The sequence below is a fragment of the Alexandromys fortis genome, unplaced genomic scaffold (genome assembly GCF_014885135.2).
Source record: "Alexandromys fortis isolate MF-2015 unplaced genomic scaffold, M_Fortis_MF-2015_v1.1 scaffold_296, whole genome shotgun sequence".
Lineage (NCBI taxonomy): Eukaryota > Metazoa > Chordata > Mammalia > Rodentia > Cricetidae > Alexandromys > Alexandromys fortis.
The window spans coordinates 1014119-1086207 of NW_026068172.1; the positions used below are offsets into that span (position 1 = coordinate 1014119).

General features: G+C 42.7%; 3 protein-coding genes across 7 annotated transcripts; 1 reads left to right on the plus strand and 2 right to left on the minus strand.

Moving 5' to 3' along the window:
• Positions 1–9637: 9637 nt before the first annotated feature.
• LOC126492227 (olfactory receptor 2Z1-like) lies at positions 9638–24748 on the plus strand. Its single transcript, XM_050128458.1, has one exon. The coding sequence runs from the start codon at positions 18907–18909 to the stop codon at positions 19864–19866; it is 960 nt and encodes a 319-aa protein (XP_049984415.1). The 5' UTR covers positions 9638–18906; the 3' UTR covers positions 19867–24748.
• Positions 24749–29725: 4977 nt separating this feature from the next.
• LOC126492223 (zinc finger protein 709-like) lies at positions 29726–35816 on the minus strand. Its single transcript, XM_050128452.1, has 3 exons — positions 35522–35816; positions 33085–33211; positions 29726–32881 (listed from the first exon to the last, which is right to left on the minus strand). The coding sequence occupies exons 1-3, from the start codon at positions 35576–35578 to the stop codon at positions 31347–31349; spliced, it is 1719 nt and encodes a 572-aa protein (XP_049984409.1). The 5' UTR covers positions 35579–35816; the 3' UTR covers positions 29726–31346.
• A 15819-nt stretch (positions 35817–51635) lies between these two features.
• Positions 51636–63913, minus strand: LOC126492222 (zinc finger protein 14-like). 5 transcript variants are annotated; one of them, XM_050128447.1, is made up of 6 exons: positions 61885–63615; positions 61543–61665; positions 59957–60050; positions 56962–57088; positions 56704–56764; positions 51636–55780 (listed from the first exon to the last, which is right to left on the minus strand). In XM_050128447.1, the coding sequence occupies exons 4-6, from the start codon at positions 56993–56995 to the stop codon at positions 53782–53784; spliced, it is 2094 nt and encodes a 697-aa protein (XP_049984404.1). In that variant the 5' UTR covers positions 56996–57088; positions 59957–60050; positions 61543–61665; positions 61885–63615; the 3' UTR covers positions 51636–53781. The 5 variants fall into 5 exon arrangements, with proteins under 5 accessions (XP_049984404.1, XP_049984406.1, XP_049984405.1 ...); XM_050128449.1 differs by lacking the exons at positions 59957–60050; positions 61543–61665 and having other exon boundaries at positions 51636–52939; positions 55026–55780; positions 61885–63913; XM_050128448.1 differs by lacking the exon at positions 59957–60050 and having other exon boundaries at positions 61885–63616.
• Positions 63914–72089: the final 8176 nt, after the last annotated feature.

The following is a 72089-nucleotide window of genomic DNA, read 5'->3' on the forward strand; positions in this document are numbered from 1 at the left end:
ATGACCTGTGATTGCTAGTTCCGGTTTTTTTTGTTTTTGTTGTTGTTGGTGGTAGTGTTTGTATGTTTCCCTTCTTTGGGATTTGCTGGTGTGGAATTGTCTATTGTCTGTGCTTTCATGGGTACAGTTAACATCCTTGGATTGGAGTTTTCCTTCTAGTACTTTCTGTAGGGTTGGATTTGTGGATAGGCATTGATTAAATCTGGTTTTCTCATGTAATATCTTGTTTTCTCCATCAATGTTGATTGAGAGTTTTTTTTTTTGGACATAGAAGTCCAGACTGGATTCTGTGGTCTCTTAGTGTCTGCATAATACCCGACCAGGACCTTCTGACTTTCATTGTTTTTATTGAGAAGTCAGGTGTAATTCTGATAGGTTTACCTTTATATGTTACTTGGCCTTTTTCCTTTGCAGCTCTTAATATTCTTTCTTTATTCTGTATGTTTAGTGTTTGATTATTATGTGGTGAGGGGACTTTTTTTGATTCAGTCTATTTGGTGTTTTGTAAGCTTTTTGTATTTTTATAGGCATGTCCTTCCTTAGGTTGAGAACATTTTCTTCCATGATTTTGTTGAATATATTTTCTGTGCCTTTGAGCTGGAGTTCTTCTTCTTCTTCAATTTGTATTATTCTAAGGTTTGGTCTTTTCATGGTGTCCCAGATTTCCTGGATATTTTGTGTTAAGAATTCATTGGATTAAGCATTTTCTTAGACTGATGAATCTATTTCTTCTATCATATCATTAACTCCTGAGATTCTCTCAATTGTCTGTTGTATTCTGTTGTTTATGCTTGCATCTGTAGTTTCTGATTGCTTATACAGATTTTCCATTTCCAGGTTTCTCTTTGTTTATGTCTTCTTTATTGCCTCTATTTCAGTTTTCAAGTCTTAAACCATTTCTCTCACCTGTTTGATTGCCTTTTCTTGGCTTTCTTTAAGGGATTTGTTGATTTCTTCTAATTTTTTGTTTGTCTTTTCCTCCACTTCTTTAAGAGAATTGTTCATTTCCTCTTTAAGGGCCTCCATTGGTATGGGAGAATTGTCTGTATTTTGTCAATCATGTATTTTAATAAAACTCTGATTGGCAAGGCAGGAAATAGAGGTGGGCCATGAGAATAGGAGAATGCTGGAAAGGATGAAGCCCATTACTCCCATTCAAGCCCAGACCACCGAGAAGCAAGATGTGAGCTGCCCTGCTGAGAAAGGTACCAAAACATGTGGCTAGCATAGATAAGAACAATGGGTTAATATAAGCTACAAGAGCTAATGGGCCAATCAGTTTTATAACTTATGGAGATCTCTGTGTGATTTTCTTTGGGACTTGCTGGCTGTGGGGTACTTGGCAGGACAGAAATGCTAACAAGCCGGCCCTCATGTTACACTCAATCATCTTTATAAAGTTATTTTTAAAGTCATTTTCTTCTGCTTCATGTGCATTGGGATGTTCAGGTCTTGCTATTATAGAACCACTAGTTTCTGGTGGTGCTGTATTGCTCTTTATATTGTTGAGTGTATTCTTACCCTGTTGTCTACCCAACTCTTCCTCCAATTGGAAGAGGTAGAGCCTGTGTGTCAGGGGAGTCCCTTTTTTGCTAATCGGTGAAGTTGGAGACTGTGGCTGAATTGAAGGTTCCTTCATGTATAGGCAGGGTACAGCCTTTGGTGATCACTCCTCCAGGTGCCTGCTGGCCCTAGGCTCAGATGCTCACTCCTCCAGGTGCAGGCAGAGATGAGGTTGAGGCTCCAGTGGTCAGATAATTTCTGGAAGGCACTGCTGATGCTGCTCCCAGCAGCCTGACCTGGACCTCCCGCTGCGCTGCCAATGCTTCTCTTGGTGGCTTGTTCCATCTGCTGCACTCATAAAACACATTATTACATGTAATTAATATATAGTGATAAAAATGTTATCAAAACTAAACCAAGGGGGCTGGAGAGATGGCTCAGTGGTTAAGAGCATTGCCTGCTCTTCCAAAGGTCCTGAGTTCAATTCCCAGCAACCACATGGTGGCTCACAACCATCTGTAAAGAGGTCTGGCACCCTCTTCTGGCCTTCAGGCATACAGACAGAATATTGTATACATAATAAATAAATAAATATTAAAAAAAACCTAAACCAAGGGGGCAGAGATATGGCTCAGTGGTAAAGATCACTGGCTGCTCTTGCAGGCAACTCCAGTTTCGTCCCTAGCACCCACATAGCAACTCACAATCACCTATAATGCCAGTTCCAAGGGATCCAGCACCCTCTTCTGGACTCCATGGGTACTGCATACACACACACATATACACACACACACACACAGAGAGAGAGAGAGAGTACTATAGAAAACTAAAGATAATCTTAAGCATGTCTCACTTTTCTCACTTTTCCCATAAATTAATTCAACAAGGAGCCCATATGATCGTGGGATTCTTATTTTGTAGGTGCGTTTTTAGTAGCAGGTTCAGTATAATTCATAGATCTGTAATAATTTTTCATTTCCTATTGTAAATGGTTTTGTATTATCTTATATGCTCACTCCTCCTTATTATACCTTTAGTATACATCTGTCTACAGGTCAACAGAATGGCTCCCAGTGTAAACATTCTTGCTGCCAAGCTGGCAACTCATGCTCAATCCCTAAAACACATGGTAGAAGGAAGGAATGCCTCCCAGAGGTGGTCCTCTGACTTCCACACATGATGTGATACACGCACACCCACCCCTCCACACACAAATCAGTAAATGTCAACAGAATTTTTAAATTTTAAGCATGTGTGGCTGAAGAGTGCAACCCAGAGCATGGGATGCTCTAGGCAAGTGTCCTACCACTGAGCGTAGCCCAGCCCCTAGGAGTTAGATTTGTGTGCGTGTGTCCATACTGAAATGAAGGAAAAGACAAAAACCAGCTCTCCTAAGCCTTATTTCCATAAGAAAATGCATAAAGAGTTTTAAGTTCTCGGCTACAATTGGCTTTGAGTCATTGAATGGTTTACCAGAGTGGAAAGTTGAAAATATTTTCCAAAATCTTCCGGGAGGAATTCCAGTCTCAAGGGATACACCTCCCAGAGCTATTAATTTTCCATCTAAACAAAAAACTCAAGAGATAAAAAGAAGGGTCGTGATGCAGTTGCATCCCCAGGGTCCCTGTCTTCAGAGAGCACTTTTAATGGCACCTCAGAGCAAAGCAAGTGATATCAGCAGAGGACTGCTCTCTGAAAAGGTTCTGTCAGGAAGGCATTCTAGAAAAAGTGTGGGCAGGTGTGTATGGACCTGGGCATAGAGGGAGCTGGACGGGGACTTTGGGACTACTGGGTATCTCTGTGAGACTAGAAAGGACATGTTGATGTCCATATTTCATTTCATGATTGGGCCATGTTCAAGGGTATGCAGGCATTTGCGAGGGTAAGAAGATGCATTGACTTCATCCCAGGCTCCCACCAGAGCTTGCAAGCACTCAGTGAGTCTCATTTGATTTGTTTCTGCTTCAGACGTGTGTGTCTGCGCGTGTGTGCAAGCACATGCCAAGGTGCCCACATGGAGGTCAAGGACAACTTGCAAGAATCAGTTCTCTCCTTGGGGTCCCAGGGACTGAACTCAGGCTGTCAGACTGAGCAGTAAGCCCCTTCCCCACAGAGCCATCATTGTGGCTCTTGTTTAGTTTCTTTAATTGCACTCTGTGAGCCAGATGCCATTTTATAAGTCCACCCCTGAGCTTCCACTGAAACCGAGGACTTGGGAAGATGAGCTCTGGACTGCTGCTGTGGAGTCAGACCCAAAGTACCCTGGGGCAAAGGCAAGGCAACCACTGTTGCCTCTACAGACTGCTTTAGGCTGCCAGTAATTTTTATTATTTTTTATGATGTGTGTGTGGTGTGAGGGTTGTGCATGTGAGCTCAGGTGTCCTCAGAGGCCAAAGGCATGGGATCCTCTAGAGCTGTCTGTTTGCTGCCCACTGTGGGTGCTGGCAACTAAACTCGGGTCCTCTGCAAGACTGGCACAAGCTCTTAACCCCTGAGCCATCTCTCCAGCCCCACCAGAATAACATTCAAAACACATTTATGGTTGGCTTTAATTTAAGGACACAGAAACTCCAGCATGGTAGAACCTTCATTCTCCACCTGAATTTCAAAGAACTTAAAGCAATTTTGTGGAGCTAAAGCCATAATTTTAGAGAACTTTATGTGGACCTCAGTATCCAGAGCGCTGGTAGCTCAGTGGGCAGAGTGCTTGCCTAGCGTGCACAAGCGCTGAGTTCAGCCCCAGCACCATATAAATCAGATGGATAGATGCTTGTCCCAGTACTTGGGAGATGGAGGCAGAAAGATCAGGTCCAAAGTCAAGCTTAGCTACACAGTGGTTGTTCAGGGCCAGCCTGGATTACAGGAGAGTCTCAGAAAAGAGAAGTAGGCAAGGTTCCCTTGAATGGTGCTGCCAGGGATGAAGATGTATGAAGATTTTACTGGCACAGAGCCAGCCAAGCCTGGCCCCTCTCCATCTCTCGTCTCAGCATAAGATCTTAAACACACAGCAGAGATGTGGAAAGAAAGATCTCTAAAGTCAGTCCACGAAACCTGTGACAGCCAGGCCCGGTGACACAGCATTGCCATCCCAGCTGCTCAGGGACTGAGGCAGGAGGATTGCTAGGTTAAATAATGCCTGATGCACAGAAAGCGGTTCAACAAGCCTGGGAAAGTTTTGAGATCCTGTTTCAAACAGTAGGGAAAAAAGGGAGGGAGCATCAAGAAGGCTCCAGGGTCACGGGGCTCGCTATGCAGGCCTGTGGCTGTGGTTGGTCCCAGGGCTCCTGTGTTGGAAGGAGAGAGCTGGTCCCAGCAAGTCATAATCTGACCTGTGGGCTGTGGCACACCTTCTCCTGCCGTCATTTATGTGAGAGAGAGGGGAAGGGGAGAAAGAGACAGAGACACGGGGGAGTAGTGATGAGTCCAAAGAGTGCTGTGGGTGTAGCTCACTGGCAGAAACCCTGGACCTGGGCTTGAGGCAGGGACTCTTCTGAGGAACCTGGGGATGTGGGGAGGGGCCATGAGTGAGTAAAGGTGTTTACCTGACAAAACCAACAACCTGAGTTGGATCTCCAGAACCCACATAAATGTGGAAGGTAAGAACTAACTCCAAAAAGTTGTGCTCTGACCTACACACATACTTCAAACAACAAGGAAGTTATAAAAGGAAAGCACTGTCCCAGGCCAGCCTATCACAGGGGTGGGCTTACTGGAGAGAAGCGCTAATTTTCTAAGCAACTTTGAAACACAAAGATGACATCACAAGGGCTGGAGAGATGGCTCAGAAGTTAAGAGCATTTACAGCTCTTTGCAGGGGACCTGAGTTCAATTACCAACACCCACATCAGGCCACCTCACAACTTCCTGTAACTCCAGCTCCAGGGAATCCAATGCCCTCTTCTGGCCTCCAAAGGTACTACACACACACACACACACACACACACACACACACACACACACACCAGCTAAAAAAATAAATCCTATTAAAAAGCAACCTGCAAGAGATTCCAGACCCTGGTGGGGTGCACTTTCCTAGACTAGCAGTGGGGCCACCCAAACATTCCAGGAGACAACAGGAAGTCATTGAGACATCCCCAGCTGGTCTTCACAGGCAGGGACCCAACACCCTGAAGCCAGCAGTGCTGAATTCAAGTCCTGTTCTTGAGTCTAAACTCTCAGAGGTAAACCAGAGCCCACCTACATACTCCTTTCTCAAGACTGAGCCTGGACCACTGTCTGTGACCCTACATTCATCAGCTGGGAGTCTCCAGGACAGATCCAGGTGAGTTCTCCAGGGAAGGGAGCTGGGAGCAGGGACATGGATGGGGAGGCAGTGTCTTATTTAAAGTCACAGCAAACATGGAGGTCAGAGGACAACTTTGGGAGTGGGTTCTGAGGATCTAACTCAGACCCTCAGGCTTGGAGGTGATGCCCTTTACTTCATGAACAATCTCCCCACGGAGAGAAACATTAAACAGAGAGGCTAAAAGCGGTGTTATTGAGGCAGGAGAGCAAGGGTACACCTGCGGAAGTGGGCTCGACTTAGTTCAAGGATCAAACTCAGGTCTTCAGTCTCGGTGGCAAGCACCTTTACCCACTGAGCCATCTTGCCAGCCTGCACCCACCTTAAAAATGTCAGTGGTGCCAGGTTCAGAAATGCCCCAACCCAAACCAACGCATCCTTATTGCGGTTACTTGCTGTGGAGAAAGTCGTTGGTCTTTTTATGGTCTGGGGATGGGATCCCGGGCTTCCAGCATGGTAAGCAAGCCCTCACTCATCTACTGAGCTGCATCCTACCAACTATTTGAATGTTTACATTTCTTTTACGATATAAATAATACTTCAGAACTTGATTCAAGAGTGTAAGCTCCTTCTCCAGGTATGGTGGGTCATACCTGTGACCCCAGCATCCTGGGGGACTGTGGAATGAGTCAAGGTTAACCGGGAGGCACAGCAAGACATAGGGAGGGCAGTTATTGGATCCTCAGTGTTGGTGAGGAAGGGACTTTTTACCGTCATCTAACTTGGGGTAAACTGAATCCTAGGGGGTACATAACCTGCTCAGATCCCAAGAGAGATGGGCTAGCACCAGCTAAGCCCAGGGGCCTTCTCAGCTGAGCTCACAGCGATAGGCAGAACCTCCTTACTGTCTTCCCACATCACTCACTGGCCTTCCAGCGTCTCCTGTGACACCATGTGTTGATCTATCCCTAGTCTCTGGTCCACAGTTTTCTCCTCAAAGCATACACACCATGGAAAGTAGAACTTCTTTTCCCTTTGGGGCTTAGAAACCCTCATCTTCCCCCACATTCCTGGCCCAGAATGGCTCTAAGGACCCTTGACCCACTTTGTGAGTACTGTGTATAGTGAGACCAGGAGCTCTGCACCTCCCAGTGCAAACAGACAGAACCACAGGGTGTGGGAACTCTGAAGCATGGCCAGAGCATGGGGAAGACACTGGGTCTGGTAGCTGGCCACAAAGCAGCAGTCTTGAGTACCGTGATTGACAGCTGAAGTGGGTGCTGTGGGCTGAGACTTGTGATTGACAGTTGAAGAGGATGGGCAGGCTTAGGTGCTTGTGATGGACACTGGCAGTGCATGCAGGATGGACAGAGGAATTGACCATGTGGGAACTTGCAATGGGCAGTGGACTGGGACAAGGGAGAGCTCTGGGATGGAACCACTCACTGTCTCTGGGTCTCTGGCTGCTCTGCAGATTAGAACGTCCCAGGTACAGCGTCTTGTAGTGTGCAGACAGAGATTCACCCACCTGGTACAAGGCAGCTGTCTCCTAGTGTATACAAGGAGAACTGGTTCTGCCCACTCCGACGTGTTTTGGAACCTACTAATCTGTCACACAAAGCCCGGTGCGGGCCCTTCCTGGGGACTGAAGCACCAAGGTTTCCCCTACCACTGCCACCTTTACTTACCACTGGAAAGTAATTTGCTTACCTACCTGCACCCCATCGAACTCTCGGAGTCAACAAACCACGTTAAATGGCCTTTCTGTTACCAGCAGGGAGGGGACAGAACCACAACCCCAAGTCACTCACAGTGGCCAGGAGTCCCCTTCCTCTTTTCTGTAAGGATTTTTGATTGACTGATTGTGTGTGGGTGTGTGTGGGGGGGTACAGTGCCTTCAGAAGCTGAAAGAGGGTATTGCTCTGACCAGACTACAGAATCCCCCCAAAACCAACTAGAAGACAGTCTTCTGTATGTAAAAGCAAAAACAAAGAGCCTTTATTCCTATTCAAGTTCAAACTCAGACTCCCTGTGTCCAAAGTATTGTCACGATCAGAGAATCTCGAGCTCAGTTGGGGTGAGGTTCTTATACCAGAGGTTGGGGTAAGGGATTTTTAAGATTCAGGACCATGATTGGTTGACATTTGTCTAGGGGTGTCCTGGTGAAAAGCAATGGGTGTGTGCTGGCAGGTGATCCTGTCTACAGTGGTTGGAACATTAGGAATTTCCTTTGGATTGTCTGTTCCTGGGTGGTGTCTGGGTGGTCTCAGTTTGTGGTCTTTCTTGGAAAAAGGTGTTGCCTTAGGGTAAACTACGAGACTCAGGGCTCTATTGAGCTTGTCATGGCTGGGTCCTACAGATCCACCTCTTAGGATTCCCTGGAGCTGGAGTTATAGAAATTTGTGAGCCATCCGAGGAGTATATCTACTCTTAATCAATGACCCACTCTCCAACCTACATTCTCTTCACCTTTTAGAGTCCTCTACTTAGGAAAACCCAGAACTTGGATTTGAGTTGGGGATCTTCTTAAAAACAGAAAAAGGCTTGGCAGTGGTGGCACATGCCTTTAATCACAGCACTTGGCAGGCAGATCTCTATGAGTTCAAGGCCAGCCTGGTCTACAAAGTGAGTTTCAGGACAGCCAGGAATGTTACACAGAAAACCCTGTGTGGGTAAAGGCATCGTGACAAGCCTGTGGCAATCTGTGGAAGGAGAGAACGGACTGCTCGACATTGTGCTCAGACCTCCTCACCCACACAGGCAAGGTTGCACACGGATACACAGCATGTACAACACCAATAATAATTATTTCTCTTTTTAAAACTAGAAAGCTCCTTAAGAGAAGAATTAATGCAGACAGGTTGGCATGGGTGTGGGCTTCTCTGCAAAAGCCACAATTGTAGCACAAATAATAAAAACCTAGAGGCAGATATTACGGTTCAACCCAAAAATCAGGAAAGCAAAGCAGCCAAGCCACTAGAGGAAGTCTTACCTCTACCAAGGCTGGGTGACCGCAGACTAAACAGACTAAGCAGACTAAACCTCTCCTCCCATTTTATATTCCCTCTAGTGCTGGGATTAAAGGCGCAAAACTCCCTAGTACTGGGATTAAAGGTGTGAGCCATCACTACCTGGATTTGTTTTCAGCATTGATCTTGTGTAGCCCAGGGTGGCCTTGAATATACAGAGATCCATCTGCCTCTCCAAAATCCTGGGATTAAAGGTGTGTGCCACCACTGCCTGGTCTCTATGGGCTTCGTTTTGCCATTCTGATCCTTAGGTAAGCTTTATTTATTAAAACATAAATAAAATATCACCAAACACAATTCACTAAGAGATATTTCTGCCATTATTCTTAACCATGAAGATTAAGAAAAAAGGGGGAACCTCTCAGAACAGAAATGAGGTGGGGAAGAACTCACAGGAGTCTCAGTTAAGTTCCCAGCATTGGCTGTGTAAGCCAGTTTGGCGGCTCTCAAACACCAACTCAGAGAGTTGCTAGGAAACTTCTCTCCCCCCCCCCCATCACCACCATCTTGATAAGGGAGATGGCTCCAGGCCACCTTGGATGAAACTATAATCTGATAAAACCAGAGGCCACTGGGGTTGCACAGGGAAGTGAGGATGTGTAGATGGAGTTCCTGGTGAGATTCCTGGAAAACTGAGGTTTCCCACAGTCAAAGAAGCAGCTGATAACTGTGTCAAGGTTCTTGCTTCCAGCCAGACTTCTTAGTCAGACTCCTTCCCGCTTCATACATTCCAGTAACTGCCCCTTCTTCCCCATCCTTCCTCAACATTGTACATTGTCCAGGGATTTGATAAGACAGACACCACTGTGGAAGCTCAAGTTTTAATAATAATCCAAGGTTTTAGCTTATTTGATCCTTTTAATATTTAATTGAGAGATAAGGTTGTATATATTAAGACATTCATCTTTCTGATTTACATATGGTCATAGTCATTAAAGCAGTTTAATTAACACATTGTTCTCCTTCTAGGTTGTGCACCAGAGCCCAGAGTGGCTGAGAAAGAATCAGCTAGCCAGCATCTGCAGATTCAGGCCCCTGGTGACCTCTGTTCCATTTACTGCTCTGTTCTCATCGTTGGTTACTTGGTTGGTTGGACAGTAGGAAGATCAGCCAGTTGTTTAGATTGGGGATGTTTTGTGGGTTTGGTTTTTGTTTTTAGGATTTGTTGACTTTATTTCATTTCATCATTTCATGTGTATGAGTGTTTTGCCTACATTTATATCTGTGTGCCTGGTGCCCTCAGAGGCCAGAAGAGAGCACTGGATCTCCTGGGACTGAGGTTACAGATGGTTGTGAGTGTCCTGTGGGTGCTGGGAATAAACCAGGTCCTCTGCAAGAGCAGCCAGCGCTCTAACCACTGTGCCACATTTCCATCTCCATGGAGGCTTTACTGATGTGATTGGCTGGTTAGTAGTTGGTTAATCGGTTGGTTGATTGGTCAGTAGGTTGGTTGATCAGTTGATTGGTTGGTAGGTTGAATTGAGGTTTTGTTGTTCTTATGATTGGTTGATTGCTTGGTTTGGTTTGTCCTCCTGTTGTTAATAGTTGGTTGGTTGCTGTCAGCTGTTGTTCTCTGAGACAGAGTCTCACACTGTAGCCCAGGTGAGCCTCAAACTCATGACTCCTGCCTCAGCTTCCTGAGTACTGAGGTTATATGCATGATCTACTACATTCAACCCAATTTTCTGTTTATTCAGCTGCTCCAGATTCCACATATAAGTGATAGTGGCTGTAATGGTTTAAATAAAATCCCACAGTGAGGGCCACGAGAGGCAGTGAATCTCAGGTAGGGAGCCACATGGTGGGTGAGAGATTGAGAGCAGCAAGTCCCAGGCAGGGAGACATGTGGTGAGTGATAGACAGAGGCACACCGTGCAGAGTGAGGCTGGATCTTTATTTAGTGGATTATGGAAGGGAAAGGGGAGAATGGGATAATGGGGAAGAACAGAGAGAGGCAGAGAGAGAGAGACAGAGAGAGAGACAGAGAGAGAAACAGAGAGAGACAGAGAGAGAAGCAGAGAGAGAGTGGGCGAGGACATGAGCAATAGCAGCAGCTACCTCTTTGGGAGCGAGATGGAAAGAAAGGGCTCAGACTGGATGCAGAAGGAAGATGTGCCTGCCTCAGCAGGTGGGGAGAGGGAGTGGGCGTGGCTCGTCTCTTAAAGGGACAGGATAGATCATTACATTTCCATCTCTTTTTTTAATAATAAAAAAGCAGGAGGTTAGGCACAACAGGTTAAAGGAATTGGGGCGATGGATTTTCAAGACTACTTCCTGCTTATTTGTGGGCATAGTCTTGGGGGGGGACGTGAGAAAGCTGGGAGCTGGTCACATCCTGGCATAGCTGGTCTCTTTGCCCCTGTCTAGTGTTTGTGGTATGGAAATTTCTGGTGTTTCTTACATCTGTTTAAGGTATTGGCAGAAGAAAGGACAAAGTTAAGTTTAGGGGGGAAAATTAGGAACAGGGAATTCAGAGGGGTGTATCTGACCTGTTTAAGGTGGATCCTTCAATTCGGCTCCCTGGAACTCACAAGAATTCTTTGGGACTGTGAAAACAGACAGTAGCATACCTAAATCGGAATGACTGTGACAGACGTTTTTGCATAATGAAAAGTATCTTCAAAACTACGGAAGGCAGCGTGAGAGAGATTTGATAACTTGTACATGAAATCTGTTTGGTGAGGCTGCCCTTTTAAACAACAAAACCTCTCAGCTGTCAAACTGCATCAGAGATCTTTGAGAAGGATAAATTTTTACTTGAGTTACTGATTTAAAACAACAGAGAACTTACTTGGTTGGCACCCAGAGCTACTCCTCGGAGTCCTCCATGGTTGCTGAGGGTCATATTTGCCTTTTGCTGTTTTGCACATGGCCTGCCAGGCTCTAGAAAATCCTGTGAGCTAATCTATAGGAAAAAAAGCCTATCTTGACCTGAGCAGCTAAGCTGTCAATTCCAACGATTCTTTCCACTGTCTGGAAATCTTCAGTTTAGAAGAAAAACAGTTTATCCCAGTGGTCAGCACTTGGCAGTTGAAGTGAATTGTTGATGGACGTTGTTCTGTTCCCATCTGCCTTCTGTCTTCTTTGGAGGAAGTAGAGTGCTGCTGCTAGGAGCCAACCTGTCTCTTTTTGTTATGGAAAGTTTTTTAATATTTAAATATTTAAATGGCATATTCCCCAGATCGCTGAGCAGTTAAGGACTGTTTACTGGGTATAGATAAGTTATAGAATCTGTCTGGAGAGCTGGGTCTGAGCTTGACTATACTGGCTCTCAACTTAACAGGTGATATTTACACTTGTAAAAAGACAGAAAGAAGTAAAAACTGCTTGCCATAGAAAGTAAATGCCAGAACTGACAATAGTAGAGAACAGCTTAATATATTTTAAATCAGGGTTGAATTACATATATAGTATTTTTTTGTAAGAGACTTGAAAGTACATTCCAATTTAAAACTTACTGCTTTGTAGTCTGGAATGAGATACAATGAACAGACAATTATAACATTTAACAGAAAATACATATGTACATAGGTACATTTAAGTTACATGTGTGTACACACATACAGAGTGACAGGAATTGGGTGAAGTGGATGCTCTTGGTGGGCCCTACCAAAGGCATGCGGCTGCACAAAACACACAGGTAACAGAGTCAACACCAGGGAACCAGACATGGAATACCTCAATAAAGATGGCTGAACTTGGTCACCTGATCAGGCTCTCAATTAAGATGGTGGTGAAGTGACCTGACCTCAGTTAAGATGGTGCTAAGGTCACCTGACTTCAGTCAAAGTGGCAGTGGTCACATGTTGTATGGAAGAGAGACCCAGAGGTGTGATCCACCCTGTTGCTGAGCCACCATGCCACAAGCAGCAGCAGAGAGCAAAGGCTGGAATTGAAAACAGCTGCCTTGTGAATCCGACCAATCTTGGCAGTAGCAGTGGCAGGAACAGTTTGGGAAAAGTGGAGCTGGTGGGACACTGGTGGAGCATAGTTTGAGGGTTTATACCATAGCTGAAAATGTAAAAACTCATGAAAAATACCACATGTCCCATAGAAGAGTATCCTCTCTCTATAGACAGGGTGTGAAATGGCGGCGAACACCGCAGGGTCTGTAGGAGAGCGTCTTCTCTCTACAGGTGCAATGTTAAAGCCTGACTGGCTCCGGTCTGGGCAACTTGGAAGCCAAAGAAGCTAGGGGCCGCTCTGAGCAGTCTCTCACAGCGGGGATGACTTACAAGTGGTCAAAAAGAAAAGAACAGAAAAGAAAGGAGACAAAAAAGTCTGAAGGACCCTGGCTCCCCCAAATCAAATTCACTCTGTAGGCATACCATACAGAGTGAGGTTGGATATTTATTTAGTGTGTTATTGAAAGGAAAGGGGAGAAGAGGAGAAGGAGGAAGAGCAGAGAGCGACAGAGAAAGAGAGACAGACAAACAGACAGACAGAGAACCAGAGTTGGGGGGGGGAGAGGAGCCATGGCAGCAGCTACTTCTTTGGGAGAGAGATAGAAAGGAAGAGCTCAAACTGGAAGCAGAAGGAAGATCCATCTGCCTCAGCGGTGACCAGTGGAGGGAGTAGACAGTGTTTGTCTCTTAAAGGAACAGGACAGATCATTACAGTGGCATTAATTGCCTTTTTGTGCCTATGTTATAGCACTTAACAACACATTCTCAAGGTCAATCCACACCGTTCCAAATGGCGGGGTGTCCTTTCTGTGACTGAATAATATTTCATTATAAATGTACATCCTATGCATGCAATTTCCTTTTGTTCCTCATGTGTCTGTGGACACTTAGTTCTTTCTGTCAGTTCCTTTGCCTGTGATACAATGATCTTGGGAGTTCATATATGTCTTCCACACACTGATTTTGTTTTCTTTGGATATTCCACCACTACCAGAGCTCCGAGATTCCAAGGTGACTCTACGTATTGTTATGTGAGGAAGTTCCAGATATAACTGCACATATGGCAGACAGGCCCTGCTACCCTTGATTTTATTGGATAAATCCTGAGGGCACAGCTAGGTCACACAGGAGTTCTAGCTCTAGTTCAAGACCCCCAGACTGGTTGCTATGGTGGCTGTGCTGGTTTGGACCCCATAGTGGGTCTTCTCCTTGTCACTAGCATCTGTTGTTTTCTTGGTTAGAGCCACTCTCTCTAGGGTGAGTCTCCATGTTACTTTTTTGATTTCAGTTTGGAGTCAAAGTCTCACATGGCTGAGACTGGTTTTGAACTCAGCCTCCATCTGCTGAGTGCTGAGATGACAAGCATTGTGTGAAATTATTACTGGGGACATGAACAAATAGTTTCCTGTTACTCCAGATAGGAAACTCACAACAGGACAAATTGCAGCCAACTTGTCCACCGAAGTCCAACTTGTTGGACCACAAGTTTTATTGAGGTTCCCTACATGAGCAGAAATGATTCACAGACAGCTGCATCACCAAAGCCCACCCCAGCATGTGTGACAGCTCACAAAGCCAGGGGCCTGGAGTGTACTGCACAGCCTGCAGGCAGCCTGACAGGTTGGAGAGAGTCCTTCTAGGTGCCTCAGATGGGCTGAACCTCTTCCATGAGCTCAGCTGGTCTCTGTTTCTCAACAGGTCTAATACCTTATGCCCACTTGAGGAAGGAGGGGTCTAGTCAACCTTGTTGCTTTGGAGGACTTCCTGAAGTTTGAGTTTGTTTACTTCCTGTGCTTGACTAAGGGTTCCCCTAGGGGCCAGGAAGTTCTCATCTCAGAGAAACCTTCCACAGGGTGCCCATCTTGCTGTGCCTCCACACCCACTTCTCAATGGACTTTTCGATATGTATTTTTCTGAGAGGCTCAATACTATTCTCAGGGATGTACAGATCTCTTGTCTTCTTCTGAGAACTAACTGTTCAACCCTCGCCCGTGTGCACTGGCTGCTTTGTTTCCTTGTTTGATTTGCCAGGCAAATGCTGGCAAAGACTTCCCATGCCATGGGCCACTTATTCCCACTGCAGGTCTGTTTCATTCCCTCTGCTGTATAAGTACTTTCCAAATTGACGAATCTCATTTGTTGTATTTATGGAAGAAGACAGTGGATATTTATTTATTTATTTATTTATTTATTTATTTATTTATTGTTTTCTTGTTCTTATCTCCCCAAAGGGGCTCTGGGCCTTCCAGATCATCTCTGTCTTTTTCACCCCCAGGTTTCTTTTATGTTTTAGATTTATTTTTCATGTGTATGTGGGTGTATCTGTTTGTGGGTATGTGTACACATGTGCAGTGCTCCAAGAGGCCAGAAGAAGGCACTGGGTCCCCTGTAACTGGAGTTGCAGGCAGTTTGAAGTCACCATGTGGGTGCTGGGAACCTAACTCCAGTCTCTGACAAGAACAGCAAGCACTCTAGACCAGAGAATTATATCTCCTGCCCTGACCCCAGGTTTCCAGGCCTCCTTCAGTGGCTAAGACATTGTAAGAGTAAATAACTGTTACCAAGAGACTGAATGATTTGAAGTCTTAGTATATATAACAATAGCACAGAGGGGAAGAAATCTGAAACATTTCTAATTTTTTATATACCTTAAATCACATTCTTATGCCTTTACATTATACATTTAGATACCTTAAATTACTTTCTTTTTTTAAAGATGTATTTATTTATTAAGTATAGTGTTCTGCCTGCATGTATGCTTGCAGGCCAGAGGAGAGCACCAGATCTGTGACCTGGGATGTGTTTGCTGGGAATTGAACCCAGGATGTCTGGAAGAGCAGCCAATGCTCTTAACATCTGAGCCACCTCTCCAGCCCTTAAATTACTTAGACCCTTACAATTTACATAAATTTTAAGCCTTTTCTTTCCATTCAGTCATTTACCATGAGAGACAAGTGGTTGATTGTTGACAGAGGTTTCTGTCCTACCCAGTCCTGCAGCCATTCAGTCCCAAAGAAACACACAGAGGCCTACATTAATATAAACTGGTTGGCCTATTAGCTCAGGCTTTCTTATTAACTAACTCTTACATCTTACATTAACCCATAATTCTATTAGCTCAGGCTTTCTTATTAACTAACTCTTACATCTTATATTAACCCATAATTCTATTAGCTCAGGCTTTCTTATTAACTAACTCTTACATCTTACATTAACCCATAATTCTATTAGCTCAGGCTTTCTTACTAACTAATTCTTACATCTTATATTAACCCACAATTCTATTAGCTCAGGGTTTCTTATTAACTAACTCTTATATCTTACATTAACCCATAAATCTCTCTGTGTTAGCCACGTGGCTTGGTACTTTTATCAGTGACACAGTGTCATCTTGCTTTCTCTGTGTTTGGGTGATGACTGCAGACTGAGCATTTCCTCTTTCCAGAATTCTCCTCTTCTGGTAGCCCTGCCTACACTTCCTGCCTTGTTGCTGGCCAACCAGTATTTTATTAAACCAATACAAGTGATCAATCTTTACAGGGTACAAGACCATTGTCCCATGACAGTTGATTACTGAGAGTAATCACTTCAAAACAAATACTTCTAAAAAGAAAAGGAATAAAAAAAATCTATGTTGAGTCATGTTATGATGGCACACACCTTCAATCTTAGCACTTGGAACTCAGAGGCAGGTGGATCTCTGTGTGTTCAAGGCCAGCCAAGTCCACAGAGCAAATTTCAGGACAGACAGGGCCACACAGAGAAACCCTGTCTCAAAAAATTATAAAAAGAAAGAGAGGGGGAAAAGGGGGAGAGAGGAAGAAAGGAAGGAAGGAAGGAAGGAAGGAAGGAAAGGAAAGAAACCCAAACACAGACCTAATATTTCTTGGGGGATCAAACATAAGTATAGAGGACTCAGACAGCAGCGTTTCCGGAAGCCTCACCCACACTGGGTGGCACCTCTCTGGAGTTGTCATTGATGTCATGTCCTGTCACTGTCAGCGTCTGTCCCGCCCCATCATGTGTGTCTTGCCTCCCCACCCACGGCCAGCGCTAACACTTCACTGCTTCTAAAACTGCGATGGAGCCTTTTCAGTCTTGGCTGCACTTCCTGGGCTTGGGAGTCTTCAGTGGGAATGTTTAAATTGGGAAGAAATAGCTGCATGGCAGAACGGCTTGGGAAAGGGTAATCAAAAGGCAATGGTAAGAAGCCAATGCATTCAATGACTTGAAGTTGAAAGTTCAAATAGAACAAGACAAAAGAGACAGAAGTGGAGAGTGGACAGCAGTTAAGCAAAGGAAATGCGACCAGAGGCTTTGGTGGGGGATACCCACCTTGACAAAGGTGTGAAGTCCTAAGACAGCTTGCAGGAGCCGGTTCTCTCCTGCCACCATGTTGTTTCTCAGGGCTTGAACTCAAACTTGTCACCAAGCATCTCCACCCTCTGACCCATCTCACTAGGTCTTTGCCAAAAGTTATTATTATTATAGTCAATTTATTCATTTTATATTGTGTGTGTGTGTGTGTGTGTGTGTGTGTATGTGTGTGTGCTCTCAGAGACCAGAGGTGTCTGATCCCCTGGTGCTGGAGATACAAGGGATTGGGAACCACCTGGTGTGGGTTCCAGGAACCAAACTCGGGTCTTCTGGTAGACCAGCACATACCCTTAACAGAGCCATCTCTCTAGCCCTAAGCCAGAGGTCTCTGATAAAGCTTAGAAAAACTGTGTTAGACAAAAACAAGACAGAGAGGCTGGAGGGATCCAGGGTAAAGGCATGGTGATCTGGGTGTCATGTGGTCTGCAGGAAGACCCTTACGTCCACGGGTCTCACCTCCTGTGGACACATGGCAAAGCAGGTGTCTGTCCTGTGCTCCAAAGGCCAGCATGCCTGTGTTTCTGGGTGTGTCCCCACCAACCATAACAGGTGCATCTTCAACACAGACGTGTTCAGTGCTGGAGGTGAGAAGTATAAACACCACTGCCAGGTGCTCTGAGATCGAGGGGAAGGGAGGCTGCTGGATGTGTGGCCATGCGTTTATACACTAAACATAATGCATCTGCCCTGAGCTAACTGTGGGCTGGGAGAGGACTCTGTTATAAAATGTTCGATATACAAACATGAGGACTGAATTCAGCCCCTGAGATATGAATTGTGAGAAAGAACTGACTCCTCCAAGTTGCTCTCTGGCTACTACGTGTGTATGTATGCATAACCAGGGAGGAGGAGAGGGAGAGGGAGACGGAGAAGGAGTAGGATAGAGAGAAAAAAACAGACATGGCAGCAGAAGTTTATAATCCCACCTCTGGGGAGACAAAACCAGGCTCGTTCCCTGACTTGCTGACATGCTAGACTGCTTGGGGAGCTCCAAGTGGGGAAAGACCTCATATCAAAAACCAAAATGGAGAATACAGCCCCTGAGAAACAACACCCCATATTGACATCTAGCCTACACACACACACACACACACACACACACACACACACTATGCACACATATACATGCATACACACACATACACATACACACAACAGAAACTTAATAAGCAGGCTGATACTGTATCTCCTCTATCACTGGGAACACTTAGTCCAACCTGCAGACTCTCTGTCTCTCTTGAACCATCCCAAATATTCCATTTCCGGCTGTTATTGATTTTCAGATCTTCTCTCTGACAACGGTATGGAAATGAGCCTCTCTTCACGGGCCCAGACATGTCTTGATCTACCTATGTCATCTTGGGCAAGGTCTCCCTACGTCGAATCTTGACCTCTTCAAAATCCCACGCATGATTCAGCCCCAGGGGTCTGGTGAGCTGTGTCCTCTGATCTCCCACTGTGGAGCTGTCTTGTGCACTTTAGCTTAGTGACGGACTTCAGTTGTAAATATTGTTACGTTGTGCTTGCTTGAGAGGTACCGTGATGGTATCTTTCAGATACCAGGGTGGAATTCTCTGTGTTCTGTCACAAGTGGATTCTAGGCAGAGGCTCTACTTCTGAGCCACACCCCCAGCTCCTCACTGGGGGATTCTAGGCAGGGGCTCCATCCCTGAGCCACACACCCAGCCCCTAACTTGAGCTGAACCTGAATTTATTCATAAATTTTCATCCCCTTCCTAGTGAGACTCCAGTGGGGGAGGGGGAGGGCCTCCACCGAACAGTTGCAGTATGATGTAAAATTATCCCACTGGGACCCTTTACCAAATCACCTGCACTTCCCTAGACAGTGATGCACTCTGGGAGGATGGGGGCATCAAATGTGTCAACAACCTCAGATTTTACACTCGTGGGGCTCTTCAGTCACACAGGACCTCATCTCATCCTCTTCTTCCTCGTGGCCACCATGTTCACCACAGGACTGCTAGGCAACACCATACTGATTTTCCTGATCGCCACAGACTCCAGACTCCACATACCCATGTACTTCCTGCTCAGCCAGCTCTCACTTCTGGATATTGGCTTCCCACTGGTCACCATCCCCAAGATGGTGGCTGACTTCCTGCAGGAAAGAAACGCCATAACCTTCGGGGGATGCGCCACCCAGATGTTCTTCCTCATGCTCATGGGTGTCTCTGAGGGCGTCCTTCTTTCCTTCATGTCTTATGACCGCTACGTGGCTGTGTGCCACCCCCTGCATTACCAGGTGCTCATGCGAGGCCAGGTGTGTCTGGTGATGGTGGGCGCATCCTGGTTCTCAGGTGAGCTTGTGGCCTCCACCCTGACCTCCATCACCCTGAGGTTCCCCTACTGTGCCTCACACACGGTGGATCACTTCTTCTGTGAGCTTCCAGCTCTCCTCAAGCTGTCATGCGCAGACACATCCGCCTATGAGTTGGCACTATCCATCTCCGGGGTGCTGATCTTACTGTTGCCCCTGTCTCTCGTCTTTACCTCCTACGGCCATGTTCTGGGGGCTGTGCTGCGCATGCACTCAGCCGAAGCTAGACACAAGGCTTTCACCACATGCTCGTCACACATGGCTGTAGTGGGTCTATTTTACGGGGCAGCCGTGTTCATGTACATGGTCCCGGGCAGCTACCACAGCCCACAACAGGACAACATGGTATCCCTCTTCTACAGCCTCATCACACCCACCCTCAACCCCCTCATCTACAGCCTGAGGAACAGAGAAGTCCGAATGGCCTTCGTCAAGGCCATGGGCAGAGCAGACTTCAGGGTGAAGCAGTGACGTTCTGGGGTGCTGGTTTTCCCAGGAGTCCTTCTGTAAGGCTGGATACATGCGTGGTTTACTGCAACTGGCCAGCTGCCTCCTCCAGGGTGCACTTCTCCCTTCTGTGTGAAAACTAGAAGTTACACTCCAGCTCGGGGTGCATGCCTGTCATCCCTGCACTCCCATACAAGGGCGCCAAGGCAGTTGTACCCCAGCTCGGGGTGCATGCCTGTCATCCCTGCACTAGTACAGGGGCGCCAAGGCAGTTGTACCCCTGCTCAGGTGCATGCCTCTCATCCCTGTACTCCCGTATAGGGGCGCCAAGGCAGTTACACTCCAGCTCGGGTGCATGCCTGTCATCCCTGCGCTCCCGTACAAGGGCGCCAAAGCAGTTGTACCCCAGCTCAGGTGCATGCCTGTCATCCCTGCACTAGTACAGGGGCGCCAAGGCAGTTGTTCTTCAGCTCGGGGTGCATGCATGTCATCCCTGCACTGGTACAGGGGCGCTAAGACAGGAAGGGCACCTCAAGTTTCTGCCATCATGGGACACATAGCAAGAAGCTGCCTCAAAAAATACATTTAGTCAGGCAGTGGGGGCACATACCTTTAATTTCAGCACTCAGAAAACAAAGGCAGGTGGATCTCTGTGAGTTCAAGGCCAGCCTGGTCTACAGAGTGAGTTCCAGAACAACCAGGACTACCCTGAGAAATCCTCTCTCAAAAAAAAAATGATAATAATAGTAATAATAATGCATGAAGGGGAAAGCGGGTGAGTTGGCCGTTTGGAGCACCTGCTGGTCCTGTCAGGACCTGTGTTGGGTTCCCAGCACCCACTTCACACACACAGCCATCTGTAACACCAGCTCCAGGAGATCTAATTCTCCTCCGGCCTCCTTGGGCAGATATAGCACACAGATATGGCACATAGACACATAATAAATGTTTTGTAAATTATTTAAGTAGGAGCGCAGGTGTATTAGGCTGTGCATGGTGAAACACTGTTGTGAGGAGCAGCGGGCTGGTCTGGATATTGCCTCCACCTCTCTCCAATTTCAAAATGGAGGACGTACCATTTTTTTTTGCTAGCTCTGGGGTCACCAGGTAGGAGCCTCACTCAGCACTTTAACTCTGAGACTGAGTGTGCGGCACAGAAACTCTTTTCATCCAAGTCACAGCCAAATCTGACAGGCAGAGCACTGCGCAGCACGGAAACACCTCTCTGTATGGCGGCAGGAATCCGCCATGCTCTTCCGCCTGCCTAAGCCTGATGCAGGCGGGGAGCGCTGAGCCATTGACATGGTCTCAGAGTTCTTTCTTTCCCATCCTGAGTGGGAACACAAACATCCAGTCCCTTAAAGGCCATTGATATGCTTTAAAGCCGGAGTCCTTGCTGGCGGCACAGCCCAGGAAGCTGCATTTTAAAACCGCAGCTTTTTTCCTGTTATGGCTACTGAGTCAGAGAAATTTCTCTACAGCACACCCTAGCAAACAGCAAAAAGCTGTGTTAAGCTCTCTCAGGTTTTACATGGAGTTTGTTACCACGTTGGGCACCACTCTGTAGTGAAAGGAAGCAGCGGGCTGTGGCTGGTTCCCACACGGCTAGCTTTACCGGAAATAATTACATGGAAACTGTATTCTTTTAAATACTGCCTGGCCCGTTATCTGTAGCCTCTTATTGGCTAATTCTCACATCTTGATTAACCCATTTCTATTAATCAGTGTAGCACCATGAGGTGGTGGCCTACCTGGAAGGATCTTAACCTGCGTCCATCTTGGAGAGGAGAGCTATAGCATCTGCCTCACTTCCCTTCTTCCCAGCATTTTGTTCTGTCTACTCCACCCGCCTATGTTCCGATCTATCAGGTCAAGCAGTTTCTTTATTAATTAACCAATGAAAGCAACAGATAGACAGATGACCCTCCTCCATCAAAACACCTGTCACCCCAGCACTGGAGAGTTTGAGGCAGGAGGATTGAGATTTCACAGTCAGCCTGAAGAAATGGCTGCAGCCCTGAAGTACTTGCCACATAAGCAGAATGATGTGAGTTCAGATCCCCAGAGCCCACACAAATGCTGGGTGGTTGTGATAGCCCACCTCTAATCCAGCCTCCAAAGGCAGAGATGAGATTCCCCAGAGCAAGCTGGCTAGACAGACTAGCCACATCGGTGATCTAGAATAAGGTGGAGGAGTGGAAGAGGAATCCTAACATCACCCCAGGCCTCCACATGTGCACACACACATACATACATGCAAAGATGCATACACACATACATGCCACACATGAAAAATAATGGTAAATACAAATTAAAAAGCCGCTGGGCAGTGGTGGCGCACGCCTTTAATCCCAGCACTCGGGAGGCAGAGGCAGGTAGATCTCTGTGAGTTCGAGGCCAGCCTGGTCGACAGGCTCCAAATTTACAGAGAAACCAGGTCTCAAAAAAACCAACCAAACAAACAAAAAAATAAATAAATTAAAAAGCCATCCAAGGTTATTCTCTGGTACATATTGAGTTGAGGCAAACCTGGACTATTCCAGAAAAGAACCATTAACAGATGTGGCCCTTCAACCTTGTATTCACAGAACCACAGAGCAAAATAAACCTCTTTTCCTTATAACTTATCAGTCTACAGCACTGTGTTATAGCCACAGAAAGTGAACAGCGACAGCTCTAATAGTCAACCTGTCTCACCCATGACTAACATTTCTACAGTTGGGCAGGGATTGTTGTCTGGTGATTTCCTCCAAACTCCCAGAGGAAGGATGAAGGTTCGTATTATATATGAAGGAAATAAACAAAACTTACAAGTCTCAGGAAACTCATCAAATTTACAGGATTTGCAAGGCCCCTCCTCGAGGCTATGAAGCAGTAAGAACTTCTAGGGTGGGGACGATGAGATGAAGCTGTCTGCAAGTGGCACAGCTTTTGTGATTCGACCACCATCCTGGGGTGAACTTTGGGAGCTCCCTTGAGTCACCCATTCTCTCTAGGTGACCCCAATAAACGCATTGGTGCCCTGAACTAGATTGGGTAGAGTGATTTCTTTGGTCTGCGATCAGTGTCTATCAAGAGGGAACAAACCTTTCTCTCTTCATTTCTCTCTAGGAAAGTCACAGGGCATGGTGCACATGCCTTTGATCCCAGCAATCTCCAGAGAAAGAAGCAGGTGTGTACCTGTGAGTTTGAGGCCAGCCCTGTCTACTTAGTGAGTTCCAGGCCAGCGAGGTCTACACAGTGAAATCCTGTCACCAAGAAGGAGGAGGAGAAGGAAGAAAAAAGAGAAGGAAGAAGAAAAAAGAGGAGATGGAAAAAGAAAAGAAGAAGCAGGAGGAGGGGGAGGAGAAGGAGGAGAAGGAGAAAAAGGAAAGAAGTCATCGCAGGCCAGGACTCCTGGATCCAACGTCTAAAATCCACAAAGAACAGCCAACAAGACTGTGAAACTTCCAGCCTCTGCTGACCTTGGCAGTAATTTTGCTTAGGTAAGATTTTACCTTAGTAAAAGACAGTCACTCAGGGTAACCTTCACTAGCCAGGCCACATACGAATTACTCTGCTGTTTTGATAGTGATCGAGCTGAGTGGGGGAATGAGAACTCATCAGGGCTATCAGCTCTGTCACTAATTGATGCTGCCATTTGTTTCTTTGTTTGTTTTTCAAGTCAGGGTTTCTGTGTAGCCCTAGGTGTCCTGGAAACCACTCTGTAGGCCAGGCTGGCCTCTCCTTCCTGAGTGCTGGGATATAGACATGCGCCACCACTACCTAGTGATGCTGCCATTTTTAAGCTTCTGTTATCACTCACAGGAGACCCAAGGCTTAAGTAAGATTGCTCAACTCAGGATTTCAAGTGAAAGTGTCTGTACTGCTATTAGTGGCTTACAGAGGCTTGATTTGTGAGCCACAGCCCAGTCACTCACTGGGGGTTCTAGGCAGGGGCTCTACCCCTGAGCTATATTCCCACTTCTCCTGTTTCTTTTTCTTTTGGAACAAGGCCTATCCTTGAATTCACTCTGTTTTGTGATTCTTCTGCCTCAGCCTCCCAGAAAACTGTGATAACATGTCTGCATCACCATGCCTACAAAAGGTCAGAGTGTCTTGACCGTCAGTGGTGGAGTGTTTGTACACATTAGCAAATCTTAACAGTCAGACTAAATAGGTTTGTTTTTAAATTACTTATTTATTACTAGTAATGTATTTAGCTATTGTGCCTGTGGTCAGAGAACAACGTTCGGCAGTCAGGTGTTCTGCCATGTTGATCCCAGGGATCAAAATCAAGTCAGCCTTGATGGCCAGCCTCTGCCCAGCATGTCCCCTCACCAGCCCTAAATTTGTTCTTACGTCCTCAGTGTCCTCAAAGATGAGCATCCACAAGACACACGGTGTCCTGGTCACTTTGCTCAGCTTGACCCTAGCTAGAGTTATCTGAGAAGAGGGAACCACAGCTGAGAAAATGCCTCTGGATGAGCTTGTGGGCAAGCCTGAGGCACATTTTCTTGATTGATGTGTAGGGACAACGTCAGTCCTGGGCTGGTGGTCCTGAGTTCTATAAGAAAGCAGACTGAGCAAGCCATGGGGAACAAAGCAGTAAGCAGCACCCTCCATGGTCTCTGCTTCAGCTCCTGCCTCCAGATTCCTGCCTTGCTTGAGTGAGTTTCTGCCTTGGCTTCCTTCAATGGTCTGTGATTCAGGATGTGTAGTGATAAGAGCGGCGGGGCTGTGTCCCCGGCACCCGGCCGCCCACATGGCTATCTTATGCCCGAAATAATTACACGGAAACTGTATTCTTTTAAACACTGCCTGGCCTGTTATCTGTAGCCTCTTATTGGCTAGCTCTTACATATTAATCTAACCCATTTCTAATAATCTGTGTAGCCCACGAGGTGGCTTTCCAGAGAAGATCTTAACCTGCGTCTGTCTGGAGTGGAAGAATCATGGAGACTCCATGACTCAGCTTCTTTCTCCCAGCATCCTGTTCTGTTTACTCCACCCACCTAAGGGTGGGCCTATCAAATGGGCTAAGGCAGTTTCTTTATTAATAAGAAATCACTCCCACATCAAGGATGTGTAACCAAACAAATCCTGTCCTCACCAAGATCCTTTTGGTCATGGTGGGTTTTTTTCTTGGGGATGGAGGGTGTTCAAGGCAGTGTTTCTCTGTATAACAGCCCTAGCTGTCCTGGAACTAGCTCTGTAGACCAGGCTGGCCTCAAACTCACAGAGATCGACCTGCCTCTGCCTCCTGAGTGCTGGGATTAAAGGTGTGCACCACTACTGCCCAGCCTTTGTCATGGTGGAAAGCAAACTAAGTCCCAGCACCCTCATAGCAGCTCCCAGCTGCCTGTAACTCCACCTCTAGGAGATCTACACCCTCACACAGACTAAACATCAATGCACATAAAAATAAATAAATCATTTAAAAAGGGGGGGGCTGGAGAGATGGCTCAGAGGTTAAGAATACTGGCTGTTCTTCCAGAAACCCCGAGTTCAATTTCCAGCAACTACATAGTGGTTCACAACCATCTATAATGTGATCTGGTGCCCTCTTCTGACATGCAGGCAGAACACTATACACACTAAATAAATAAACAAATCTTTTTTAAAAGAAAGCAAACTAAGGCACATAGCAACTAGATGGACCCAACCAGACAGAAAAAGAGGACATTAACTCTGGACATTGAGACTGGAAGTGATGGTTCTCATCGTCTATCCAAGCCTTGAGGAGGCAGGAGGCAGGAGTACGGAGAGTCCTCAGCCATTCTGACCTGCATATCTAGATCCTATCAACATCAGAATAAAACCCAAAAGTATAATCAAGCAACACTGTCCCACGACCAAGGAACCTAAGGCAGGAGAATAGTCCTGCCCAGCCAGCAGGGTTACTTAGTGAGATGTACACACTGACCGTCTGCCTTGAGCCACGACTCCGCAAAATCTCAAGGAATGCGGAAGGAGTTGTAGCTGTGTGTGTGGTTCAGGAGAAAAGTGCTTGTCTGGCTTGTGATGGGTCCTGGGTTCATCCTCTACTCATGAAAAGGGGAGGAGGAGCTGGGAGGAGAGAGGAGAGAAGATGGAGGAAGGAGAGAGAACGGAAGAAGGAAAGAAGGAAAGAAGAAGGGAGGGAAGAGGGGGGGACCAGGAAGCAGGAGCTGTGGTTGAAGCATCTGTGCTCTGTACCGTGCTTCTCACCGTGGCCACTAGGTGGCGTGGTGCCCCTCCAATCCGCACAGCCTCATTGCTCAGATCCAGAGTTGGGTTGATGCCTTGAAGGTCCTTCAGAGTTTCCCTAAAACGCTGAGACCCGGGGGTGGGGTGGGGGAGGTTTAAAGCGACACAATTCAGTGTTTTACAACATCAAAGCATGCAGCAAAATAAAATTTATGAAGGTACTGGAAGGCCATGTGATGGGGGCAGGCCTCTAGATCCCCATGCTGGTGGACCAGTGTGCAAATGTCATGCCTGGCTGCTCAAATCCCTTTCTTTCTTTTTTCTTTTAAAAAGCGTAATTTGCCGGGCGGTAGTGGCTCATGCCTTTAATCTCAGTACTAGGAGGCAAAGGCAAATGGATCTCTTGAATTCGAGGCCACCCTGGGCCAGGGCAACACAGAGAAATGCTGCTTCAAAAAAAAATATACCAGAGTTGTTTCTTTTTTTTTTTTTTTTTTTTTTGGAGGAGCCCACTACCTTCCTTGAATTAAAGAACGCTTTCTACCATACATCATTGTAACAGGAATTACCAATGGACTCTTTCTGAGTGTTCATTCCCAATAAGTGCCTGGACTTTTATGGCATCACTATCAACTGGTGTAGGAAGTTCTTCTGCATTTGTGTTGCTTTCATTGGTTAAATAAACTGCCTTGGCCTTTTGATAGGGCAGAACTTATGTAGGCAGGGAGACAGAAAATTCTGGGAGAAAGAAAGCAGGAAGAGAGAGCCACCATGGAGCTACCTGGTCAGACATGCTGAATCTTTCCCGGTAATCCACGACCTCATGGTGATATACAGATTATTAGAAATGGCTTGAATCAAGATGTGAGAGTTAGCCAATAAGAGGTTAGAACTAATGGGCCAGGCAGTAATTTAATTAATACCATTTCTGTGTGGTTATTTCGGAGGTTAAGCTAGCCAGCAGGCAGGATGCAGCCTGCTTCTCCTACTACAATCAAGTATATCTAGGTTTTTCACAAACAGTTCCTCCTGTTGCAGTCCATTGAGAATGTCCCCAAAAGTTTCATTTTGCTTCCAGACCACCTTCACAAGGCCCTGATTATGGGTGGATCTTTTGTGGAAATGTTCCATGATTACCTATTACTTAAATTCGTAAGTAGGTCATTAATTTCCTGACTCGATACTGTTGGCTCCATTTCTATCTTTCTATTGTCGTCATGTTCCTCTGGGACATCAAGTCCCTCCCCATCTATCAGCCATCTCCCAAGAGATATTGCTCGATTAATACATGAGAAAAAACATAGTCATAAAAGAGACTACACAGACCCATAGCCTGATATGAGGCCAGGGGTTGAACACTCTGCCAGGAAGCCTAGCCCCGAGGGACACGTAGCTCCCGTCCGGCCTAATGACATAAGTCATGTCACACAGATGACACTGGAGCTGGTGTGGCAACCCTGAAGCAGTGCTCCCTCTGTGACACAGTGTTAAGAAGCTGCTTCATGCTGTGGTTTTCACAGCCTTTAGTTTATGGCCCTACCTATTACCTGGCTCTTCCATATTCCTTGCCAGTAGGCTATCCCAAATGGAATAACATGATGTAGGGTTTACTGCTACCCCAACAGGATAGAGAAGCCATAGTTTCCTTTATTCACGTTTTTTCTCTGAAGACTCCTCCCACCCCGAACACGATATACTATTCCTTTCTAATGCTCTCTCCAAACAAGGCCCACTCTTTGCCTGAGGTCCTTTATCCTGATAGAACACACTCCTGGAGGTAAATATGTGATACCTCCCTTCTGTATCTGCTGCTCCCCTTTTGTATTTAACACTGAAGACATTGGGGATTCTTCCTTGACTTATAGGAATGCTTGGGCGGTCATTTGCAGTGCTGCCTTTTGGACGAGGTTGTATCAAAGGCACTACATGTGAGGTGTGTCTCTGCTTTAGTGCTTGTGACCAGTGTAAATGTAAGGGTATCACTGTTTCCAGGTGTGTGGGATCTGATGTCTGGACCATATGGATGGACATTTTTCTGCTGGAATCTCCAAGAATCCAATCATTCCAGAAAGCACCCCTAGCATACTAAAGAATCCAAATGTTTGTCTGGGCAGATGGCTCAGCAGTTAAGTGCTTGCCAGTTTAGGTCCCCTGAGACTCAGCAAATGCTGGATAGGTGGTGCGGTGGAACAATTTTATATCTGTCAATTATGTTTTAAATAAATGTTGATTGGTTGGTAGCCAGGCAGGAAGTATAGGTGGGACAACCAGACAGGAAGTAGAGGTGGCACAACGAGAACAGGAGAATCCTGGGAAGAAGGAATTCTTCCCAGTCCTGCACGGACCACAGAAGAAGCAAGATGTGATCTACCCTGCTGAAAAAGGTACCGAGCCATGTGGCTAACATAGATAAGGATAATGGGTTAATATATGTTATAAGAGCTAATACGAAGCCTGAGCTAATGGGCCAATCAGTTTATAACTTATGGAGACCTCTGTGGCCTGGTTGTAATCATAGCTTTGGAAGCTGGAGACGTGAGGTCTCTAGAGCAAGCTGGCTTGCACCACTAGACATATGTACAGCGAGCACTCCCTCTCACTGTGCCATCTCCCCAGGTAAGATGATTTCCATACATAAACAGTACCGTGTTTACACTCAGGACCAGTGTGAATGACTGTAGTATTAGAGATTGACTAGCTGCTATCATACTTGCTAAAACACGTAACAAGATTATCACCAACTCTGTGTTTATGTGTGCCAGTAGCAAGGACACAAGCTGACACATTAGGCTAACAGTGAGAGCTTCTTTACACAGCAAGTTTCCATGGAGACTGACATGTATTTTAGTATGATGTCACCTGCTAATACCTACCTTTCTTTATAGCTGAGTCAGTTTCAACCCTGGTTCACCAATTCCCTTGTCTCACAAAAATGTTTCACTTCCATTGGCAAATAGTATGTTCTAACATGCACCTACATGACCTGTGATCATTTCTATGTTCCTACTTTAGAAAGTTGTCAAATAGATGTCTGAAAATTACTGTGAAAGGCATAACTTGTGTGCACTGAGAGCTTTACTGCAATACTGGACTGTTCATGCCCCTTCCTAGGTTTCTACTCTGGCAATTTACCTAACATACTGCTTTCTTAGTGCGTTAGCCAGGGATCCCTAGAGAAACAGAACCAGGGGATGACTATTAGCCTCGCTCGTCGTTCAGGGAGCAACTTGGTCTCAAGGGAGGAAGGCAAAGAGTAATTCAGAAGGACTATATCCTCTTCTGGTCTCCAAAGGTGCACACGCACAAACACCCACATACAGCAATGTTCCCACCACACTCACAATTCTTACATACACTGCACGTGCACAAAATACTAAACTTAAAATAAAAAAGAACATGACTTTCTGATGAACAAGTCAGGTATGGTTTGTAGATAGACTTATTCTGGAATCCATTACATTCCATGTGACTAAAGCTGTGGTCCCGGTAATCTCTGGCCAGAGCACACTTCAGCCAGTGGGATACATTTTCTGGTAAGAGAAGTGAGGGGAAATTATGATAAAAAGCTATAACATAAATATGATAAACTTTATGTAGGAAAAGAGCATTAGTTAGTAGGATTTTACTATACAAGAAAATTTCACCATATTTTGACAATAATGACTCTAACATGAAAGGAAAAAAATAGAAAAATTGTGAAATTGATCTCTTTTATGATTATTTTGCAGATATACTGTCCATATGTGAAAAAGATAATACATATCAATGTATACACTGTTGAAAACAGTCAAAATATAAAATATGTACAGAAATCTTATTTGGAGAAAATACTAAAAGTGAAAAATAGGTAAATCCACTTTAAAGTTATTTGTTCTGAATTTATATACATGACCTATGACAAAAGCCTCGTAGGAAAATCCCAAGTATTAATAACTTTTCATATTTGTGAGCACCAAACTTGTATGTATAGAAGCCAGAGGACACCAATGATTCTCTCCTACCATTCTCTGCCTATTGCTTGAGACATGGTCTTGCACTAATCTAGGAGCTCGTTTCTCACCTAGACTGGTTGGTTAGCAAGTCCTTCCTGCATTACTCCCTACTTTTCAATACTAGGGAGACAGAAATGTTTGGGCATATCTGGCTTGTTACATGAGTACCGGGGATCTGACCTAGGTCCTGATGCTCATCAATTGAGCCATTTTGCCAGCCCAAATTAAAATTTTTTATAGGTTCATTAGACAATTATTTTAAAACTAAAAAAATTAAAACTGCTCACATATTAAAAGGACATTTCAACATTTTAAATTAAAAGGAGAAAAGTTATTAAGTGAATTACCAATACTGAAATTATAGATTAAATACATGGACCTGGGTAAATCTTAGGAATAACTTCACTTAAACATTTACTTTCAAGAATAAAATTATAGGCACATAATTTAGATCTACCTAAGAATATGCAATTGACAAACATTTATAAACATTACAACATTTCCTTTGAAGTGTGCAATTTCTAAAGCAGTCCATTCATTATTTTATGCTAGGCTCTTCACATTAGTTCTGTTAATAGAATCCTTCTACATCAGCCTTTGACACATGCTACAAATGACGATTCTACTTACAAGGTTTTGATTGTGTATGTGCTGGCCAAGTGAAGACTTACAGATTTCTTCTCTTCAAGGTTCTGATCACTGTGTTGTGTGTGTGTGTGGTGTGCATTCATGTGAGGATAAGTGTTCATGTGTGTGGCTCACATTATACTTGCAAGTAGAGATTAGAGTTGATGTTAATCTTGGAAGTCTTCCTTAATTATTCTCCATTTTACTTTTTGAAAGATCTCCCACTGAACCTGAACAGATTTGAGACTAGCTAACCAGTAAGCTCAGGGATATTTTGTCTCTGCCTCCCTTGCACTGGGATTATAGGCATGTGCCACCATGTCTGGCTGTTATATGGGTATAGTGAGGATTTAAACTCAGGACCCACACTTCTGTGGCTGGAACTATATAGACTGAGCCATCTCTCCATCCCCTTAGTTTTTTTTTTTTTTTTTTTTTTTTTTGAGAACTGAACAGAGGCAAGTGGCGATAATCCCACATCTTTACATTAATACAGGTTAAATTCGTTAAGCCATCATGCTTGCTAGAAAAAGCTGGAAATAAAGGAGCTCCCTTTGTTCTATATTTAGAGATACTCTCCAATGTATCTCCACGCATGTTTTTTGAAGGGAACCAGAACATGTTAAGGCTTATTCACATTGCTTATAACCATATATTTTGTTTTTTTTTAGTTAATGAGATTGAAACTTATTCAAAGAGAATGTCTTCCAATGTGGTTTACACACAGTGCATCCTTTCATGGTATCGAAGAGAACCATGAGTACTGTAGGATTTTCCACACTGTTTGCACACATAGGGTTTCTCTCCAGTGTGAATTCTTTCATGGCATCGAAGGGAACTGTGATCAGTGAAGGCTTTCCCACAGAACTTACATACATATGGTTTCTCTCCCCTGTGGATTCTTTCATGCCGTTGAAGTGAACTGTGAAAAGTGAAGGCTGTCCCACACAGCTTACACACATAGGGTTTCTCTGCACTGTGAATATTTTCATGGCAACGGAGAGAACTGTGATACATAAAGGCTTTCCCACACTGTTTACATACATAGGGTTTCTCTCCTGTGTGAGTCCTTTCATGGCAATGAAGGGAACTATGAAACGTGAAGGCTTTTCCACACACCCTGCACAAACAAGGTTTCAATCCGCTGTGAATTCGTTCATGTTTTTTCAATGCGCTGCTCAACACAAAGGCTTTCCCACATTGCTTGCACCCATAGGATTTCTCTCCACTGTGAATCTGTTCATGGTATCTAAGAGCATTGTGGTGCATGAAGTTTTTCCCACATTGCTTGCATGCATAGGGCTTCTCTCCACTATGAATCCTTTCATGGCATTTAAGAGAACCTTGGCGACTGAACGCTTTTCCACACAGCTTACACACATAAGGTTTCTCTCCACTATGAATCCTTTCATGACATTGGAGAGAACTGCAATCAATGAAGGCTTTCCCACATACCTTACATTCATAGGGTTTCACTCCAGTATGAATTCGTTCATGTCTTCGCAAGGCACTAGAACAAGTGAAAGCTTTTCCACATTGCTTGTATACATAGGGTTTCTCCAAACTGTGAATCTTTTCATGGCATTGAAGGGAATTGTGCTCACTGAAGGCTACCCCACATTGATTACATATGTATTCTACTCCATTATGAGTCTGTTCATGACTCTCAACCTTACTCAAAGAAGGGAAGACTTTCAGAAATTGCTTGCATTTATAGGGTTTCTCTCCACTATGGGTCCTTTCATGGCGGCGAAGGCCACTGGAATAAGTGAAGGTCTTACCACACTGCTTACATGTATAAAGCTGCTCTCCAGTATGTGTTCTTTCATGTGTCAAGAAAGAATCAGAAGACTGAAAGGCTTTACCATATACTTTACATATATATGGCCCATGTCCATTATGTGTTACATGCTGTTGGATACCAGCAAGAGTCAAAAAATCTTTCCCACTCTGCTTTAAAACACAAAGTTTTTCTTTAGCATGCATTCCTTCAGGGCCATGAACATCACAGTGTCCACTAAAACCGTCCTCAGTTTGGTTACATTCATAACTTTCCTCTTCTGTGGGAGTCTTCAGATGTTCCAGAAAGCACTGGGGAGAACTAAAGACTTTCCCACAGTCCTTATAAGTGCCTGGTTTCTCAGCATATTCTTGATTCCCACATAGATTGTATCCAGTCTGAACTTCAGTGGGAAGAATTTTCCTTAAATTTTCATCATCCTCTTCAAGGGTCTGATCTTCCTTCTTTTTTGCTGGAATGGAGATCCAGAAAAATCACTTCGAGTTAATCCAGCACTATAGGAAAGTATTAGATTTTAAGTAGGCTCCCGATACAACATGACTATGACTGTTGATTCATCAAAATTTCTGTTTCTGTGTGAATCTGGAGCTACACTGATCAGCAAACACCAATCTGATTCTCGTGGGCTAAACAAGGCAATGATTTCCACCTTACCTACGGCAGCCAGGTTCCTGAAGGTTTCCTGCATCACATCTCTGTGCAGCTTCTTTTGGAAAGAATTCAGTAAAGCCCACTCCTCTGAGGTGAAGTTCACAGCCACATCCTCGAAGGATACAGACCCCTGAAAAATGAGGAGGGGTGAGACACACTGGAGCACTCTGATTGTGTGTACAGTGTTTACAGAATGGTGTACTGTCTAACTGTTAAAGCCGGGTAGTGCTCATGAGCGTTCTGGTCAATGCCCACACTCTAACAATATCATTCCAATGCTATGCTGAAAATATATTACAAAGGAAAAGCAGATGCCTGGTATGCTGTTTGGTCATCCAGAAAGTCTGTATAATGGTTCTTTACACCTCTCATAAAAAAAAATTCTACTAGGCCAGGCATAGCAGTACATGCCTTATTCCCAGCACTTGGGAGGCAGAGGCAGGCAGGTCTCCTTGAGGTCAGCCTTACATAGTGAGGCTCTGTCTTAAAAAAATATCCCACTAGTCAGTATCCATAATAGAGTTAACACCAGCTATATGGAGACTATTCTTAGAACAGGGCTTGGAAGAGTGCTTGACTCTCAAGCATGAGGGCCTGAGTTTGAACCCCCACAAGTACACATAAAATTGCTGGACATGGTGGAACCCAGAACTGGAGATTACAGGTGGAGACAGGTGGCTCCCTGGTGCACACTGGCCAGGCAATCTAGTATACTTGGTAAGCTTCAGGCAAAAGAAGGTCCTTTCTCAAAAGGTCATTTCCAAGGAATGACCCAAGGCTGTTCTCTAACCTCCACATGCATAAGTATACACATGTGCATGTGTACTTGTGTAAACATATGTGAGCATACATATAAAAAGATACATTTTCAACTTTCCCTGGGGTCTGGGTACTGGCATTTTGGATGGACCTCAGTAGTCTACCTGTGGAAAGGGACTCACTGTTCTAGTTTACGATAGCAATATGCTACTTGTTTGGCTCCCATTGTCCCTCTAAATGTCCGCAATCTTCTGACATGCTTATCAGAAGGATCCTACTTGATCAGAATGAAAATATGCTCTGGAGGATTAGTTCCCAAGGAGCTGGTCTGATGGAAAATACAGAACAAACACTTCATCTCTCAACTTCTTCCTTAAGAAGCTGCACATCTTTGTTTGCACAAAGAAAACTTGAGGAATCTTTTACTTGACATCTTATTGGCAATCAAATATTTTGAAAGCCCTATGAAGGATAATCTACTATGATAATGTGAAAAGACTTTAGTTTTTCCTCAAAAAGGCTAAGAGAAATAGAAACAAGGGGAATGGCATTGTTAGAAGAGGCTTACTGACAGATATATTTAGAAAATATAATTATTTTTCAACAATCTTTATCCAGTTGACTACTAACCCAGAATTTCCTTTATCAGAAGGTCCCTACATATAAGTAAAGAGGAAGTCCATAAAGAATGTCCCATGTAAATATATATGAACTGAGTATTTTCTAGACAAACAGCCCTGGGCAAAAGGGTTTAGACAAAATAACAGCTTGTGGTGTCAATACCCTGATATCACATATAGGTCACCCAGAAGAAAAATCAACCAAGGAACTTCAGCGTTAAACTGCACCATAGATCAAATGAACTTAACAGCATTTACAGAACAGGCCATCAAACAACTGCAGAACACACATTCTTCTCAGCATCAGATGGAATCTTTTCCAAAACACATCACATATTAGGTGATAAAGCATTAGCAAATCCAAACACACACACACACACACACCACACACACACTCAAAGCAACTAACCAAACTAACAAAAACAATACCCCCCCAAACCCAAATGTACTCTGAAATGCTTTCTTACATTGTATCAGATGAAAACAGTCAACTCCCAAAATAGACAAACTAAAATGTCCAAGACAAACTGCCCGCCTCTTCCTTCCAAGTGCTGGGATTAAAGGCATGAGCCACCAAATCCGGGTTCAGAAACAATCCCCAAGGCTCCATGTTTCCTATTACCTGACTTCAAAACACACTGCAGGTGACGTAACAAACGAAAGAGAACAGAACAGAACCCTACAGAATACTGCATAAACACGCAAGGTCCAATGGAAGCGCAGAGAACGCAGACAGTCCCAGCGCATCACAAAAGGCCACACGTCTCCATTCCGTGTTTCTCAGAGGACCCGGGGGTCGTCCGGTCCGGTAAACTCGGCAGTGTGGGGAGGACCTGAGAACTGAAGGATCGCAACTGACAATCATCGGATGGGGACAAAATCGTGGATTTTAGAAACGGTTTCCCATGAACCGGAAAGGCAGGGAAACAAAGCGGGCGCGCATCGCCCCGCCGCGGCCCGCAACCGGCCACCGCGTCCTCGGGGAGCCCGGGCGCAGCTGCAGAGGCTCCGCCGCGGTCCCCGCGACCTGAGCGGCCGCCGCCCCGCACCCGGGCGCTCACCATGGCTGCGCTCCGGGCCTCTTGCGGCCTCATGCGGCTCCCGGCTGCAGCGGTCATAGAGCCGCTGAGGTCCAGCGACCCGGGACTCCCTCAGCGGACCAGACGGCGCGTCACGGGCCGTGCCTGGAAGAAAGATGGCGGACGAGGAACTTCCGCTTCGTTCTCCGGCGCTTCTGATCAAGCAAGTTGCACCGGATCGCCACTTTTTACGTCCGAATCGCTGGACAACTACGACCTGACTCTGTTACTTGGTTTGGAGGGCATAAAAAAAAGCTCAATAGCTTGAGACTCCATAAACTGACAGGACAGGGCCGCAACTATGGCGGCGCCAGAAAGAAAGATGGCGAGTGACGGTCTTCCGTTTCGCTCACGGGGATCCCGATAGGACAGCTCATACTGGCCACTTCAGCTGCCCTCATGATTACTCCGGGGTCAGTGTCACACCGTGCGGTTGAACAGTCCGGGACACCCTGAGCTACTAGGACAGTTTCACGACTATGGCGACACGAGAAAGAAAGATGGCGGATGAGGAAAGTCCCACTGGTGCTCTTGATTCATACACTGAGCCTTTGTGACAGAATAAGGGATGCCTACCTGATAAGCTGGAACCAAATCCCGCTTTCCAGCCATAGTCGTTCTCAGCCCAGTCTTCTCTAGGTGGGAACCAGCTGACCTTGGATATAACTGCATTTGTGCAGAATTTGCCTCTGACTTTGCCCAATGGCCACCTTCTGCTTTTCTACGTTCTGCACCTCTCCCACTTTGGAAATGAAATTACCAGTTTGTTAAGTGAATTACAAGGTTAGTGTTCCGTGGAGACAATCCACGTGTTCAGAGAAGAGGTTGGCTAGCTCAGAACACACTGAAACAGGGACAGCCTCATGCCAGCCATTCTTGAGCAATTTGGAATGAGGCATTTTGTTTCAAAGTTTTCAGACTTTCTCAAAACTTTTCATTCTACCCATTTGCATTCAAGAGAGATGAACATGCCAAGAAGAGAGTTTAAGCATTCAATGCATATGGAAACTAGAGTAATATGCTAGTAGTATTCCACAATAGGCAGAAAAACATTTGAGTTCTTATACAACAGCCTCCTTCATTCACATTTGTAAGGATTGAGAAGGCAACAATATTTTAAGCCCAAGAGCTAACACCAATCCATAACACGGCATCCTCTCTGAAAATGTTTCATTACAAAGGTGATTGTTGATCATCGATGAATTGTTGTTTATGCTTCAAGCGTCCAAAAGCACACTCCTCCCCCATTTCACTAGAGACTGGATCCATACAAATCTTGCTATTTCAATGTTCAAGTGACTCAAATAGGCCCCATCTTCTGTTTCCCCCCTCTCTATCTCCTCCTGAGTGTTTTAACATTTCATCATGATTTACATGTTAGTCTAAATCATTCATATTCCTCAGAACTTCAAAAGATCATGAACTCGGGGCTGGAGAGATGTCTCAGCAGTTAAGAGCACTGGCTGCTCTGCCAAAGGTCCTGAGTTCAATTCTCGTCCATCTCATCAATGCCCTCTTCTGGTCTGCAGGTATATATGCAGGCAGAATATCATATACACAAAAAAAGATCATGAACTCAGAACCCTGTAAACCTAAGAACCTAGTAGATCATGCCGCACTGAGTGTTCAGCAAAGCTTCCTGTCCCAAAGTTCATGCTGAACTATGCTTTATTAAAAATTAACTCTCTGGTGGACCCAGTGAACACCAAATACTTCCTCTGGCATATCCAACTGCCTCAAAAATGCCTGTCTTCTTGATTGCCCTTAAATCCCTGATATTCATGGTATTTAAGATTAGAGATAACCAAGTGTCTCTTATGACTCTGAGTCAGTTCATCAGGGACTGATTTTCTTCATATTGCCTTAGATTATGCAGCCTTTGTCTCAAGGAGAGATCAATAGTTATATCATTCAATTTCTGTGCTTCCGTAGCACTTAGATTGAGAACTGAGCTGAGTGAAGAATTTTTTCACATAGCTTGCATTCATATTATGGTATCTTTCTGTTGTGAATGTTTCTTTGGCATTGCAAGTGATTTATGAAGTCTTTCTTACATACCTTTCTTTGGTAGGTTTTCTCTCTACTGTGAGTCTTTCATTGAAGAGAACCGTGACTAGTGAAGGCTTTCCCACACACCTTACACACACAGAGTTTCTCCCCATTGTGAACCTTTCCATGATATTGAGGGGAAGTGTTTTAAGTGAAGAATTTATCACACAGCTGACATACATAGGGTTTTCTCCACTGTGAATACTTTCATGGCTTGAAGAGAACTATGAGTAACGAAGGCTTTCCTGCATAACTTACATACATAGGGGTTTTCTGCACTATGAACCTTCAAATGCAATGAAGAGAACCATGATAAGTAAAGATTTTCCCACATAGCTTGCACTCACAGGCATCAATGTCAGTATGAATTTATTCATGTGTTTGTAAAGAATTTGACCACACAAAAGCTTTTCCACATAGTTTAAAAATGAGGTTTCTCTCCACTGTGAAGTTTAGCATTATATTGAAGATAACTGTGATTCATGAAAGATTTTCCACACAACTTACAGATACAGGGTTTATCTCCACTGGGAACTATGATAAGTGAAGGCTTTTTTTTTTTTAACAAAGCTTGTATTCATAGGACTTAACCCCAGTATGGATTCGTTCATGTGAGTCTAAGGAACCCAACACACTAGACGTTGACAAGAAGTATCAGCCATGTTGGTTTGGCTGAAATCATAACAACTGTATCTACTGAAGGCTTCCCCACATTGCTGACATTCTTACAGTTTCTCTCCACTGTGAGTTAGTCACATGCTTCACGAAGCACTAGGGAGACATGAAGGGACTTTCACACTCCTTAAATTTATATAATTTCTCTGAAGTTCCCTGATACATTGTTTGCTTGCAGTCTTAAATGTGATAGATTCCTCATTGAATTTTGATAATCATCTCTAAGATTTTTGTGTCTTGCCTTTTTCCTAAAATGCAGACCAGGGAAATCTCTTTGAATAACTACAGCATTAGAGGAATTGCATTTTAGTTTACTGGCAGCACAGGACAGAGCATGATGCATTCACAGCATTTTTCCTTTCACATTTCAGATCATGGGCTTGCACTGTCCAGCTGAAATGCTTGTCCTCTCATTGATTAAACAAAGGAATTCCTCACTCTCCCCTAGACCACTCAGGTTTCTGACGATTTCTTGCAGCAGATATTTGTGGAGCTTCTTTTGGGAGGAATCCAGCAAAGCCCGTTCATTGAGGGTGAAGTTCACAGCTATAACCTCAAAGGTTACAGACTCCTAAAACACACCACACATTTCCAGGAAGGATGGGGAGATTCAAGCACTTGATATGTGCATTTGACCAGTAACACGTTCATATAATGCTGAAGTTTCCCAAATATATGTAGTGGTCATCACACTTGCACCCTTCATTTATGCTTAACTCTTTTCACAGTGCAGTTCTGAAGGAGACTGGAGCTGGGCAACCCTGGATGTATAAGATCAACAAATGTGTTGCTGGGTCACTTCAGTTGCTTTCTATATTAGGCCTGATGATACATCTTCTGTTAGAAAGTCCCAAGACTTAGCATGTACAGGAGAGTTTTCAGCAGGTGTCCTGAGACTTTGTTAAAAAAGCTTGAGAAAAGAGACCCACATTTTCTGTGGCATACAGCCTGGTATGCCAATGGACCCCACCAACCTGTGAAGAGAGATGGTGTTCAAGTTTATGCTAATAATATGGTGTTCATTTCATTGCTGTTGATTTAATTGCATCTGAATGTTAGCAAGTTTTTGTACCACCCAAAGGGGCTGGACATACCTGACCAGAATCAAGATACACTACGGAGATTAGCTTCAAATTATAAAGATAGATCAAAACTTCTTAATCCAGTACTCCAAAAGGAGTTGCATAACTGAATGTGAAAGAAGAAAAAATTCAAAAACAGTGAAAGGTTTATGAACACACAATAATTAAAATTTTATGCAGCCAGGCGGTGGTGGCACATGCCTTTAATCCTCGCACTTGGGAGACAGAGGCAGGCGAATCCCTGTGAGTTAGAGGACAGCCTGGTCAATAAGAACTAGTTCCTGGACAGGCTCCAAAGTTACAGAGAAACCCTATTTCAAAAAAAAAGTCTAATAATGTTTAAAATCTTTGGAACAAGTTGATAACTTTTCTAATATGCACACACAATTGAAAGTCTATGATTAGTTATGTCTGGTGTTACAAGCTGCAATTCTAGCACTTGGGAAGTAGAGGCAGAAGGATTAAGGCTGTCATTGTCTTGTAGGAAGTTCAAAGCAAGCTGGGCTATGAGACCCAATCAAAATAAAAGTCACTGCTCCATTCTATTGAGGCTAGCAAACAGAATATGGGAAAGGTCTTTAATAAACCCACATATAAACAAATATCAATTAACAAGCATTGTATAACAATACACGATTCAGGGACAAACAATAAGTGGAAATATACATGGATTTCCCATTTGCATGAAAAATAAATTAATATATGAAATTATAAAAAATGAAGCTTGGGTGTTTTTTGATAAATTATAGTCAAGCGTCTTTTGACATATGAGTGTAGGTAGAGGGCTGGAGAGATGGCTCAGCTGTTAAAGGCTAGGCTCACAACGAAAAATATAACAGAGTAGGTAGAGAAACAAAGCAAAAGAAATGGCATGCCCTAGCTCCTGACATCTGGTACTTTGGTTAGTGGAAGAGGATATTTTCCTCCAAGGGGTAAAGCTAAAAGAACCATTGGCCAGTACGGAAAGCAGTATCAAGAAGCTATATAGGTGACCTTGTGTCTACACATGTCTTCGTTACTTTTCTATTGCTGTGCCAGGATACCATGGCCAAGACAGTTTATAGAAGAAATAGTTTATTGAAATTATAGTTTTAGAGGGTAGTGCATGACTATCATGGTGGGAGCATGGCAGCTCACAGATAGGCATGGTGCTAGAATGGCAGATGGGAGCTTGCATCCTTATCCATAGATAGGAAGAAGGGAGAGAAGGAAAGAGACAGACAGACAAACACGCACACACACACACACACACACACAGAGAAAGAGAGAGCGAGAGTGCTGAGAATGGTGTGGATTTTTTAAAACCTTAAAGCACACCCTGGTGACATATGCCCTCTAACAAGGCTATAACTCCTAATCCTTCCCATACAGTTCCACCAACTGGGGACAAAGTATTCAAGGATATAAGACTGTGGGGTCATTCTCATTAAAACCACCATGATACAAAAGCTAGATCTTGAGAAAATATACACTTTATCTTTCAGCAAGTCCTGAATGTTACAGTCAGGAGCCATTTTGAAAAGGTTCTATTTTTTTTTAATTTAAAATTTTAGATAGATTCTTTTTTATTGTTCCAAGCAAAAACTGAGAAAAATCTTATTTTATTTTACTATCCTAGCATTTCAGTATTTCATTGTTTTATTTTTTCATTTTATATTTTATTGATATTTACTGAGCTCTACATTTTTCTCTGCTACCCTCCCTGCCTCTCCCCTCCCTCCTTCACTCCTCCCCCAAGGTCTTCTTGCTCCCAATTTACTCAGGAGATCTTGTCTTTTTATACTTTCTATTTCCCATGTAGATTATATCTATGTAAGTCTTAGTGTCCACATTGTTGTCTAAGTTCTCTGGGATTGTGGTTTGTAGGTTGGCTTTCTTTGCTTTATGTTTACAAACAACCTATGAGTGAGTACATGTGATAATTGTCTTTCTATGTCTGGGTTACCTCACTTAAAATGATGTTTTCTAGCTCCATCCATTTTCTTGCAAAATTCAAGATGTTATTTTTTCTGCTGTGTAGTACTCCATTGTGTAAATGTACCACATTTTCCTTATCTATTCTTCAGTCGAGGGGCACTTAGGTTGTTTCCAGGTTCTGGCTATGACAAACAAAGCTGCTCTGAACATAGTTGAGCACATGTCCTTGTGGGACAATTGAGCATCCTTTGGATATATACCCAGAAGTGGTATTACTGGGTCTTGAAGAAAGTTGTTTCCTAATTTTCTGAGAAATCACCACACTGACATTCAAAGTGGTTGTACCAGCTTGTATTCCTACCAGCAATGCAGAAGTGTTTCATTTTCCCTACAACCTCTCCAGTATAAGTTGTCATCAGTGTTTTTTTATCTTGGAAATTCTTACAGGTGTAAGATGGAATCTCGAATTGTTTTGATTTGCATTTCTCTGATAACTAAGGATGTTGAACATTGCCTTAAGTGTCTTTCAGTCATTTTAGATTCCTCTCTTGAGAGTCCTCTGTTTAGGTCTATACTCCATTTTTTAAAATTGGATTATGTTCTTTTGGTGTCCAATTTCTTGAGTTCTCTGTATATTTTGGAGATCAGACCTCTGTCTGATGTGGGGTTAGTGAAGATCTTTCCCCATTCTGTAGGCTGTCGTTTTGTCTTGTTGACCATGTCTTTTGCTTTATAGAAGATTTTCCGTTTCAGGAGGTCCCATTTATTAATTGTTTCTCTCAGTGTCTGTGCTGCTGGGGTTATATTTAGGAAGTGGTTCCCTGTGCCAATGCATTCAAGTGTACTTCCCACTTTCTCTTCTATAAGGTTCAGTGTGGCTGGCTTTATGTTGAGGTCTTTGATTCATTTGGACTTGAGTTTTGTGCATAGTGATCGATATGGGTCTATTTTCATTCTTCTACATGTTGATATCCAATTTTACCAGCACCATTTGTTATATATGCTTTATTTTTTCCATTTGATATTTTTGCTCCTTTATCAAAGATCAGGTGTTCGAAGATCTGTGGATTGATATCCGGATCTTCTATTCAGTTCCATTGGTCCTCCTGTTTGTTCTTATGCCAATAGTAGGTTGTTTTCAGTACTGTAGCTCTGTAGTAGTGTTTGAAGTCCGGGATGCCTCCAGATATTCTTTTATTGTACAGGATTGTTTTGGCTATCCTGGGTTTTTTGCTTTTCCATATGATGTTGAGTACTGTTCTTTCGAGGTCTGTGAATAATTTTGCTGGCATTTTGATGGGCATTGCATTGAATCTGTAGATTGCTTTTGGTAAGATTGTCATTTTTACTATGTTAATTCTGCCTACCCTAGAGCATGGGAGATCTTTCCACTTTCTGGTGTCTTCTTCAATTTCTTTTTTAAAGACTGAAAGTTCTTGACATACAAGTCATCCACTTGTTTGATTAGAGTTACTCCAAAATATTTTATGCTATTTGTGGCTGTTGTGAAGAGTGTTGATTCTCTGATTTCTTCCCCAGTCTTTTTATCATCTGTGTACAGGAGGGCTACTGATTCTTTTGAGTTAGTCTTGTATCCTGCTACATTGCTGAAAGTGTTTATGAGTTGTAGAAGTTCCTTGGTAGAATTTTTGGGATCACTTATGTAAACTATCATAGCATCAGCAAACAGTGAGAGTTGGACTTCTTTTCTAATTTTTATCCCCTTGATCTCCCTTTGGTGTCTTATTGGTCTAGTTAGGACCTCAAGAACTATATTGACTAGATAGGGAGAGAGTGGACAACCTTGTCTTGTTCCTGATTTCAGTGGAATCAGTGGGAGTTTCTATCCATTTAGTGTGATGTTGGCTGTTGGCTTGCTGTATATTGCCTAATTATGTTTAGGTATGTTCCTTGTATCCCTGCTCTCTCTAAGACCTTTATCATGAAGGGATGTAGTATTTTGTCAAATGCTTTTTTTGGCATCTAATGAGATGATCATGTGGTTTTTATTTTTCAGCTTGTTTATATGGTGGGTTACATTGACAGATTTTTGTATGTTGAACCATCCCTGCATCTGTGGGATGAAGCCAACTTGGTCGTGGTAGATGATGGTTCTGATGTGTTCTTGGATTCGATTTGCTAGTACTTTGTTGAGTATTTTTGCATCAATGTTCCTGAATGAGATTGGTCTGTAATTCTCTTTCTTAGTAATGTCTTTCTGTGGTTTGGGAATCAGGATAATTGTAGCCTCATATAAAGAGTTTGGCAATGTTCTCTCTGTTTCTATTGTGTGGAATAATTTGAGGAGTATTGGAATTAGTTCTTTAAAAGTCTTGTAGAATTTTAAGCCGAAACCATTTGGTCCTGGGCTTTTTTTTGGTTGGGAGACTTTTTATGACTGTTTCTAGATCTTCAGCAGTTATAGGTCTTTTTAATTTGCTTATCTGGTCTTGATTTAATTTTGTTAAGTGATATTTATCCAGAAAGTTGTTCATTTCCTTTAAGTTTTCCAATTTTGTGGAGTACAGGTTTTATTTATTTATTTATTTATTTATTTATTTATTTATTTATTTAAGATTTCTGTTTCCTCCCCGCCACCGCCTCCCATTTCCTTCCCCCAATCAACTCCCCCTCCCTCATCAGCCTGAAGAGCAGTCAGGGTTCCCTGCCCTGTGGGAAGTCCAAGGACCACTCACCTCCTTTCAGGTCTAGTAAGGTGAACATCCAAACAGCCTAGGCTCCCACAAAGCCAGTATGTGCAGTAGGATCAAAACCCAGTGCCATTGTTCTTGACTTCTCAGCAGTCCTCATTGTCTGCTATGTTCAGCGAGTCCGGTTTTATCCCATGCTTTTTCAGACCCAGGCCAGATGGCCTTGGTGAGTTCCCGATAGAACATCCCCATTGTCTCAGTGTGTGGGTGCACCCCTGGCAGTCCTGAGTTCCTTGCTCGTGCTCTCTCCCCTTCTGCTCCTGATTTGGACCTTGAGATTTCAGTCTGGTGCTCCAATGTGGGTCTCTGTCTCTGTCTCCTTTCATAGCCTGATGAAGGTTGAGTACAGGTTTTCAAAATATAATCTGATGATCCTCTGTATTTCCTCCATGTGTGTTGTTATGTCCCCCTTTACATTTCTGATTTTGTTAATTTGGATATACTCTCTCTGCCTTTTGGTTAGGTTGAATAAAGGTTTGTCTATTTTGTTGATTTTATTGAAGAATGAACTCTTTGTCTCATTGATTCTTTGTATTCTTTTTCTTTGTTTCTATTTTGTTGATTTCAGCTCTCAATTTGATTATTTCCTGTCATCTAGTTCTCTTAGGTGAGTTTGCTTCTTTTTGTTCTAAAGTTTTCAAATGTTCTGTTAATTCACTAGTGTGGGATTTTTCCAGATTCAGCCCCTTCTCCTGTTCCTTTAGCTCCTATAGCCATCCCTCCAGCTCCTACCTCCATTCTTTCAGCTACTGCTCTGGTCCCTGCTAAGGAACCACACCTTCCTGACCTCAATAGACAGATACTTCTGCTTCTTTACTTCCCACTGCCTCACTACCTCCCTCTGCTCACTCTTTAGCTCTCTCTCTCTCTCTCTCTCTCTCTCTCTCTCTCTCTCTCTCTTCCCAATAACTACTCCATCAGCCCTGCTGGATCACTCTTCCTCTCCCCGCTCTGGCACCCACCTTTACCCCTCCTCTCACACGCTCATGTGCTGCTATGGAACCCAACCGTGACAAAGCTAAGTCAGTTGCAGTTTTCCCATTGCAAGAGGTGTCTGGCGTAGATCAATTGATTATGGTACATGTTCCTTTTTCCCTCTCAGAGCTCTCCCATATAGAACAAAAACTGGGGTCCTATATGTCTAATTCTACCTCTTTCATAAAGCAATTCCAATATAGCACCCAGTCTTATAACCTCAACTTTCATGATATCTATATGATTCTAATAACCTACTTCCTGAATAGTGCAGGTGAGTTTGGGAGCAGGCCAGACTACATGCAGACTAAGTTCACCAAACACATGCAACACATGCTCCGAGGACAGAGGATATCCCCAAGCAGGAACCACACTGGGATTATAACACCCCAGGTAGAATTTTAATGAAGGACAGATTTTGGACTTGGCTTCTGGCAGGTCTGTGTAAGGCTGCCCTCAAGCCAGTAAACTACAATAAGCTCTCAGAGGTCATTCAAGAAATGAAGAAAAATTTTACAAGTGAGTGTAAGCTTGAGCTGAACCCAGACTATCCTTTAGGACACTCTCAGTGGCACTGCCATTTTGGGGGGGCTTGGGACCTTGCAACGGCACACTGTTCCTGCTTTTCAATGTGGAAATTTCTGTCCTTCCTGAGAAAAGCTTCACCTCACCACACTTCCTGGTTTTTCCCTAAGCAGGCTATCAAATTCATAAAGTCCAAATGCCTAAGGACCTCTATAAACATCATTTCCTAAGATTGAATGCAGGTTCCTGACCATGCTAATTAGGGACACTATTGTTGAGCTATACACCCAGCCCACAGACCCCACTAATCTACTGAAGGTAAAGCGTGACTCCACCATTGCACAACCTTCAGAAAATAGTGGCCTGAAGCCAGGGTGACCACCTCAGAGAAGACATCAAACTCAAACGTGGATCTCCTGTTTTCTGGGGCTCTGTAGCATTTCTGACTGTTCTGAGCAGCTGGAGGCCATGTGCAGGGGAGGAACCTCGAAAAGGAACACCATTGCTCTCCCTTTCACGCTTAGTGTGGGCCCCTAACTTGGAGTCTCTGGATTCAGCTCTCTGCCCTCCTCTATTCCAAGTTATTCTGCAAATAAGACAAGGCAATGAACACAATTCTATTTGAGACATGGGGGTTATTGGATTTTCCTTAGGAACTTGTGAATAAATTGAGGTTCTGAAAAATTGGGACTTCCAGATGTTCTAGTCACTTCTCTTTCATGTTGCTCTTTTCAGCTATTTTCTTTTTGAATGATAATTGGGTACTAGTGAGAGGTAATGAGAAATTTTCTGAATCCTGCATGCTATTAAAATAAATCAGCACCAGTCATTGTATATTGTATACAGTAGCAGAATGACATACATTGTATGTTTCAAGTCCCCTAATCACAGGAAACATAAACCTGACAGTACTAAGAAATAATTAGAGACCTTAGGTTCCATAATCCCAAATGGAAACATAAACTCACATAGCATAGGAAATAAAACAATTAGCATGGCATAAATCCTATGCTATATACATAAAAACAATATGCATATACATATAAAACAATAGCAGTCACTCTCACAAGGCTGCACTGTGGGTGACCCAAGGCTGGGTGACCTGAGGCCATGGCAGGTGGGAGACAAACAGATATGCCATGCAGAGAGAGCTTGGGTGTAGAGTTTATTTAGTGGGTATTGGGAACAGTGTGAGTAAGTAGTTATGGAGGAAGGGGAAGAAGGGGGGACAGAAGAGAAGAAAGAGAAACAAAGGGAAGGGAGAGAGGCTGAAGCTGCCTCTCCAGAAGGGCAGACAGAGAGAGGAGAGCTGGAGGAGGAGGGTGATGTGGGAGTGTCATATATCAATCTGTTGATTTCATTGGCTGAGCAATAAAGAAACTGCTGGCCCTGATAGGTTAAAAGATAGGTGGGCGGAATAAACAGGATAGGATGCTGGGCGGAAGAGGAAGTGAGGTCAGACTCTGCTCTGCTCCCGGAGAGACCCAACAGCTTTGCTCTCTGGAGCAGAGACACCAGCATGGATGAAGGCTAGACTCTTCCCGGTAAGCGCACCTTGGGGTGCTTACACACATCATTAGAAATGGGCTAGTCCAGGTGCGAGAATTAGCCTGTAAGGGCTAGAGTTCATGGGCCAAGCAGTTCTTTAAATGAATACAGTTTGTGTGTTGTTATTTCGGGCATGAGCTAGCCAAGCGGCCGGGGTGTTGGGGACGCAGCCCCGCCGCTCCTATTTCAACAGATGGCGCCCAGACGTGTGGACAACTGAATCCACAGAAAGCCTGAAAAAGCTTGGGAAAGAGTAAAGCATGTTTTCTTGGTAGCAGCAGTTTCTCGGGTCTCCTCTGCTTGTTAGAAGCAAGCAAGCACTCTCATCTAAGAGAGGCTTCCTGACTCAGCTTCAGCTGCAAAACCCTGCAGCTCATTAAGAGGTCCTGCCACAAAACACTTAAATGGTGTTGACGAAAAGCTGAACGCATGCTTTTCGATTTTCAGCTGTAGCAGGAAAAAAGCTGTGCCGTTTAAAAATGCCGGCTTTCTGGGCTGTCCTGCCACGGCAAACTCTGACTCTTTTACGCAGGCGGTTCGTGTGGTTTGCAAGCACAGGCTGCTGAAGCTCGCTTGCTGGCAGGGACCTTGAAATGCCATAGAGTTGTGGCAGTAAACATGGCTACAACCGGTACCTCAGCCATGAGGCTGGAAAGCTAAGGAATGGACTGGATCTAGCTGGCAAAGCCACGGCTTTAATCCTACTCATATTGCTCAGTAATTTAAAGGCTCGTGTGGTCAGAAAAAGAGAGATATACAGTAAAGAGATTCAAAGATAAAGAAAATGTTTAAATGATTTACAGTGTGTTAAAAATATATGCAAGCTAAAAGTTAAAAGTTTTAAAAAAAAAGTAAGAAAAAGAGAAGTTGTGTGTGGTAGTACACGCCTTTAATCCCAACACTTGGGAGGCAGAGGGAGATTGACCTCTGTGACTTCAAGGTGTGGTAGCACACGCCTTTAATCCCAGTGCCTAGAAGGCAGAGACAAACAGATCTCTGTGAGTTCAAGGTGTGGTAGCAAACACCTTTAATCCCAATGCCTGGGAGGCAGAGACAGGCGGATCTCTGAGAGTTCAAGGAGAGCCTGGTCTACAGAGTTATTCCAGGTCAAAGAGATACAGAGAATATAAAATAAAAGTAAAAATAAACGAAATAGAGGTTAAAATAAAGCGTACAAAGATGGAAAATACACAGAGAATCTTGATACTGTATACTATTATGCTCTCTTTGAATTGTTTGAATGCTGAGGAAGGAGCAACAGCTGCTAAAAGATATTTGTTTATAAATGCTGCTGAACTAATCCATCGTAGAGATTTTGATGCCTTGACTTTGAAATTTGGATCTAAGGACATGATACTTTGGAAAGGAGTTTCTTATTTTGTTTTCACAGAGGATGAGACCCTGTTCATTTCTTCTATTCCGATATGGTATGATGGACCACGCCCTCCTGAACGGTTGCTGTGAATACCTTCAGAAAATTGCTTCGCTCAACTGCCAACTGAGATGAAACTAGCACACAGGTTATACCATGAAAGACCTAATTAACGACGCCCCCATTCAGCAGGAAGCAGTTTGGAGAGAAAAAACTGCGCCCATATTCCCAAATATTGTTTATAAATGTTCTTTTACATTTAAAGGGGGAGATGATATAGGTATGAATAATTTACATTGATATGGATTTTGCTTTAGTGATTTAAATTTAAGGTTAATTTTGTAATGTATATAGGTTGTTAATGAATAATCATTAATAATAGTTAAGTTTGTAGTCATGTTAGTTAAGATTTTCTAGATGTGCATAGATATATTTTAGATAGGCATTCTTCATATTTTTCAAAGATTATAGAATATGGCATTTTAAATGTTTTAATAACTTAGGACTTTTCATGACAATGAGACACTCTGCTCCTGGCAGCACCAATCTACTTCAAGAGGAAGATGGGCATCGAAGAGGATCCTTATGGAGTTTGATAGCCATTTGGGCAAGAAACTGCTCTTGCCTGGACTATTGCATAAACTGGACACAGAGAACCCGCAGAGAGAGGACTGCTGAACTTGCCTAAAGGTGAGATGATCTTTCGGGGTTCCTGATTCATGAAAGAGTCTGCAAGACATTCTTCAGGACAAGCAGATAGTGACTGCCTTTGAAATTTCCTGCTTTGTGGAAATGTCTGCTGGAAACTATGGGCCTGTAGGCCGAAGATGGATGCCCCAACGGTACAGAGGAACTTTGGGTGACTGTCCAGGCAGCGAGATGTCTCTGTCATTTCTAGAGTTTGAGAGTTTGCTTATTTCTTATTTGTTTAGGTAATATTGTATCTTTCTGGACTGTTTGATGGAGTTAAGAATAGTTAGCTATAGTTATAGTTTTCCTTAGTTATGATATAGATTATTGTAATTTTTACTTGATAACTGTTTTGTTATATGTAATTTTTCTATGTTAAGTTAAAGCCTTTTTTTTTTTGTTTAAACAGAAAAAGGGGAAGTGATGTGGGAGTGTTATATCAATCTGTTGATTTCATTGGCTGAGCAATAAAGAAACTGCTGGCCCTGATAGGTTAAAAGATAGGTGGGCGGAATAAACAGGATAGGATGCTGGGCGGAAGAGGAAGTGAGGTCAGACTCTGCTCTGCTCCCGGAGAGACCCAACAGCTTTGCTCTCTGGAGCAGAGACACCAGCATGGATGTAGGCTAGACTCTTCCCGGTAAGCGCACCTTGGGGTGCTTACACACATCATTAGAAATGGGCTAGTCCAGGTGCGAGAATTAGCCTGTAAGGGCTAGAGTTCATGGGCCAAGCAGTTCTTAAATGAATACAGTTTGTGTGTTGTTATTTCGGGCATAAGCTAGCCAAGTGGCCGGGGTGTTGGGGACGCAGCCCTGCTGCTCCTATTTCAACAGGAGGGAGATTGGTAGTGGGCCAGGCTTGTCTCTTAAAGGGACAGGGTACCCAGGTGACAGACCAGGACAGCAGGTTTACTTTTACAAGTGAGTAGTGTAGTAGCCTGTAATGAGTGCCTCAGTGTTGACATCCACGTTTCACCCTTGACACAGGGCTGAGGAGCTACTGAGTATGGAAATGTGATGATGAGGACGCCTTTGTGACTTTATGACAGTGACTTTCCAGATTCCGTTACCTGTCACCATTCATGGTCCTTATCAGTTCTTCTTCCCACTTGGTAAACACTCCAAGGTTCACAACCCATTTTTCTCATAAACTATGACAGCATTTGTAGCAGTTTAATTTTTAATGTGAATATATACATAAATGCTTAGATAAGCCCAGCGTGGTTTTGTATATTTCTAGTTATGTGATGGTATGGAAAGCATGCTTGAAAATGACAGGAAAGGCATACTCAGCAACCAAATGAGGGTAACACACCCTGTCTCTGTGTTGAATGCTCACAACATTCACAACTCTGTGTTGAATGCTCAGGATTGTTGTTCTTACAACTTTCCTAAACATATTGCCCACCTGAGTCTGTGGCTTGAACCTGCACAGTCCCTTAGTCTGTTTTTTTTTTCTTTCAGCTCCTACCCTGTGATGCTAGTTTGAGGATGTAGAGCTTTCTGAAAGTAGGGACTGGTTGGAGGAAGCACAGCACTAGGAGCAGACCTGCATTGAAGATTATACCCACTTATTTCCTGCCAGTAACTGTGTGGTTTGAATAAGAATGGCCCACATAGGCTCATATTTTTGAATGCTTAGTCACCAGGGAGTGCAACTGTGAAAGAATTAGGAGGTATGGCCATGTTGGAGGAATAGTACCACTGGGCTTAGACTTTTCAAAAGCTCACAGCGAGCCCAGTTCACTCTCTTGACCTGCAGATCATGATGTAGCTTTTAGCCACTGTTCTTGAGCCATGCGAGCCACCATGCTCCCCATGATAACTGACTAACCCTCTGAAACTGAGCAAGACCCCAGTTAAATTTTTTTTTCTAAGAGTTGCCTTAGTCATGGTGTCTCTTCATGGCAATAGAACAATGTCGAAGGCAGTTACATATCACTGTAAGATCCCATGACTTCTGTGGTCATCATGCCTTCCTCATATTAATGGACTGAGAACATGTTAGGAAATATCCTTCGCTGAGTTGTTCTGCCATCTGTTTGATCACAGCAATACAAAAGTAACTAATACAAATGCCAGGAGAGTTAAGCAGCACATGCGTACTGGGAGCAGGTGGATTGCACATTTGAACTGAGGCAAGAATGATCATTGGCTCAGGATGGTCTTGCGCATGTGAAGATGCTGGGGATAAAATACACTAGTAGAAAATATCTTCGCTTTTCAAAAGGATGAGCTCGGTCTGAAGTCGAGCTATTTAAGAATAGTTTCTGATGATACTAAGTGTGTAGTAGCAAGTAGCACAGTAAGTCAGCACCAGCTCAGAAGCACAGAAATGGATGCCATTCCATACAGTCTACAGTATTTGGTGAACTATGATATATTCAACATATTATAAAACCATTGTTTTAGGTGATTTTGTTCAACTATAGACTAATAAAAATGATCTGAATATACGCTAGACTCAGGTTTGAAGTTTAGTAACATGTATCAAATGCATTTTCAACCTATAAAACACTTATTTAAGCTTGGATTTTTAGAAACATACCATCAAAGTAGAATTGTATTTATTGAAGAACAATGTTTTGTACAAAATACTATGCCTAAACAATAAACAGTAAGTTAAAACAAAAGAAAACCCCACAAAACATGGATCTAGAAGATTGAAGTTGGTCTCACACTCACAGCAAGGCCAAATCTTATGATAAATGTCACACAAATCCAGATGTAGATGTCCCTTGGTGATTCAAATGAACAAAACAACAAAAAATCCTGCGCAAATCTTTAAACTTGGAGAAACTGTATTTTTAAAACACGTAAAAACACCTATCCTTATTAATTGAACTGAGTTCTAGTGACTTAGGTTTCCTTTTATTCCATTACTGCAGGCTTCCTGGTAAGAAATACTAATTATCAAAGACATAACTGTATTCACACCTATAGTGTAGCCAGGCATGTGTATACATGTCTAGTAGAAATGCAGTCTGGGGGGACATTTTATGTTTAGTACCAAGAGATTCCTCTAAAACAAACAAATCCTTCAGAAATTTAAGACTAACTTTTAAACATCACATAATGACTCAGGTGTATTATCCTTAAAATAGTGAATTACAGGTCAACCTGGGTTCAGAGTAACGTACTGTCTCAAAAAACAGTTAAAAAGAACAGTGATTTTAATGAGAAAACACATGATCACTTATGGTTTATGGACAAATTACATATTAGTTCACAAAAGGTAAGGACCCTGTAGTCTCTGGTAAAAAGGCACTTAGCCTAGCATGTGTCTTTTGGTATGAGTAAAGTACAAAGGGCAAAGTCAGAGTTAGAACACAAGTCTGAAGTAAAATTAACATATGGACAAAGGTGCCATTACTTGTAAGCACAGAATAATGTGACATTAAGGGAAAATACTGGCATATATTCTACCTAATATATGATTATGGTAGGATATTTGCAGGTATCTTTTGATTTGATGATAATCTGTAAATTGACCAAAAAAATAGTTGAGAACTCTAATGTGCAAAGTTTTCAAGAAAACACATATGAAAATATAAAACACAAAGTTAAATTACCTGAGAAGTAAACAAATGGACTGCACTGAGATGTTACAGTAAAATAGCACAACTATGCTCTGTCATTTCCAGAAACGACTAGAGTACCAGAGCTTTCTCCTAGTCAAAGGAGTAACTGGGAGTGGTGAAATGGTCGAGGTATGGCATAACTGGCAGAAGCAGGTCACTGAGAATGTGTGTCCGTCTTGTATCTTCACCTGATTCCTTATAATGCACACTATTCACTTCTGTGTGCACAATGATAGACATTCTTCTACTTAATGACTTCTCTGCCATAATGGACTGTGAGCCAAAATAAGAATAGAAAAGATACAGTATAAATATCAAAGAGCCAGGCATGGTGGCGCATGCCTTTAATAACAGCATTGGGGAGGCAGAGGCAGGTAGATCTCTGAGTTAGATGCTAGCCTGGTCTAAAAAGTTCTAAGACAGTCAGGGTTACACAGAGAAACCTTGTTCCAAAAAATAAAAACAAAAAACCCTAAAACCCCAACAAAATAAAACAAGACAAAAAACATCAAAGAAGCTGCTACATGATCTCAATAGAGAAGTTCTACACATAAACTTCATTTCAACAGTTCATTAATATTACTCTAAAACATATTAGAAACACATTGTGTTACATATGGATCCAATATGAAAATATACATGACTTGGCTAAAAAGAGACTACCTTTTAAATTCCTGACTCACTGCTTAAAGAAACCTTAGAGAAGAAGTCATCTGAAAAATTATTTACAGAATAAAAAATAGAAGTAAACATTCCAGAGACTTATTTTCTCAATTATTGACCAATTAATGCAATATTCTTTCTCAAACTTATTCATAAGAATCTTAAAAAAATTATGAATTCTATTACATAAGATTACATAAGGAATTTTCACAAAATCCTGAAAACTGTTTCATAGCTGATAACTTTGTTACACAAGTTTGGATACTGGGTAAATTTTCAGAGGTCCACCAACTGAAGACATCTGCACATCCATTTAAGATTTCTCACTATAGTATGTACTAGCATGTCTGTGAATACAGGCAACATGACGAAAGGCATTCCTTCAGACAACATGACACTTGTTCTCTGCCCTATGCATTGCCATGTTAAGAATAATTTCCCATGTTCTACACTTAGGATTTCCTTCTAGTGTGAGTCTTCTCATGTATTTTAAGGGAGCTGGAACGAGTAAAGGCTTTGCCACATTGCTTGCAAATGTAAGGTTTCTCGCCAGTGTGAATTTGTTCATGTCTTTGACAATCACTTAAAGTATAAAAGGATTTCCCACACTGTTTACATACAAAAGGTTTCTCTCCACTATGAATCCTTTCATGACGTCGAAGGGAACTATGACCAGTAAAGGCTTTCACACATTGTTTACACTTATATGGTTTCTCTCCAGTATGAATTCGTTCATGTATTCTAAACTTACTAAAAGAAATAAAACCCTTCCTGCACTGCTCACATACATAGGGCTTTTCACCACTGTGAATCCTTTCATGATTTCGAAGGGCACTGGGATTAGTGAAGGCTTTCCCACAATTCTTACAGACATAGGGTTTCTCACCAGTGTGAATTTGTTCATGTCTTTGACAACCACTCAAAGAGGAGAAACCTTTTCCACAATGCTTACATACATAGGGTTTTTCCCCACTGTGAATTCTTTCATGTCTTCGAAGTGAACTATGATCGGTAAAGGCTTTACCACATTGTTTACATACACAGAGTTTCTCCCCAGAATGAGTTGATTCATGTTTTCGGAAGTTACTGGAAGAAATAAAACCTTTCCCACACTGCTTACATACATAGGGTTTTTCCCCACAGTGAATCCTTTCATGGCATCGAAGGGAGGTGTGCCGAGTGAAGGCTTTTCCACACTGCTTACATACATAGGGTTTCTCCCCACTATGAATCCTCTCATGGTATCGAAGGGAACTGTCAACACTAAAGACTTTCCCACACTGCTTACATTTATAGGGTTTCTCTCCAGTGTGAGTCCTTTCGTGTATTCGAAGGGTACTGGAAGAATTGAAACCTTTTCCACATTGCAAACATACATGGGGTTTCTCACCACTGTGAATCCTCTCGTGATATCGAAGAGAACTGAGAGTAGTAAAGGCTTTATCACACAGCTTGCATACATAGGGCTTTTCTCCAGTGTGACATCGTTTATGTGTCTGAATAGAATTGTAATAACTGAAGGCTTTCCCACACTGCTTACAGACATAGGGTTTCTCTCCAGTGTGACATCGTTTATGTGTCTGAAAAGAATAGTAGTAAGTGAAAGCCTTCCCACATTGTGTACACACATAAGGTTTTTCTCCAGTGTGAGTTCTTTCATGGTCTTGAAAGTTAGTCAAGTAACTGAAAGCCTTACCACATAGATTGCATCTGTATGGCTTCTCTCCAGTATGAGTACGTTCATGTCTTCGAATGTTACTCAGAAAAGAAAAGGATTTCCCACATTGTGTACATAAATAGGGTTTCTCTCCAGTGTGAGTTCTTTCATGTTCTTGAAAGTTAGTTAAACAAGTGAAGGTTTTACCACATATATTACATTTGTATGGTTTCTCTCCAGTGTGAGTTCGTTCATGTCTTCTAATGTTACTCAAAAAAGAAAAGGTTTTCCCACATTGTTTACATACATAGGGTTTCTTTCCAGTGTGGATCTTTTCAACATACTGAAGAAAATCAGGATAAGTAAAGGCATTATAATGCTGCTTATCCAAACATATTTCTTCTCTAGTTTCATTATTCACACGTATTTGAATGCAGCCATTACTTTTGAAGATTTTCTCACACTGGTTAAATTCATAGGAGCTCTGTTCAGGGTCAGTGTCGTCACGCTTCAGAAAGCATTCTGGATAAATGAAGGCTTTCTCACATTCCCCAATCTTAAAGAGTCTCTCTCCACATAGCTCATATTGATGAGGTTTGTGTGTAGTCTGAAGAGGCATAGACACATTAAGAGATGAATGACCAATGAGCATGTTGTCTTCATACACATGACTTTCACAAATCATTGTTCTATGAGAAATTTTCCTGTTCACAATGGTGTTGGGAATCTGTCTGAAGATTTCTTCACATTCACTATCTTTGTTATGTTCCAACAGTCTTTCTAAAACTTCATTTCTGTTTAAAAAAAAAAGGAAAGTATACCAATAAAGTTATAAATTCCCTATCAGCAGAATTCCTGAGAATTTCTGAATATGACTGAAGATTCTACAGAACGTAGAGACAGGTAATATCAAGACACTGTATTTATATAGGGTTTCTTTTTGTGTTAACATGTATTTACTATTTGTGTGTGCACATGCTATGGTGTGCATAAGAAAGTCAGAGGACAGCTTGTAAGAGTTGATTCTCTTCTATTATATAGGTGTCAGAGATTGCACTTGGGTCATCAGGCTTGGTAGTGAGTACCTTTACTTGATGAGTCATTTTCCTAGCCCAATCATATGGGACTTCTTAATACCTCTCATAGGCTAATTATTTTGGAAACAATGAATGTCTAGGTCTTATTTAGTTTTAAGGTCAATTTCTTGCTATGATGCATGGGGTACCTTCAAATTCGGCACCCCTTCAGACTCCTAATAGCTGGGAATGAGGGCATGAATGATCATATTTGCTTCTATATCACAGGTAAATGTACTTGATTATTCTTTATGCAAAATGCTTAAGTAAAAACCATTCTTTATCTAAATTTTTTTCATATATATCTTGAAGATTGTTCATTTCCAGAGTAAACATAAAATTTCTTTATATTTTATATATACTCCATATTCAAATTCTCAAGGAAGGTACAAACACTATTTTTTATTAACTTTGTTGTTTGGACAAAAGTTTGTATGTACAAAACAATTAGAAAGTACCTCTTACTTGCATCATCACAGCAATACTGTAAATACTTCTAATCCTATACGTACTTTTAGAGATAAATGCTTTAGATTACATCACCTTGAAGCTATCAGGAGAACTAGCCAAAGAAGCTGACTTGATTTTAAAAACTACTCATTTCCATTATGAGACACATTATCATGAGCTGGCAAAGTTACCTTTGATTTCTTCTGGAATATCTGTGGTCATTGTCTATGTGCTGGTCTTCTTGTGTTTTTCCTAGAATACAGACCCAGGGAAATCTGATTTACTTACTTATAATGAAAAAAAAATACTAGATTCTATGTATAACATGACCATGACTGATATAGCCACCAAATTTGTCCTTTCCGTATTCTAAATCATGGAGCAACATTTTTGAGCAATACTTATAGTCTGATTAACTAAGTAAAGAATGAGTATGACCTCATTCATACCTATGGCAGCCAGGTTCCTGAAGGTTTCCTCCATCACATCTCTGTGCAGCTTCTTTTGGGAAGGATCTAGTAAAGCCCACTCCTCCACAGTGAAGTTTACAGCCACATCTTCAAAGGTCACAGAGCCCTAAAGTAGCCAAGACATTTCCAAAAGAAAAGATGAGACACACAACATTGAAAATCTGTGAGTGTTCTCTAAATGTTCAATACATATCTTGACCATCACATTCTTATTTTTACATTCATAACTGTACTCTCTGACACAAGAATTCTCACATCAGCTTTGAATTCTTGGTAAAGCACAACAATCACAAAATACCAAGTATGTTGCTGGAGATTACACTTTCTACTGGTGACAGGCCTTTATCATTCCCCAATACTACTACTAGTGCAGACATGAGTTATCAAGCAGTTGCTTTAAAATCACATATTTTAAGAACAGATTATGAGAGTGAGTGGCCTCATCCAATACTAGTTGCCATAAATGTTCTGCCTCATTGTAGATCTAAAGCAATGCAGCTAAGTGACAAGAATGAATTATCTGAACCTTGCCATAAAATAAGCCTGTTAAAAAGTATAAGTTACTTTTCTCATCATGTGACTAAATAGTAATTCATGAAAGATTTATTTTGAATCATGTCTTGAGAGCATCTATCGTGGGGCTGGGGGCGGACACTGGGGACAGGATCATGCAGCATGGACTCCACATCAGGGAAGAACAGGAAACAGAGCAGGGAATGTTGGTTTACACTTGAATTATTCCTTTTCCCTCTTTTATTTGTCTGGCATCTCAGACCATGATTATGTGTAATGGTTGGTGATGAATAACCAGGCAGATGGGCATCTGGATACACCTGAAGAGATTTATCTTGACTATGCTGTGATGTGAGAGAATCCATTTTAACTGTGGGTGAGGTCATCCCCTGGCCATGGGATTCTTGACTGTATAAAATGGAGAAGGGTAGCTGAACACTAAGCATGCACTCATTACTTTCTTCTTCTGACTTCAGATGCTTCAAATTCCTGCTCCCTTGGCTTCCCTATCAGGATGAATTATGTTTTGAACTGTGAATTAAACCTTTCCTGTCTTAAATTGCATTTGTCACTTATCATAACAACACAAAAAGAAAGTAAGATAGGTACTACCTAGATTCAGAGTGGGTATTCCCTCCTCAGTTACCTTTCTGCAAACACTTTCATGGACACACCCAGGGTGTGTTTCCTAGGTGATTCCAAATTATGTCAACAAGAAGACTAATCATTACAAAAACCTTCAATTGCTTTTCTTAGGTACACTGTATACTAATGCAAAGATAATTAACAAACCCCATTATTGAAGATAACATTAACAAACTGGTTAAGAATAGATCTTTGGTTCCTAGCCCAATTGTCATGAGGCTTTCTCTCCAGCTGATGGGAACAGATGCAGAGACCTACAGCCAAACAGTAGGTGGAAATTGGGTGGGGAAGGAAAGACTTCAGGAGCTAGAGGGGTGAAGACACCAGGAGAACATGACCCACAGAATCAACTAAGCAGATCTCATAGGGCTCACAGTGGCAATCACATGAGCCTCCATGGGTCTGCACTAGGTATTCTGCATAAATGTTATGGTTGTTAGCTTGGTGTTTTTGTGGGACTCATAACAGTGGGAGCTTGTTTTGGGGACTCCTTTTCTCCTCCTGGGTTGCCTCAAACAGCCTTGATATGAAAGTTTGTGCCTAGTTTTATTTCATCTTGCTATGTTGTGTTGGCTGATATCTCTGAAAGGCCTGCTCTTTCCTGAAGGGGAATGGAGGAGAAAATGGATCTGGGGGAGAGAAGACGTGGGGGGAGGCTAGAAGGAGTGGAGGGAAGGGAAACTGATAGGGATATATTATATAAAATAACAACAATAATAAAAAGAATAGATAGTGGAAAGGTCTAGGCGATGGCTCAATATATAAAGCACCTGCTGTGTAAATAAGCCTGAGTTTGAACTCCCAGAACTCAAGTAAAGCCAGACATGGTAAGGCATATTTATAATTTCACCATGGAATCCTATGAAATCAAAACTAAGTTAAATATTTTCTTACTGGAAACAGGAAGAATCAAGGCATACTTATAATAAAATCAAAGGAAAGAACCTTATAGTTCAGTGTCAAAGTTCTAAGAACTCCTATGGCAAGATGGTATGTAGAGACAGGAGAATCCCTGGAAGCTGGTGGGCCAGCTAACCTGGCATATGCAGTAGTGAACAACAAAGACTGTCATCTGATTTCTAAACACAGCTGTATGTGCAAGAGTGCACCTGCATGTACACATGTACACACAGACACACACACACACAGAAATGGATCACGGAAAAAGTAATAGTATTTAGCTGGCTCAAATGAAAACAAAAAGTTGGTTTATCACATAGCAGGCATTTAACAACAATGGTATTAACCACAATCTCTTTAATATAGAATAAAAGAAAAACTGACTTTTGGAAACATGCATTGCATTTTCCCTTTTTATGAGCAGGTATCAAGCTATTCATTGAAATAGGAAAAAACAACTTCAATATTTTCAGATCACAGTCCAGTTTTGAGTTTTAGACTGTAATAAATGGATGGAGACATTTAAACCTATGGATATTGGGTTAGGCTTTAAGATAGGAGGGCAGGGGGATAGTTAGTCCCAGTTTGATTTTTACAGGATGAAAACAGGCAACAGAGGAGAGTGAGTGGTTGTAGGTGATAGCCCAGAAAAAGCAACCTTGGTGGGCTCAAGAGAGTATGGAGAAAAACAAAGCAGGAGAAGCAGAATTCCCCAACCCAAAGCACTCTGACTTGTGGAGGGAGACGATCGTCTTTGTAGGAGTTAGGTAAGAGAAAACTACAGTCTGGCGAGGAAAGATGCAGGCTTCTAAAGAGCACACACAGCTGATTAACAGGGAACAATGAGTCAAAAATGACATTACAATCCTGAGCATATGCAAAGGCTTTGATGCTCCTAAATTTATAAAAAGCATACCAGAGGCTGGTTCCAGAACCCGCATGGTGGCTCACAATCACCAGTAACTCTAGTCGCAGGGGACCTACGGTTTCAAGGAATGCTTTCTTCTGACCTGCACAGGCATCAGACAAACATGTGTGCATACATGTTGGCAAGATACTCATACATATAAAGTAAATATATCCAAAAAAGCATACTATTGGAATTAAAGACAGATTAACACTAATCCAATACTATTAGGTGGCTAATGTCCCACGGTCTCCAATAGACAGGTTATCTGGACAAGAAATAGAAACATCAGAATCAGGAGTTAGAGTTATACATCAAATGAATATAACAGATATCTATAGAATATTCTGCCCAACTATCAATGAATATATATTCTACTCAGCAGCCCATGGAAACTTCCCCAAAATAGACTATATCCTGGGGCACAAAACAAATCTCAACAAATTCTGAACGACTGAAATAACCTCATGTATCCTACCAGACCACGATGCAATAAAACTTAAAATCAAGAGTAAGAAAATCTTTAGTGTGTACCCAAACTCAGAGACTAAATAACTCATTATTGAAAGGTGAATAGGCTAAACAGGAAATCAAGAAAGAAGTCAAAATTCCTGGAACTAAACCAAAGTGAAAACACAAAACCTACGAGACACATTAAAAACAAAACAAAAAACAACAAAACAAAACAAAACATACCACAAGAGTCCCGCTAAGGGAGCTTATAGCTTCAAATGCTATAAACTTCCTGGTTAGGAACCAGGAAGCCTGTTTCACTTACAGTTCACAGGGGAACCCAGACTCAGGTTAAGCCTGTCTCTGTGTGAGACCATCTCACCACACAGGCACAGCTCATGATACATCTGATCACAACTGACATGAGTTGTCCAAGTTTTACCCGCTGTACGCGTGTACCACAAAGATGTCTGTGCCCTACCTGCCCACAGGCATCGAACACGCAAGAGCTCTGGTCCTCTAGAGCTTTCATTTTATGCTCGGGATCCCGTTGAGCTTTTGTGGTCTCATCACTCCAGACAATGAGTAGAAAAACTCTGAGTGGCCAAGACATTTGGGGATCTCCATATACTTTATTTTCCTTCCTCCCATTCCTTTTCGGGGAAACAGCACCGACTACAGGCCGTTCCTCTCACAGTGCCTTCTCTTTCTTGAGGACCATTTCTCCTGTTCTTAGATGATGACACTTAAAATATCTATCCATTTTTTAACCTATTACTCAGCAGGATACAAACTACCCAGAAACCCACTTTTGTTTCAGAACAACCTCATCGGTAATTACAAAATACTTCTGTAATGTAATGTTTCCAAGTTTCTCTCGTTTTTCCCAATCTCGTCACTTTCTTATTCACCCTCATCGTGAGCTAGAACCGGGACCCTTAACTTATTCTAAGGAGAGTCTGACCTCAGGGGAAACGATTTCAGAGCAGAAGTTGCTACAGTCCCGTCGTCTTGAAAATTTGTTGTCCGTCCCTAAAAACCAAAACGCCTTTTCTGCTCAACCCCCGAGATGCTTGCACACATTATACCTGAGGCTTCCCCGCTATTGCCAATACTCGCTTGAAATAAAAGTCATGTCCCACCTCGCCGTCATCCTACTTTAAATCAACGTCCACAAGCAGTTCTAAGGCAAAAACGTTCACCGCGTCATGGAGGGCCTCGATTTCCCTCTTGCACTCCGGTCCCAGGTACGTGTATGAACGAGTCTGCCGAGCAGTAAATACCGAGACATTTAGGGACGTTGAGGCCCAAGCACTTGGATTGAGAGGGAGGGAGGAGAGCAAACTCGTGGGTTTCAGACGCTGCTTCTAGGACCCGCAGGGCTTCTCAGGACGCCGTGCACCCGCGGGTCCCCTCCCCCAGAGCCGGGGGCCCGTCACCCCGGGAGCTCCCGCAGTCCTGCCCGCCCGCCGCTCGGCGCTCACCATGCCTGCGCCCTGGCCTCCAGTGGCCACACTGCGGCTCGGGCGCCCCGGCTCCCTCAGGCTGACGTCAGGGACGGCCCCGCGACGGCGGGAGAGGGACTTCCGTCCGGCTCGCCGGCACTCGGGACGTCGGACACCAAGTCGGCACCCGTGCGAGCCTCGGCGTCAAAACCGTTCCTGCGGGGAGGGGTTACATGACTGCGGAGGTCGAGCTACCATGACTCCCTCCGCGCCAGGGCAGATGAGCGCCGAGGGCGTCACCAGAAAGGAAGATGGCGGGTGAGGGACTTCCGCCCCGCCCGCCGCTGCGTCTGCTCCGACAGCTCGCGGGGCAGCCCCCGGCCGCCGCCACCGCTGCCAAGGTTGGCCATCCCACAGCTCCGGAGCCCGAGCGGCCCCTGCTAACTCAGGGGCAGCAACCTGCAATCTTGCGACTCTCATGACGCAAGGAAAAAGGAAGATGGGCGTCTGCCAGTACTCAGTGGACCGTCCTGCTTGTTGATTCCTGGAGATGAAGTCATGAAGGGGCACAGGAAATCCTGGACTTAGTGTCCCACAGAGACCACCCTTTACTTCAGTGAACCAATGGATTTTCGGGGGAAGCGGGAGCTGTTTACCACCTGCTCGAGGGGTCTTTTCAGAGATCTCCATTCAGGTGAAGCCAGAAACACACACACACACACACACACACACACACACACACACACACACACACTTTGCTGTAGAAAAGAATTTCAGGCTGAGTCAAAATGAAGCAAGACTGAGGTTTAATATAAATACAGGAGAGATGGCTTAAAGATTACAAAAACTGACCTGTCTTCCAGAGGACACGGGCTCATTTCCCAGGACCCACAGAGTGTATAAACTTCAGTTCCAGGGGCTCTAACACCCTCTTCTGGTCTCTGTGACACCAGGCAGACATGTTGTGTACAGATGTACATGCAGATAAAAACACCCATAGGCATAAAATAAAAGATGTGGCCTTTTGATCCCCGGGTTCTCACTCAGTTTGTTTTCTACTTCCAATTATTTTACTGCAGATTTCACGATGTTGTTTTCTTTATGGCTGAGCAGAATTTCCGTTGTGCTTTATGTATCACCTTTTCGTTATCTACTCAGCAATTGAAAGGCATTTGGTTGTTTCTGCTTCCTACCTATTATGAATAGGGCAGCAATGAACATGGTTGAGCAAGTGTCTGTAGACCAGGATATAGAGTCCTCTTGGCATAAGCCAAGTAGTGGTAGAGCTGGGTTACTTGTCCTCACCAGGTTTTGGTCTCTAGTATACTAAAATGCAAATGTATTAAATGAGATTACTTTAACAATCATTTTCTCCCAGCTGTCAGTTTTCCAACCATGTCCCCATTTCTACACGAATTTCATAGCTGCTCCATGACCTGCACAATTTAACGGATATAATTTTTTCTTGTATGCTGTGCTTGTTCAATAGGATTTATAGACTCTGGTAACTGGATGGTCCCTTCAAAAGTGCTCCCAACTACTGTGAAATAGTTTCCGTCCTACCTGTTTATCTATTATCTAACTAGCCCATATTAATCCTTTATGAGTCTACTGACAGACAACAGAAGAATAGGAGTGAACACAGACAATCAGATTGATAACAGCCTTTAGACAACCACACAAATACCATCAGAGAAGACCTGAGAGTGATCTCTCCGTGGAAATGTGCCAGGCCTCCTTAGCCTTATTCCCCAGGGAAAGGTGAATGTGCTATCTGCCTGTTCAGTAGCCCCACAACTCAGGACAATCAGATCTGCAGCCACAGGACATCCTGTGATGTGGGTACCTCCAGCCAATGAGAGACAGCCAAGCCCTCCCTCTGGCTGGAGGGGCATCTACCTCGATTTTGCTGCCTCATCCCCACTCAGTAGCTTTGAGACTATCCTTCAAACTCAAGCCAGGCTTCTCTCCGTCCTACAGGCCTTGAGGTACAGGCCCTGAGATAATTTTAGCCCACCAGAAATGAACAGTAAATTATGACCTTTTTAAAAATAATAGTCCAGTGATGTTTTCAACTTCAGTAGCAAGGTCACATATGAATTAACTTTTAAAATAACCATTAGAATCCATGAATGTGTTTAAACTTTGAACTTTTGAATACAATTTTTACCTGATGTTAGCAAAAAGAATGTGGCATTTGGGAAAAATATGCACACTAGCAGCCCTGCACTAGACAGCATTATGGAGAATCCTCCACAGTCACTGTGACCTTCCCCTTGGTGGTGTGGTAGACAGGGAGGAAGGTCACCCAGACACTGCAGAACACCAGCATGATGAAGGTCAGGGACTGGGTTTTACTGAAGGTGTCAGGCAGGTTTCTGGCAAAAAAAAAAAAAAAAAAAAAAAAAAAAAAAAAAAAAAAAAAAGCCACAGTGAAGAAACTTCCTAGGGCAAGAGAGCCCCAGTATCTGAGAATTCTGCAGAAGGCAGTGTCAAAAAAGGAGGAGGTGTTCCTAACCATATCCCACAGGTGCTAAGTTGGATCAGCACACAGAGGGAAGCGATACATTTCAGAGCTCTTGACATAAGCATGTCCCTCATCTTCCTGTGTGAGAGATGGGAAATCACACCGACAGTAATAGTTTTGGCCAACACAGTGAAAAGAACCACAGTAAACAGGACTTCAGAAACAGTACCCTAAGGATACAGGTGACCATGCTGGGATGTTCAATGTAGATCAGGAAATAGAGAAAGTAAAATAATAGGGAGATGAATAGAACACAGCTGAGAGTCCTTTCCCAGTAGGAGTGTCTTAGTGTTCCTTAAACACCACAAGAACAAGAGCCCTTAGTACAGAGAACAGGGTCTTGCAAGTTAGAGCCATCTCCATAAGCCAGAAATGTCACTCTTTGGGGGCTGGAGAGATGGCTCAGTGGTTAAGAGCACTGACTGCTCTTCCAGAGGTCCTGAGTTCAATTCCCAGCAACCATATGGTGGCTCACAACCATCTATGAGACCTGGCACCCCCTTCTGGCTTGCAGGCACATATGGAATGAATGCTGTACACATAATAAATAAATAAATATTAAAAAAAGAAATGTCACTCTTTTATGGAGACAGTTCTCTTGCTCCTAGTTGGCATGCCGATTATCTGGACACTGTGTGCATTGATCCATATCTGATGCAGAGAGGAAAATGAGCACCAATACTGTTTTAGCATTTCTCTTATTCACAGTACATTTCAAATAAATATTTTGGAGAAAGTGAAAAATATCTCACTTTGTTGTTATAGATCACTCTGTTTTGTTACAAATTGGATTGGTCGACACAATTATTAACAATTTATAAAGCCAATCATCTTATAGTGGAGGAAACAATGCATTTACACATTGATGAACCTTTTAGTATTTTGGAAGAAGGCAAACATATGTTGTCTCTTAGAATATAAAGGATGCTGTAATAAAGTAACATTGACTAAATAATAAAAGTAAAAAAAATACTATTCGCAGTTCTGTAAACTGTCCAGTTGAACCATGTAACATGAACACTGGCTTGTTTGTTGTTGGGGTTTTGTCCTGCCTGGTACCCTGAAACTGTTTAGCCCCAAAGAAAATCACACATAGGTTTCCATAAATTATAAGCTGATTGGCCCATTAGCTCTAGCTTCTCACTGGCTAACTCTCACATCTTGATTAACCCATTTTTCTGATCTATGTTAGCCATGTGGCTCAGTACCTTTTTTCAGTGGGGCAGATTACATCCTGCTGCTTCTGTGGTCTGGGCAGGAGTGGGTGGAATCAACTTCCTCCTTCCCAGAATTCTCCTGTTCTCATTACATCATTTCTACTTCCTGTCTGGTTTTCCCGCCTATACTTCCTGCCTGGCCAATCAGCGTTTATTTAAAACATGATTGACAGAATACAGACAATATTCCTGCACCAGAACCACACAGCTTTAGATGATTCTTAAGCTTCTGAATTCTGTCTACCTACTTCATGGACAGTACATATGTCTATGTCCTCACATGGTATAAAGTGACAAAAACGCCCTTCCTAAGAGACTGAAGGAATTATATAGGCAATAATTCTATTACTGAATTTGGAGAGATCATCACACTATCAGTAGTAAAAAGCCCCATATCTTAATAGTCTCACTTTGAGGCTTATGTTTTAACATGTTAATTTTTCTTTTAGGGTAGAGTTTATTTAGTGTGTTATGGAGGGGAAAAGGAAAGGGTAGAAGGTGGGAGAAGGGAGAGGAGCAGTAGGTACCTCTCAGAAGAGGGACAGGAAGAGAGACAGCAGTCTGGAAATGGGGGGGGATCCACTTGCCTCAGCAGAAGGGAGGGGTTGAGAGTGGGTGAAGCTTCTCTCTTAAAGGGACAGGGTACCCAGGTGACAGGGAAAGTCAGTGAAATAATAACATCTCCATCTTTCTCTTATGATAAAAAGACAGGGGTTAGGCATGGCAGGTTAAGGGAATTGAGATGGCGGATTCTCAAGACTGCTTCCTGCTTATTTGTGGGTGTCATCTGGGGGGCAGACTTGAGAAAGCTGGGTGCTGTTCACATCCTGGGGTAGCTGGTCACTTTGGTCCTGTCCAGGGTTTATGGTATGGAACTGTTCGGTGTCTCTTAGACTTTGACCTGAGCAGCTAGGCTGTTGATTCCAGTGATTCTTCAGTTTAGATGAGAGGCAGTTTTTCCCAGTGGTCAGCAATTGGCAGTTGATGAAGCGAATTGCAGATGGATGTTGTTCTGTGCCCACTGTCTTCTGTCTACAATTTACAATATGAGACTTATTGCTTTTTTGGTCATTTGTAGTGATGGAGCAGGCACAGGATGTTGGAAAATGGTCTGAGATCAGGGTCCCCACATGTCCTCAGCCATCCCACCTCTCAGAAGAGGGACAGGAAGAGAGACAGCAGGCTAAAAAGGGGGGGGCTCTGCTTGTCTCAGCGGAAGGGGTTAACATGTTAATTTAAGCAGATACGGCACATATCGATTTCACTACATGTATATGCAAATGTCATGATTTAGGTTAATGAACTCAATGGTCAATAATTTCTTGAGAAAACAGCATAATCAAGGTATGTTGCCATTTTACCAGGGAAAAGACCTAATGATTGGAATGGTTTGAGTGAGAAGGGCCCCTGTAGGTTTGTGAATTTGGTTGCTTGGTTACCAGTTGGTGGAACTGTTTGGGAAGGATTAGGAAGTATGGCTTTCTTAAAGAAGGAGACAAGTCACCAGAAATGGGCTTTGGGGTTTTAAAAGTCCATGCCATTCCCAGTTAGCTCTCTGCCTTGGGCTCATGGATAAAGATGTAAGATAACAGCTACTGCTCTAGCACAGTGCCTGCTTGCCTCCTGCCATGCTCCAGACTATAATAGTTATGGGCTCTAACCCTCTGGAACTGTGAGCCCAAAATCAAACGAATTATTTTGTAAGTTGTCTTGGTCATGTTGCCTTAACACAGCGACAGAAAAGTAACTAAGACAGTAGTTGTGTGTAAAATTCCATGAGAATAAGAAAACACACAGTACTGTTTAGGTCTCTGTGAGAAAACACTGTACACCTTGATTGTCAAATGGGTAAAAAAAATAGAGATTAACAATTTCGGTAACCTCTTTCAAGAGATATAATTACTGATGACACAAATCAGATGATTCAGATAAGAGATTTTACTGTTCCTTGAAGATCCTACTTGTGCGCTGGAGTACAGAATCAACATGAGGAATTTATCACTGAGACATACACTTACCTGTTTCACGGGAAATTTCACTGCCTGGGCATGGAATGCAATCAAAACAGCAGACAGCCTTTCCCACTTGAGAAGATATCCTGAAGTCAGGACTGCAAGAAACACTGCATACAAAATGGGGAAACTGAGGAAAAGAAGATATATACATAAGTGAAACTTTAACTATCTCCAATACTATCATGGTTTAGAACCAGGACATTTAATAAATGTATTTTTTATAGTTAAGTGGCCATACTCTGTTTAGTATGTTATGGAGTATATTATTATTTATTGTCAGTATTCTGATTTTTGTGGGAGGATAAAGAATGAGGGTCACTCTAGGAGGAACTAAGTCCTTGCAGGAAGCAGACTTATTTCTTAGTCAATGCCTTAAGAACAAATACATGTTTATTTTTTTTTCAAAATCATGGTTACCTATTATTATTTGGCGAGCATTCATTTTGTGGAGCTCTCAGTTACCTCTCCAGCACCATGTCTGCCTGCAGGCTTCCATACTTCTGGCCGTGATGATAATGGACCAAACCTCTGACATGTAAGCCAACTCCAGTTAAATGTTTCCCTTAAAGAGTTGCTGTGGTTACGGTGCTTTTCACAGCAATAGAAACTTTAACTAAGATATCTTATAACAAGATGGCTGCTAATCTTAATATGGAGTCAGACTGGTCCATCACCTTACCCAAATTAACCAAGAGACATTGAGGGAAAATCCAAATTAATAGAATTAAAAATGAAAAAGAAGTTTTTACAGCAGACAACAATGGAAATTCAGAGAATCACGAGGATATTACTTAAAAATCTATATTCCAGAAAGCTGGTAAACTTAGGAAGTATAAATTTTTGATGTTTGTATTGTTTACTAATGTTAAATCTAGATGAGATAAACAATTTAAATAGCTTCCAAACTCCTACAGAAGTAAAATCAGTAATAAAAAACTTAATTTAAAAAGCCTAGGGCCAGATTGATTTAAGTCAGAATTATATCATACCTTAAAAGAACACCAATAATCCTCAAATTGTAGAAACAGAGTAACATTTCTTGAATTTTTTATTAAGTCACTACTGCTATGGTACCAAATCCACAAAAGACCCAATAAAAAGAAAACAATATACCATTATCTCCCATGAGCATAGATAAAAACTTTCAATAGAATAATTGCAAACCAAATCCAAGAACACATCAAAAACATTATCCACCATGAGCAAGGTGGTTTGATACATCCCAGAGATGAAATGATGGTTCAGCAAACTTAATCTACAACAAAACAGACTGAAAGACAAAGACCACACAATCATTTCATTAATTGTAGAAAATGCCTTTGAGAAAATTTAACACCTCCTACTAAAAGACGGGGAGAGTGAAAAATTAATCTAATTAATCTTAATAAATAAAGATCAGGACTCAGATATGGGGTAAAAACTTGGAAGATAAAAAAAAAAACCTGGAAGATCAGAGAAATAGGATCAGTTGCCAGAAGTTATGGCCATCATGGGCATTCCTGCATAAATAAAGACAGGTAATTGATGTGGGAAGGTCATATGTCTATCTGTTGCTTTCATTGGTTAATTAATAAAGAAGCTGCTTGGCCTGATAGGTCAGAACATAGGTGGGTAGAGTAGACAGAATAGAATACTGGGAAGAAGGGAAATGAGGTCAGACACTATGGAGCCAGCCACCAGGTCAGACATGCTGAATCTTTCCTGGTAAGCCACCACCTCGTGGTGCTACACAGATTATTAGAAATGGGTTAATCAAGATGTGAGAACTAGCCAATAAGAGGCTAGATATAATGGGCCAGGCAGTGTTTAAAAGAATACAATTTGTGTGTTGTTATTTCGGGTGTAAAGCTAACCATGTGGGAGCTGGGTGGGACGAAAAGCAGGCCTGCCTGCAGCTCCTTCTACAGGCAATGGTCCAGCATATATATCTAAGAAAATGAAATGGTTTTCTGTTTATTATAATATAAAGCATATTACAGTATAGCAAATAATCCTACAGGTCAGGCAGTTATAGAAAGGTCAAATTGAACTATAAAGGATATACTAAACTAACAAAAAGGGATGAAAAATAACCCCAGAAATATATTACATAATACTTTATTGACCTTGAATTTTCATAATGCTAATGAGAAAGAAACAACAGCAACAGGGAGACATTGGGTAATGGAAAAAACATTCTGAATTGAATATCCAGTGTATTTCAAGGATGTGTTGACCTCACAATGGAAACCAGGAGATGTGCATGTTGGTGAATGGGTTTTGCTCTTGTTTCCACAGGAGAAGAAAAACTATGGATACCATCAAAATCATTAAAGATTTGCTTTGAAAAAGAGAAACCTCTTGAGAAAGAGAAATGACAGCTCATCTACGATGGTGGCAACCATACAGCTGGGAAGGAAACTGTATAGGCTTGGGGCAGGGTTCTAGTCTTGTATTTATAAGAATATTCACATCTTCAAAAATTCAAGAGAGCCTGGTTGTTTGGATGCTGACAGAAGGAAAAATAACTATCCAATAAGGATCATCAACAATAAGGAATATGACTTATGATGACAGGTGATCAAAACATATACATTTATATATACATATATATGTACACACACACATACACACACACACACACACACACACATATATATATATATATATATATATAGAGAGAGAGAGAGAGAGAGAGAGAGAGAGAGAGAGAGAGAGAGAGAGCAAGCTGGCTTTGGAGTTGAACAATTGGTATATGAGGTTCTTCTGTCTATGTGTTGCTTTCATCGGTTGAATAAAGAAACTGCCTTGGCCTTTTGATAGGGCAGCACTTAGGTAGGCAGAGAAGACAGAACTGAATTCTGGGAGGAAGAAAGGAGGGCAGAGAGAGAACCACCATGGAGCTGCCAGATTCAGACATGCTGAATCTTCCCCGGTAAATCATGACCTTGTGGTGACATACAGATTATTAGACATGGGTTGAGTCAAGATGTGAGAGTTAGCCAACAAGAGGCTAGAACTAATGGGCCAGGCAGTGTTTAAATGAATACAGTTTTTGTGTGATTATTTCGGGTGTAAGCTAGCGGGATGGCTGGGACAAGAAGCGGCCTGTTTGCTCCTATTACAGACAATGGCTCTGTACTTTTCTAAATTCAAACATGTTATTAAAAGGAACATTCAGAGTTTCTGTCTCATGTCAGGGGCCATCTAGTATCGAACAGAAGGAAGACGTTAGGAAAAATTTTACTTTCTCCATATCTATTTTGTCTATATTGTATTCTTCATTGAATGTATGTCTATACGAATAATGTTTAAGTTTTCCATGATGAACAATAGAGTTTCCTAGAGATACTTTTCCTGAAGTAATCTTTGATGTTTCCAGGAGGAAAATGCGGTCCCACAGCAACAGCTCCACCTGGTTGAGGTGACATCATGATGCTGATAACACTGATATAAGACCAGTTTTTGTGTACCAGCTGCTGAAATGGTACAACTACTCATGATGTTCTGGCCAGAACTCCAAATAAGAATTTTGGGGAAAAAAACCCTATTGACTGCTCAGAAATTGTTAGCAACTATACTAGACATTGATCTTGAAAGTAGCCATTACATTACTTTTGCAGGATCCCATAAAGAGACCATCACCCCATGACAGTGGGAAGCAATTCTAGAGGACGACATCCTCTCTCCCAAAAAAGTTTATACTCAGGGTTGGGAACACCATTCAGGGGTTGTTGATTATTACTTGTATCAGGGAGAGGGTTGGGGTAGAAACTATGTAGGTTCAGAGATATAAAAAAAGGATAATAATAGTGGGTAATAGAGTAAATACTTGTGAGATATTATTTATGAATAACTTACATTGGTATAGTTTTTTGTATATTGATACTAGTTCAAATTATATTTGTTAGTTCTGTTTACAATATTTGTACACCTATGCAAAGTTATTCTGTAAAGTTGTATACATGCATGTTTCTACCTCTGTTTAGAACATTTTGTATATTGATACAACTTTCAGGATATATTTTATATTGCATTATATATTATTCTTACCTCTGATCAAGATACTTACACATTGTTTACATTTTGAGGTCATTGTCCTAATTTGTTGCACATTTGTTTACAGATTATTTAATATCCATACACAAACTCTTAGTGTTTAATTTATACAGGTATTAAATATTATAGTTTAATAGTTGTTCATGTTTGTTATACATATAGTCAGGTTAATTAGGTTCTTTAGAGACATAGAGATTATATTCTGCCTAGTTAGGTAATCTTCAACCACGTCAAGGATCTGTAGAACATGGCATTTAATTAACTAAGGCTTCTGCTGACATGAGACATGATTTCTCTTGACAGCACCAATCTATTCCCAAGAGAATATTGAGCACTGAAGACACTCCACTCAGAGTTTTTTTTAAATTTTTTTTCTTGGCACAATTGGCCTTTGGGCAAGGAACTGTCCATGCCTCAACCACTGACAAAGTTTATGCTATCCAGACT

Coding starts and splice junctions, on each gene's coding strand:
- LOC126492227 (XM_050128458.1), top strand. CDS start 18,907: ATGCACTCTGGGAGGATGGGGGCATCAAATGTGTCAACAACCTCAGAT.
- LOC126492223 (XM_050128452.1), bottom strand. CDS start 35,578: ATGACCGCTGCAGCCGGGAGCCGCATGAGGCCGCAAGAGGCCCGGAGC. Junction 33,212..35,521: donor AGGCCCGGAGCGCAGCCATG/GTGAGCGCCCGG, acceptor CTCATTTTTCAG/GGGTCTGTATCCTTCGAGGA. Junction 32,882..33,084: donor CAGGAACCTGGCTGCCGTAG/GTAAGGTGGAAA, acceptor TCTCCATTCCAG/CAAAAAAGAAGGAAGATCAG.
- LOC126492222 (XM_050128445.1), bottom strand. Junction 56,765..56,961: donor CAGGAACCTGGCTGCCATAG/GTATGAATGAGG, acceptor TCTGTATTCTAG/GAAAAACACAAGAAGACCAG. Junction 55,781..56,703: donor TATTCCAGAAGAAATCAAAG/GTAACTTTGCCA, acceptor TTTTTTAAACAG/AAATGAAGTTTTAGAAAGAC.